This window comes from Empidonax traillii, unplaced genomic scaffold (assembly GCF_003031625.1).
Source record: "Empidonax traillii isolate 1590-97213 ecotype Southwest subspecies unplaced genomic scaffold, ASM303162v1 scaffold960:size377693, whole genome shotgun sequence".
Lineage (NCBI taxonomy): Eukaryota > Metazoa > Chordata > Aves > Passeriformes > Tyrannidae > Empidonax > Empidonax traillii.
The window spans coordinates 235,722-307,810 of NW_020956153.1; the positions used below are offsets into that span (position 1 = coordinate 235,722).

The following is a 72,089-nucleotide window of genomic DNA, read 5'->3' on the forward strand; positions in this document are numbered from 1 at the left end:
ATCTGCACTCACTTTGAAACTAAACTGTATGGTCAGTCCTGAAAGCAACTGGATTGAAGAGTTTGAGGTTAGTCCAGACAGTTTTAGATTTGATGGGCTTAGTAGCTGAGAGTCTTAGAATTTGTTTTTCCTAGAATCTCCAGGCTATGGCTCCTCACAACTGCTTAAGTAAAAGCTGTGGAATTCACTTTTTCCTCTCTTGTGCTTTGCCATGAGAAAAATGAAATCTGCAATGACATAGAATCTGGGGCTCCATCTAAAATCCAGGAAGAGAGTCAATGTAGGTCTTTACATTCATCTTTCCTCTCCAAAAAAGCTCTACTGTAAAACTAGTATTTAAAGCCCTTCTCAAAAATGGAGAAGTTCCTTATTCACTTTACTGCATTTGCTTGTGAAAATGTGTTACTTACTCAGTCCCAACACAGCCTGTCCAAGTGGCAGCCGCTTCTCATCCCTGGTACAGCAGTGGAGACAGGATGAGTCCAACTGAATACAACAGTAGCTTCTCTGGTCTTAAAACTTTAGCAATGCCTGTGAGGTATGAAATAAATCTGAAGCCATTTCAACAGACTGTGAACAGAATCAGAATTTCTAGGATTAACACAACATTGGGTTTTTCCCACAGAGCAAGCAAAAATGCTTATTAAAAAAAATTAAATGCTTTCTTACTCTTCAAATATTAATTAAAGAGTTCACAAATCACAAAACTTAATATTATAGTGAATGCACAATTCCCAGGGAACTGAAATTGGTCATAAAAGAGACTTAAACAGATGGCACAGTTTAAGGTGAATGCATCTATAACTATTACATGCTTGTGAAAAATAGCACAATGTTTTTTTTCACTTCAGGAAAACACTGGGGGAAAAAAATGAGGCTGTTAGAGCAAGATTTGCTCAGTTTCATCAGAATGTACAGTTCTACAGATTTAGGTGTTTAAATTTCTGTAGGAATGCTTATAAGTTTATTAATACTGAACTAAAAAGCAAGCAGGACACCATAAGCCATATACACCATAATACAGAAAAAAATCTTCCCCTAAATTCCTTTCCTTCTTATCTTTAATACCTCTCTAAGCTTCATTCATTTGAATAGGACACTTGCACATGAGCCAGTGGGGGATAATGACACAACCCAAGATCTGAGTGCAGTGTTGTTATCCAAATTCTGAGTTAAGAACATAAAAAGCATAGAAGATCAGGCCACAAGCAAGAGCCTTAATCAGGTTTTCCAGCTCCTCTCTGTAATATGCTTTTTTTATGCAGCATATGCTTGAGGTAACAGAGACAGCCCTGTTCTGATGGTTGTCTAATGATATGGGAGCACTTCCAAGAAGGTCAGATCTCTTCTTCTCTCTGTTCTGTGAAAGGTCAGCAGATTCTTTCAGCAACTTATCCTTTTGGATGCCTTATTTAGTTAAAAACGGACAGCATGAAAATGAAACATATTTGATTCACCAAATAAACTTGCTGTGAAGTTTGACCTAAATAATCTTTTAAGTTTGGCTCATCTGTCAAGGGATAAAAGCAATTATTCATACAGCTTTACTGAAGGCAACTCTGTTGTCACCCTAATGCATGATTAACTTTCCAAAAATAAAAAAAAAACAAGTACTTTTTCCCTCAGACCTGACATAACCTCCACATTTCATGAGAAACATGAGTGGTTTTGAATCCCGAATGGTTCCCAAGATAATAAGATACATCTGTTCTACACAATGACTAAGCACTATAAATAACATAGTTTCAGCCCAGTGAAGCAACCAAAGTAACAGTCAGTTACCAGCAGAACAATCTTCAGACAATAATCACCACTAAGGATGAAAGCTCTTGGGCTGAGAAAGACAAGTTGTAACACCACTGAGGAAGGAAGAGAGGCACTTACCAAGTGAAGCTCCTGCTTTACTTGTGCAGGCAGTGAGGAATGTTCCGCTTTGTAGGCATCCATACAGGGCAATTTAACACCATGAATAAGCACCCCAGTGCTAAATAAGCACAAAAACAAAGCAAAAAGAGCAAGAACTCTGTTGTATCAGGACTATTCTGAATCCAGGCTAATTAGCCTTGCTATTAGCAGAGCTAATTTGTTCTGAAAGAACATTAAATTGCTACTGGACCCAAGCGGAGCTTTTGCAGCATGCTGGGCAGCCCATGGCACTACCTGGATGTGCTGCACACACAGACCTGGCTCAGGGATCACTCACAGGAACACAGCTCAAAGCCCTCTTCTGTGATACAGCAGAGCTTTTACAAGTCATTCTGTTGACACCACTTTACACCCCTGAAGGTAGAATAGAGAAGATATAGGATGATATCTTCAGAGAGAAACTCTGGCCTTGCTAAAGGGAGAGGTTGAACTACTCTTCTACTTGAATAGGGCCATTATTTCCCTTTCCTTGAAGCGAGTCCCAAGCTGTTCAACTAGCATCAGCTACTTCTATAGTCACAATACTTTAACTCTGAGTTCACTCCAGTTGGAATTTTTTTGCTTAATGTATATGGATGGTCTCAGCCACATCTGAAGGGGCCTGACCCTCGAGGTCAAGAGTCCATGACATCCATTTCATTCTTGCAACATTGCAAGGCTGGTTTTCAGACAGGAAAGAAAAGGGTAATTCTTCAAAAGAAACTCAAGTAAAAGGTGGGTGAGGAGAATGTAAATGCTGCCCTGGCTGAAGTATAGCTGAGACAGTTCAAGTTAGCATCTGTATATTTCAAAAAAGTGCCAGAATAACCACAAACTGTGGTGATCCTTACTGTGCTTCCTTGGACTTCAAAAATCCATCAGTTAAGTAAAATTTGTAAAAGCTACTCTTTCATTTTCTTTCTGTACTATGTGTTTATATATATATTACCTTATAGTGCTGATGGGCAGAATGGCCCTTTGTGTTTCCTCTGGTTTTAAAGTATTGGGTTTTTCTTGTTTTTATGGAATAAGGTCCAAAAGCTAGGAATACATAACTTTCTCCTCTTGATTGCCTTATTATATATTTGCATGCTTCAACTGCCAAAGTATATTTAGCTGTCCCAGTCTATCCCTGTTCTTTTTTCTCATCAGTGATTTTTTTGCACAAGGTCTTCCATCAATCTCCCCAGGAGTCATAAATTTTAGTCTTTTTCTACAAGTTTAAAATTGCAGTGGAAAGGCCAGTCTTTGTACATGTACTGCTTAGCACCAGTGCACCCTCCAGTTTCTTTTAACTCCTTACCTGATGTCAAAAAAGCCTGCTGACCTCCTATTTTATCTTTAGCAAACAATTAAGACAGCAGATACTTATTTAATCATCGCATGCAAAGATTTTTGCTATGATATTTACTTTTGTTTTAAACTCATACAGTATAGGGAAAGCAACTTAGCCCTTCTGCTATAAGGAACATTTCTGAAATCACAGAAAAAGGGTCTTTGAGTTGACGGTGCTGGTGCCAGGACATGAAGCACTGATAAATAAATAACCTTTCAATATTGTATGCTTTTAATATTATTATTTAGGCTTATTTTCTTACAACTGCATGCAGCATATAGTGAAGAGAATCAATCGGAGACCACAATGGCTTAAGAATCCTATTTACCAAATAAAAAGTTGAGAGCTGATAGACACACTGAGAATCTGACTTTCCACATACATCTCCCAGGTGCAGTGTGAAGGTTTTTTCTTTCTTTACAAGTCAGCTGCCAAGAGCATCACCGTTTGCACCCTCCATGCCTTGGGTGAAAGCTGTTCTCAAGCAGGCTGTGAGATAACTAGCAGGTGAAAAGCCTAACCCCATGAATGGGTAGCTGCTCCAAGGTATGGCATTCAGAATTTTTTGGTATTTCTAACAAACATTTTGTGATTGAAAATTCAGAGTTAATTGTTACTCATTAGAAGACTCATGTGTGTGCCAGATGTGCTCACCTGAGTTTGCTGTGAGAGTGACTTTTGACATGGGCAGATAGCGATCAGAAAAGGAGAAACAGTTTTAACTTAAAATAGAAGAGATATTAGGAAGAAATGCTTTACTCAGAGGGCAGTGAAGCACTGAAACAGGTTTCCTAGAGAAGGTGTGGATGCTCCATCCCTGAAAGTGTTCGAGGCCAGGCTGGATGGGGCTTTGAGCAATGTGAGCTTGTGGAAGGTGCCCCTGCACATGGCAGGGGGACTGGACTAGGTGATCTTTAGGGTCTCTTCCAACTCAAATCTTTCTATGATTTTATGGTTACAGATGTAACCAGAAAAATAAACATTCAAGTGATCATGGAAAATTGCCAGTGTGGATTTGAAGCAAGATATGGATGGCATTTTCAAAATGTCAAGTATTTCCTGTGCTAGAAAATACATAATCAGGTGTACCAGAAAATAGTCAGATGCTCCTTTCTTTTTACTCGGAGTCTTTGTACATTTGCATCTAATTATGGCAAATGAATAAATGCCATCAAAATTTTCAAAAATATTTAATTTGTTAAAAAAAATATGATGTTTTTTCAGTTGTTTGGTTTGTCCAGTGACCTGCAAAAAATAAAACTGACCTCAAATGTTAGGAAAACCAACTTCATGACAAACTTAATGAAAATGTCACAGTCTTCATTAGAAATTTTTTCAGTCTAAAAATAAAGAACAACTGAAAATCCACTTTGCTTTATGCTTATTTACTTCCTGCCTTACCAGCCTAATTGCAGAACACAGAAGCCAAGGCTCTTCAATGCCACATCTGGAAGAGATACCAGGTACACCAATTTGACTAAAATCTCTCTGGGTACTTACAGATTTTTTTTCTTTGAACTCCTCGTGTGTTTATAAATTTAATAGGTACATTTCACAATGAAAAATTGGTCTGCAGCTATTATAAAGTTGTCTGATCTGAGTCCATTCTACAGATTGCCATAACCCCTTTTGCTGCCTCTACCACACTTAGAAAAGCCTTCATGGGAAATATTTCATGCACTGAGCATTAACAAAATGGAAAATGGAAATATTCTAAGCAGGTAAAAAGGTCTCTTGACAGTACATCACAAAGAAGATGCATAAGCAACACTAAACAAAACAGCAGATCTATTATTTACGAAACTGAGCATAGCATCTGAAACACAAGTCCATTATGCATTTCAACATTATATTTCAGTAAAGTGTCAGCTACTAGTTTTTATACTGATAGCTTATTGTACACTCTTACCCTCTTAAAAAAAAAAAAAAAAAAAAAAAAAAAAAAAAAAAAAAAAAAAAAAAAAAAAAAAAAAAAAAAAAAAAAAAAAAAAAGAAGAAAAAAAAAAAGACTAGCTATTTCATTTTATGGGAAAAAAAATCAACATGTGCACATTAAAAACTTGTTCATTTATCCTCTATTTCATCTGTCACTTCCCTCTCATCTACATAGCAATAATTCATTTTACTATAGAATTTCCTCTGTACCATGATCTAGAAAATGTACTTGCTTCATTTGCTCCTACAGTCTTCCTTAAGAAAATATGATTGCACCTCTATCTGAAACAAATAACACTTTTAACTAATCAAAAGCCCTTCAATGCCCACCAAGCTGGCCTTAATAAGTTTTGCTATGCTGTAACTAGAGATGAATAAAACAAGAATCAAAGTGATAAGAGTTAGTGAAGTGAAGTGAATTCAACTCATGGAGAACCCAAGCCAGACATAGATTCCTTCAGATATGGGGAAATGTCCCCAATATGAGGTCAAGTCCAACAGATAAGCTTAATCTATTTATAATGACTGGTTATCCTGTAAAAATTATTAGTACTAGAGACTTTTTTTACTAACAGCATACTAAATCCTTTCAATTAAGTTCATAGGATATAATCTAGACTTTTTCTTGAATAAATGAAACATCATGTGTTAGATGTTTTATAAAGTAACCTTTTGCACTGCATCAAAACATACACCCGAAAAGAGGCTGTTTGATGCCACATACAACTGCAAGTAATAAGGTTCTGAAAGCAATTCACTGAAAAGTGTCTTACCAGGCAGACATGAGTCATTTTGCCATGAATATTCGTTATGTTCAAACAATGCATTTAGGAAACATGAGTTATCTCTCTAGAACCTTGTCTGCCCTAAAGTACTGTAGATGGCCATCAGAGCATTGCAAATGCACCCATCAAACACTGTAATCGGGAGTCCCTCCATCAACCAAAGCACAGAAACAGCAGCTGACAATACTGTTATAATTTCTGTTTTGGTTTAAGACCAGCTGGAAATTAAGCCCCATGCAACCCCACGCAACAGGTTAACAATTTACTGGAAACAGGAATGAGATAAGAAAAAGAACATCAACAATACCAGTTACAAAAGTATATAAAAAGGGGTGGTCTACATGCAAAAAAATGTTCACCAAGTTCAACCCAACTCAACTATAGCTGGCACCTCCACATCGTTCCCTCCACCATGTTTTCTTTTCATTGCCAAAGACAATGAAAACAATGATGGACAAACCAACCATCTATGCCTACCTTTTTCCCCCAAGCCCAAGACAATGAAAAAAAAAATCCAGTGGGGGACAAACTGTCCACGTGGGACTAGCACCATCCCACCACTCAGCTCACCACCTACTTCCCAGAAAAAGGACAAAATGGCCATAGATTGTCTGCATGTTCCCTTTTTTTCTTGCTCCCTAAGCCACAGACCCTCCCTTCTTGGAAGTGAGAACCCCTACTTCCACTGCCTGGCAGTGATGTGGGTATTATAGAATAACAACCTAGACACACTCAGTGTGGCTCCAAGCTCCTCCCCCTCATGGCTACCATGAGAAAAGTAACTCTGTCCTGAGTTAACATAGGGCAATTTCCTATGATAAAATAGTAGTAGTAGTAGTAGTAGTAGAAGTAGTAGAACTAGTAGTGGAAGTAGTAGTAGTAGTTACTTCTGATACTTCCCCAATCATGACAGAGCACAGAAGTGCAGAGAGGATCATAAATGATAGTCTTGAAATGAAAAAAGAAATAGTCAGCTCTGTCAAATCCCAGTTTCGACTACAAGATTACCCTACCAATCTCTCTTCCAAGTGTGCTTCTCCCAGGGTAATTTTATCTATATCTGTAAGTCTGGATACTGTTGATACAGTGTTCACTTCTGGAATGGAAAAGCACTGCGACATGGTGTATCACCTCCTGGCCTGTCTCCCAAGGTTGCTCTCAAATTTGGAGTACTTCAGCAGTGTGCATTGACCTTTGAGAAACAATGACAGTGATCCAAATAATTTTTTTAAGTCTGTGCTATAGATAAAAGGGAACACAAGAAGTTCAGGTCAGATTTGCTGAATTTATGTTCGGGGGGAACATTTGGCCTACATTTTTGGTTCAGGAGATTTACCCTTCATCTTGTCTGGAGTGTTACAGTATTGTCAGAGCCACTCATGTGACAGCTGGGAGTGAGATCTTTGAAAATAATGAAAAAAGCTTTAATATCAGGAGGATTTTTGTTCAGAAAAACTTCTTACAAATACTAATGGGAGCTTTTAAGCCTCTTGGATGGCCATAGGTTATGTTTTTCAGCTTATTTCTGTGCTACCACAAGAGAGAGAGATGTGCTTTCTGTGTATAAATGTGACCTTCTTACGCAGTCCTATGAACTTAGCAGCTGCAGTTTAAAAAGGAATATCAAATACAGAACATTTTTTAGAAAATTAAAAAATAATGAATACTAGCTCAGTACAAAACTTTTATATGTTGGTATCAACTGCATTTAAAAGAGCACTGTAAGTTGTTTTTTCACCAATGCTTTCTTATTAGGTAGCCCCTGGAGGCTAAAACCAAGATGGGCTTCCATTGTATTTTACAGAGTAATATAAGAGTTCAGAAGCAACAGGAAGAATTGCAAAAGGAGTTGTTTTCTTGTTTTCCAGTCAACAGACAAAAATACTCCATACTGAAGTTCTGCTACTACCCTGAGATGATTTTCTCATCTTCCCTTGAATGTCTCCATAACACAAATCTCCATAACACAGATCTCCATTTAGTTTATGTCCCACTGAAAAAAATCTTCTTTTGGCCAAAGAGAATGCACCTCATATGCATGTTCAAAATGTCTTGCCAGTCCAGTTTGTATTTTAATAGTTTAATAATCTATATTGTCCAATTAACATAGAAATGTTTCATTAATAATACAGGGAAAAAAATGCTATAGAAAGAAAAAGGCCCCTTCTACTACATAACCTTTTTCTCTGGTATATGCTTCCCCTTCCCATATTCTCTTGTCTCACAGGTCAATGGTTTCAGGCTTCCTTGAGAGGCTTTTGGGTGATGGAGGGGTATTGCATGTACAGCAACCATCAACATCTTCAGTCCTTCACCAAGAGAAGTATGATGCTGATACTGGGCATCCCAAAGATCCACTTTTTTTCTTGGTGTGTTCCTCATTGCTTCCCAGTCGAGTTTGAACAATGTCCCCCACCCCCAGCTCTGATACTCCAGGGGACTGTTGTTCATTGGCCAGTGGTTCTCTTTGGCCCTTACCACACATAGTTCCCCATTACTCAAGCTAAAACCAGGTCATGCAGCAGTCACTGACCACTGTACAGCTGTTAAACAAAGCCCAACCACCTCAGGCTGAGTCACAGACAAGTGTGTGTCCCTGTACAGCCACGTTGGTGCAAAGCCTGGTGTTTTCTCTTGCTAATTGCAAAAATCACACTGAGCAGGCCAGCACAATTAACTTATGCCTGCCTTTATACTAGTCATGTTTAGGCCTATTTTATTTTCTCATTTGTCTTTATTCCTTTCACTTTATTATGATTTTAAATAAACCTGAACCTTATAAATAAAAATAACTTCTACTGAAGCAGGGAAAAAAAATAACTCTGTAATAAAAAATTCTGTTGTTTGCAGGAGACTGAAAGGAATGAACCAGCTAAAGAATGGGCAAGCAAAACAAACGAACAAACAAATATTCAAAAAGTCATATGTATTTAAAGAAAAAAACCTAAAGCTGTGATTTTGTACTGGTGTTGGTGATCATATGGCAGCAGATGGAAGGTCCACTGCAACCTGTGTAACACAGGAGCGGTTGCACTGCAGTGTTACAGCCCTAAATATTTCCAGTGATGGAAGTTCCAAGATATCACCAATTGCTCCCTACCTGCTGCTTCATTCTCTTTACCCCAAACAGTTTTCCTTAGCATTCTTCTCACTGCAACTTAAATTCATTAGCTCTTTAATCCACAAATATATCTAAATCTTTGGTTTGTTCACTGATGCACATAAAGAACATCTCTTTCCTCTTGTCTGACTGGTCCAAGTTTTACAAAGATCAACAGATGCTTTGAAATGATAGAGTTGTGGTAAAACATCAAGATATTGTTTACTCTTCTGCTTCTCAAGACCTTGTAGTACCTGTGACATCATTCTGCATGGTTCCATTTGGTTGTGTGCAGAGCTAATGCTGGAGACTAACAATTTAGACTATCACCACTTTCCAATCCTGAGCAATTTATCCATTTCAGACAATCTCACTACAGGTTTTTCCGGATACGAAAATCTGAAAACGGAATTTTTAAAACTGACAAAGGGTGGGTATGTTTTTGGTGGTGAGAACCAGTCATATAATATAAAAGTATAGCCTAAGCTGGGTTTAACCTTATAAAATGCAGTAGTGTGTGAGGGCTAGACTCGCAGACAACTCCCCAAACTGAGGTTTCACCCAACTTTATCTCCCCCAGCTCCCTAATTTAGGTCCAGACAACTGCACTGTTCCCAAGCTGGCCTCAAGCCAAGTCCTCCAGAGAGAGCAGACATGCTTAGAGCACTCAATGTGTCTTCCAATGGTTTGGAATACTTTGAGGTTCCACAGGCAGGGAGCTGTGGGCAAATGGCTTTTGCTTAGCTTGATTTTCTCAGCCTTTGTGTTCTGTTGTCTCTTAATATCCTTGTGCTGTGCAGAAATGTGGAGCTAAACACATCTGCTTTTTTGAATTCTCCAAGTTCTAAAAATGAAGATGTTAATTTAATTATTTACTATTACTGATGAGCTATAGGAATGAAAATATTCTTTTGGATGTTCATTTTCTCACCACAGCCATTAAGAACAAGACAAATTAGAGCTAAAGCGCCACCTACTGACAAGCTATGAAAGTTATTTTAGAATACACGAAAATGGTTCTCTTTTTCCCTGAAAATTTAGTGAATGTTAAAGAAATCAGAGGTTTACTGAGAGTCATACAAATCTTTCTGTTGATAAGCACAATACCTTTACTGGAAGGAAATATACAATCTCTTTATTCCATTTATTTTTCATGCTTATAGTAATTCCAGTGTTCCTACCAACCCATTCTGCCCATCTTAAGGTTTTGGACTCTTTGAAGTCCAAAGTTTTGGATTTTGTGGACTCATTCCACATTAATTGTGCGTTTTATTAACTGTTCACCCAAGTTCTTCCAACAATAGAGTTCAGAAAATTACTTGCATTCAGTGAGTTTTATTTCATCAATTCATCTGTCAAAACAGCCAAATCTGAGGAAGCCCAGAAGAGAGAAGGAGCTTTAAAGCTGTCATTCCTTTATCCTTCCCCTTCTACACTTTCACCCCGACCACCACGGGGTGTCATCACTCCTCCCTCTTTCACCAGTCACACTGGATGATACACTGAGTATGTTTTGTTTCCTCCTCAAATACGGGGCACAAGTTCAAAACAAAAACACTCATGCCTAAAGTTCTTACATGGTGAACCCTGCACAGGAAAGGGGAATCAGAGCACAGAAACACAGAAGCTTCAGGAATGTTCCGGATGGTGTTTCCTTAAGAAGCAGCTTTCCATAAGCAGCACTAAACCAACAGGAATCATTTAAAAAGTGATGCTGTACTAGGGATGTGCAATGCAGTAAATTTCAGAGAGGCTACATCACCCATTAATACCCCAGAACAGATATTTCTTCAGATCTCCTATGATAATTAAAATCATACATGACTTTTGAGTACAAAAGTGAGCAAAGAGGTTATTGGGAGACAAAATCTACCAGGCAGTACAGTCAGTGGAAATAAGAATGGAAGTATATGATATGAGATATAAGATATGAGGCTGAAAATTCAATCTGATACATCGACGCAGAGCAGCAAATCAGCAGAGTTGTGTGGCAATAAACTCAGGTCTGAACACAGGACAGTAATGTTAGGGCAGCCTGAATTTCAGACAACTCTACAACTTCCTAGCACAGAAAAACTTCCTGCACCATATCACATTAATTTTCAGGTCCTGGAGTATGGTTCCGTGGACCTAGAAAGGAGGTCTAGGTGCTCCATCATGTGTTCAGTCCCAGATGCCACGATAACTCTTTAGGCTGGTCTTTCTTCAACTTGCACTGATTCTTGTTTTATTTGTTTCAACTCTAACTTCATCTTAGTTCCTACCAGCTCCCTTTAATCCCTTCTTGCATGCTCTGTGCATATAGTCCTCTTCCTCTATCATTCTTACCCCCAACCCACACTTCTCTGACTTTTACAAATAAACCAGTCAACAAAATGTGGGAACTGACAACACTGGATAACTTCACATTGTGATGGGAAGAGTATCAAAAACATTAAGTGTAAAGTGGTAACTAAAAAATTGTAAAAAAAAAAAAAAAAAAGCAAACCACCAACCACCCAGCCAACAACAACAACAAAACAAAACAAAGCAAAACAAAAAAGAAAAACCTCCCCCCTCCTTTTTTTCCGTTTTCATGGTATGTAGTACAAGAAATACTAAAACTATACTGCAGGAAAGATTCTTTAAGCCAGTGATCAGGAAAAATTTTGTTGTGATACAGATCTTTGAGCACTAAAATAGCTTCTACACAGTGACTGTAGAACCTCTGTTCCCAGAGGCTAGAGAAACTCTCGTCAAGAATAGGCACTCTTGACTGTGCACAAGGGCAGGATGGTGCACTAGTTAATCTCTAATATCTTCTCAAAATGCTATGATCCTATGAAAATTAGGAAAGAGTAAAAATACGCAAAACAACTGTTTTACATCTCTGCTGCATAACTCATGAAAAATTTCTTGTAATATGCAACACTCCACAGTAGTTCTAATACATCTATACATATCTATAATGAGATTTACAACACAACGACCATGGGAAAAACAATCAATTTGCTACTTCAGGAAATGCTTCACTATAAATATGTAGTATTTCATATTTGCTATTATTGTTCAGAGGCAAAATAATGTTGCCTTCTATTTGAAGTGGAAATGCAGTTTTAATTAATTATAATGCAGATAGTTTTCCAAACCCAGCAAGAGTTTTCCAAAGAATCCTCTATATATAGTGGAAACTAGCCAGAGAACAAGAATTTATAGTTCTCCTACTATGAGGAATGCCACCATGAATTATTTTAATTCCATCCAGTTTCTTATTTTTCAGCAGCTGAGATGCATTTTTCATCCCAGGAGAATAATAATTTTTCACAGAGCAAATAAAACTTACACTGAAAGCTTATATCAAATTGTTCCCCTCCCCTCCAATTCCCAATGGATGTACTTGGAGATCTCTGTACATCTTCATGGTAAGAATTTTTAATTCTCCCAGCAAGAAGTAATGAGACACCTCATGTCTTCTCATTCACAGCTCAGGTCACTTTCAGAAAGACATACTTCAGCCTCAGATATTAGGCAGAGCACCAGCAGTGGTAGGAAACACTGCATTGCCAGTTTAACGGGCAATTGGTTTTGTTTGGTTTACAATTCTATTAAAAATTACTACAGAGAAGGTTATTATAAGTTAAAGAGTCCACTTGAGTTGCAACACAGTATGCCTTCCTTTATGATGAACTAAGTGCTCTCCATACTGTCACAACACATATGAGTGTTTCATTTGTGTCTGAAGGAGACTGTAAATTTCTGGGATCAGTATTTGCACAAAAAATCAGGACAGACTAATGCTGCCATTCACTACATCTATAGTGACGTTTGCTCCTTACAAGATTTCTGCCTATCAATTTTAAGTAAGACTATGAGCTTTATTGACTTTCAGCACCATCAGAAAATCAAAATAACTAAAGCACTGAAGTTTATGTTCTGTCCCAACACAAACGGAAGCAGGTGTAAAGTATAAGGCCAGGTATTTCTTTAATGAGATTTAGATAGGTTTTGTGGTTGTTGGCTTTTTAAAAATTATTTTTCCCCAGGGAGGTAGAGAAGAAGGAAGAATAAATAAAGGTCATAAACACCCTCTCATTTAGTGCAAGTTACCAGTTATGGCTACCAGAAAGCCTAAGCAACATAACACTTAATAATACTAATGCATTTCTATCTGTGAGTCTAAAGGTCTCAATGAATTACATATTATGCTGGTATATAAATCCACAGAAAGGTCAGACATTCTCTCATGTAGTTTATCTTCAGTAAAGTCAAAAGGACTTCATATAGCCACCAGGAACTCTTCCATTCTCTATGTCTCTATTCTGGTACTCACTTTTAGGTATCATGAATTTGTTACAGACGGACAGACAACTAATGCAAAAAGTCATTGAAGAATATCTACTCTCATTGAAAATATATTGCAATAAGATATTTTATCTGATCAACAGCTGCTCACGAAGGATGTATTCAGTTGTTGAGATCCCTTGTCTTTTCCACAGGAACATTTAAGTTTCCTTTGGCACGTGTCCATCACTTCGTATACGTCTGAGAAACAAAATATGGGGCTCTAGAGGTCTATAGAGCACTGCTGAGCTACCGTTCCTCTTTTTTTACTCCAATAGTTACAACCTGTAAAGGTGTTGCAGAAAAGAAACAAATAAACAAACAAACAAAAAGAAAAAAGAAAAGCACATGTGCATTTGAAAAAGAAGCTGGTGACAGCATTATTATGGGAAAGTATTAAGGTTTATCACATTGACATTGCATATGCTCTTTAGCAAATACACAGCTTGAGTATGGCAGAGAAGTATTTCAGACAGTCTCCTGATGACTCTTCTTTAGAGAGTTTCAGCCTCTGTTTTCCTACTGAAGCTATTCCTTTTTTCCTTCAGCAACTCTTTTCCAGCTGTCTTCACTCTTTTCCCCTGAGGACAGAACTATACTTCAATGCCAGGAATCTTTCTTTTTTTCCCCGTTTTCTGGTTTTTCCTACCCTTTCTCAGTCTCTAGGTTTTTGACAGTGTGCCTGAGGTTTGCTGATATTTTAAACCATCTGTGGAATAAACAGAGCACGAAAAGGACATCAGCCCCCACCTTTATCTCCTGTTCTGCTTCTGCAGTGTTGACAAAAACCCCAGCTCAGTGATATGCCTTCCCTCTCACCCTTGATCCAATTCCCTCAACACATACCAGACTTTGCCTGTTGGCACTCTGAACATCTACATCCTGCACAGGGACATCCAAAGCATGAGACCTTGAGAATTGTGCAACCCCAGCAATGCAAGCCTCTGTCAAAAGGAGCCCACTGTGGGTCAGAGGGAAGGCAGCACCTTTCCTTCCTCAGATGTGCCTGCAGCAGCATCATTCCCTCTCCCCTCCTCTTAAGTCTGGACTGTTTTCATCCCTTCTTTGAATTCGAATTCTTTAAAAATAAACAAACTAAATCAACTCCTCAGCCTCTGAGTACAGCTTTGGGATTTCAGGTTTGTTGACTGCAGTCAGCTTAGCACTGCACACACTGAGAAGCACTCTGACTTTAGGGCCTCTTTGGATGCTCAAGCACAGAGTGTAAGCTTGTAGTTGTGAAATTACATTTTTTTTTCTCAGTATTATTTACAAATAAAGTATAAAAAAGTTAAACATAAAAAATACTTTTCAGCAGCTTAATTGTTTTCCCCATAACTCTTATGTTTAATTTCTAATTTTCATTACCTCATTTACTTGCAAAGACACTCCTGCTGTTTACCTCCCAGTGTGGTGTCTGGAACATATTTTCAGCAGTTAAGGTAATGTCGATGATTAGGAAACAAGTTCATATAGTTTTGCAAATACAATGCTACGTTCCCTGCTCTCCTTTCTGATGCAGTGTGAAATGCTGCCTCCTACTATGATAAAGTAATAGATCTGACTGCTGTCTCTCACACTAGTGTTTATTTTAGCCATGAAACATGAGCTACCTGACATGGAGTAGCAAGAAATTATAAAAGGAATAGAAAGGAGATATGATAAAATTATAAAGTTGTTTCTTTAATCGAGGAGAGCTAGGGATTTGGAAAATAAAAATATATTGTGTTAATGATGTCTCTAAAGTAGAGGGATTCTTTTACTGATTTTCTGGATATTCTGCCTCAAAAGAAGGAGACCCACATTATCATTCTAATCACAAAACTTTCCACAGAAACTTGAATAATGTAAGTGAAAGCCAGAGTATTGAGAGGAATGGGTTAAAAGAAGACTGTTAAAGGAGGATTGTAAATATACCCAAGTGACCTTTCAGCTGGGAATGTAAAAATTCTGGAAAGTAGTAATGTAGAAAAACATATATATTATGCCTACTCCTGTTTGCCTTCTGAGGGCCTTGAGAACATCTGTGAACAGACAAAAGAGGTGTTTGGTAGACTTGGAGGGAACCTGAGGGACGTGCTTGAGTTCCTTGTCTTGGTCCAGAGCAGATCAAAGTACAGCGAAGATCACAGCGCAATGGCAAACCACTCGTGCAGGTACTCTTGGTAGACCACTGGGAACAGGATGGATCTTGTAGCATGAACCAGCTTGAATGGCATCTGCAGCCACCTGGGTACGTCTGCCCAGGTTCTGCTTTGGGGATCCTCTGGTTAGTGAGGGAATGGGAATAAGTTTACTCTCTGCATTTCAGCCATGGATCTGTGGTTGTTCCTTCTGCCGACTGTGCTGACTCACACACAGTATTATTACCATATTTACAAAACCACTACTGAAGTGCTTGCCAAGACCTCTGGATTTGTTTTCTTGGTTAGTGCTGCTACTTTTTTGGGTAATTCCCTAAGGAAACAAGGCTTACTCAAATGTATAGGCATCTCTCTGTCTCATATTCCCTTCCCTCAGCCCCTTAGTAAGTTTGTAAGTGGTTTGCCCATTTTAGCCACATTCAGACAAGAGAGGGAAATCTCCACTGCTATGTTCAAACCTCTTAAGTTAGTAGTTGCCAGCTCCCAGGTCCATATATGCCCTACAATCTCATCCGCTCCTCTTTTAAGCTAGCAAGGACAGAAGAAATCCATGGTTCAGCCATATTTTTTTTCTGCCAAATAAGTGACCACAGAGTTTATTTTTATTAGTGCTTTTTATTTAGTAATAGGAAAATTCATTCATTGGTGCTTTTCTGCTTTTCAAATCAAGACTTTTACACTCCAGGCTAACGAGAAACACCATTTAAAAAACACTAATATGCTTCATCACATTCCTCTTAGGATTGTTATTCTACAACATCACTTGGAGTGAGTCAGTAATGCTCATGCTATGAAGTTTTTTCTAGAATCCAGTCTGAATACTCAGCAACTTTGGTGTAGACTCCCGGCTGCCTGGGGCGAGCACACCCTTCGCCCCAGCTGGTGATGCCCACCAGATACCACACTTCCTCATGCCTGCATGCCAGTGGCCCTCCCGAATCTCCCTGTGTCACAGGAGAAAAAGAGAGAGCATGCAAGGAAGAGCCCTCATCAGTATTTCTATCTCAAAGAAAGCCTTGAATAAAATCAGCATCATTGAGTGTTAACACCAGCATAACTGCCTAGATTTCAATCACTTTCACTTAATGCATGTAGCAGGTTTTCTGACATTTTTGTAAATTGATTTCTAAATACTTTCTAGTCATTACAAATAATTTCTACTTACCGTGAAGTTTCAAAACTACTAGCTTTTTTTTTTCCTTACTTATCTGCATGCAGTGATTTAAAACCCAATGAAGACTATGTGTGCAAGTAAGAAAAACTGTAAATTCAGAAATGTTTTCTTTAATGGTTTTTTTTTTTTAGTATGCAAATCTCAGTTCTCTGCATGGTTTACCTTGTTTGAGTGACTTTCCCCATCAGGATAAAACACTTCTCTGTTTTCTTTTCCTATTCCTAACCCATCTTTCTGAACATAAGGTTCTTCAGTGTAGCCATTATAAGTTGTTAGCACAATAGCAAGTGTGTTATTTTTATAAAGCAGCATCTCCATCTTCTGGTACACTGTATCAGATAAAGAAAGCCTAATTGGCATAGAGGAAATTTTTATTCCTAATTACTCAATATCAATCATAGTAACATTTTAACATAAAAATATTAACTGTTAAATGTTTACAGTGAAAACTGTATTTGGTAGAGAATTTAATCTTAATAATCAGACTATTTTCTTCTTACATAAGCTAACTCAGAATATTTAACCTGATGGAAGGGCATGAGTTTACACTTGAGAAGAGAATTTGGCTCACTGAACTCACACTGGTGTGACATTTCCAGCTCCAAAACCAAACAGAGCAGTTTGCACAGGTTGTTTTTAGCCTTCTATTGGCCATGCATTTTAACAGCACTGCTAGTACCCTCCCTTCTGGTTTGTACATGGTGGATATTTTAAAATAAGCTTTCATATACTGTATTTCATGTCAAGAAATAAAACACTACATAGGAAATCCGCTTTTACTGGAGAAATGTTTTGAGATGCTATACTTGCTCTCTTTGGATTTCTGATAGTCTGAAGGAACACTGTTTTATTCTGTAAATGGTTGAGCTATCTATATATCCACACTCGGAATTTCCAATCCATGGAATCTATCCCTAAAGATTTCAATGTTGCATAAGAAATATTTTCCACATACTTTAATTTTCAGTGCATTTGACAAGGAAAAGTGACAAACTAATCAACAACTCTATTGATAACCATGCCTTTCAAATAGCAAATAAAAAAATTACAGTATTCAATTATATATTTGAAAAAATAGTTGGAATATATAGCTAAACACTACTCTTTTTCATTACCTTACAAGCATCCCTTCCACCTTCATCGTAGCCAGCACAGATGACTTTGTCACCTATTCTGCGCTTCCGGTACCTTGCCTGGCATTCCTCTGTTGACATGAGGGGAATGGGAGCCTTCTGGAGAATATCTTGTACTCGACCTATGTAAAAGGCAATATGAGCAGAGAAAAGTTAAAATTAAACTTCCCCATACACTGATATTACGAAGTGGGAGGTCACTGCTTCTAGAGTGTTGATAGATGACACCAATTGTTCTTTCTTTTTGTTACAAGAAATGTGAACTGTCTTCTAATTTGAATGTTTTTATAATGCCATTTTCTTTCTTATGACTGGACAAGCTTCAAAACTTCCTTATGATTTGCAATGAATTCTTCATATGTGTATGGCTCTCAGGACACTTGCCCTTGGAGCATTGCCATTAGTATTGCTTTTAGTAACTACTTTTTCCTAGTAAAGTGTTGCAATAACTTTGGAATCTCCCAGTTGCCAAATCTATGCTCCTCTATGCCCTAGCACTTTACAGGATGGAGAAACTTGCACATCGAATAAATAAGATTATTTGAGAGCCGCTTTTTCTTGGAAATTACCAGAAGAAATTTGTCTATAAAAAATCTGCCTAAATTTGTTAGATTTCATATTGAACTCTAACCTCCAAATATGCAGCTGTATAAAGGAAAAGAAACTCTTTAAATAGGTATACATCCATATAAACATGTGAAGATGATACATATAAAAATATAAATAAGTAGATAAATATAAAACCATACTTTGATAATTAGAAGGTTTTTTTGGCCTACCTTCACATAAAATCAGAGGAGTACAAGTCTCATTCACTATCAAAACACAAGTAATTGGCATTTTTTATAATTAATCTTGAGAATAATAAAAGCAACACACTTCAGTCTCTGATTTTTGAAGTCGTATGAATACAATCACATTTTAAAAAATCATGGGCTATGTGCAGACTGTGATTCAAAACAGTTCAATGATAAGTTTGCTGTCCTTTTTCAGCTAGGAAAAGGAGTGTGCATTCCAGACATATATTGGATTTTACTGAGAGATTGAGCTAGAATATAAGAAAAAGTATTTGAGAGCTGTACAGGATATATTCAACGTTGAATTCTCACATATTCCAAATTATTGAATCGAACAATTTATAAAATTAATTCTTGTGTCAGAGCGTGGACTTATTTAATGATAATTTCTTATGTCTCATTTATGTTTTGTGGTGTCTTAATAGAAATAGATTCTAATTAAGAATTATATTACAGTGCTGTTTTCTAATTAAGAGTTATATTACAATGTTGGCTAGAAGCAAGAATGGTACCTACAAACAGAGCAGAATTTTATTTTTTTATAAAAGGGGGGTTGGTGTTTTTTTAAACACATGAATTTCACAAATACAAGAACTTGCTGTTTAAAAATATTTTTCTGTACCTTTTTCTTTTCTGTAACCCCATCCAGTTACCCAACAGTCAGTATAAAATATGTTAGTGTCCTCTTTTGATGGCAGGCAAATAGGTAGTTGAAGATCTAAAATACAATTAAAAGTATTAGTTTGACCAGCAGAGACAACCACAACAAGGCAAATAATGACGCCTGATGACAGACTTCATGTTATGCTTTGTCCCTTACACTATATATCATTCCCAACACATAAAAATAAGCCACCCATTTTCTTTTCAAAGCCAACATAACGAGCCCCTCCTCAAACCCCTATAATTGCATATTGAAGGAAGTCAGCCCAGGTGTCATGCACTGCAATGCCAGCCCTGTGACATCCTGCACATTTTCAGAATTCCTCTGCAATACACTACATACCAGTAAAATTCATAGGCTTAGCAAGTTTCATTAAGGCAATGTCATATCCCGTCTGTGCATATTTATACTGAGGGTGAACAATAATCTCTTCCACTCTGAAGAAAGGTGTATCCTCATTTATTTCTGATTGTTTTAAAATACCAGCATAAACACGCCAAATGTTGGGATTCGCAAGACTGAGGGAAAAAGACAAACAGTCAGCCTGTGGCTAAAAACTGTAAAGCAAGCCCTGGAGTAGTTAATGTGATTCTTTCAATTCTTTCCAACACAATTTTTCTAGTAATGAAAATAGGGTTGGTAACAGAAATTCAAGTAGCCTACTCTGACACTTATTAGTTGAGAAAATGACACTAGCCATGTAAATATAGATTACAAAGTATAATACCACAGACATATATGAAAGGTTTCAGCTAATCTTTATTATTCTAACTTTATTTTGAGTAAGTGTAAGGGATATCTCATTGTGGCATTCTACCTACCATTAAGGCAATCTAGAAGTTTTGGTACACACAATGAAAAAGATTCAAAAAGTGTCTTAAATAAACTCCAACATTTTTGAAGATTTTATATATGAATTCAAAAATATTAATTGGGCTTTAAGAATTCCAATTGAAAAAGTATATTTTTATTGTTATTTTGCAAGTATATATTCTCCTTTTGCCTTTTATAATAATGGTAACTTGTACACTGGATAGTAGGTAAAGGATATTTTTATATAGGGTTCTTTAAAAGTTTAACCACTTTTTAAAATTTGCCATTGGAGGCAAAATAATGGTAGTACTATTCCATGAGAAAACAGTAATGGGAAACATACTACACTGGGTCAGTAAAAATGCCTTGATTTGGACCATGATGCTGGGTCAACATTCTCTTCTTTGAAGGCTTTTATCTGTTACCTGTTCTTCTTCTCCCATCAGACTGCATTGAAGACTTCCATTTCATTTTGTAAATGGCAGGATAACCTATTTTACAGGCACTGACAATCTAACATGGGAAATGGATCAACTACATGACAATTAAATCAGCCCTTTGCAATGTAAACAATTTCATGACCCAGATCTGATGGTAATTTGATTAACAATACAGACTATATGCATCAGTTTATGCAAATTATTGAAGTCTTAGGTACTGACTGCTTTAAATCTGAAAATCTCCATTGAAAATGGGGTATGAATTCACTGGTTTATAAAATTTGGGGGATTGAAAACTGTTGAAAGAAACTAAGACAATTGTGTTCTTGATGTTTCACGTAATGCTGAGGTGCCAGCGGCAGCCTAACTGGACTTAAAGATTTATGGTGTGTCCTGGTCAAGAAGGTTACATTGCTGAGAACCCTACTGCTAAAACTATCAGATTAGTGGTACAGAAAAATCTCTGAGATAACTTATTTGAAATTTATGAAATGCAATAACCCAGCTACAGACTTTTCTTGATAGCTTATATGTTATTACAGTAAGAAAAAGCTTGTATCTCATTAGAGTGTCTAAGGTTCTGTAAATAGCTGTTGTCTGCTTTATAATTTCATCTTCTAGATTCATTAAAATAATTTAGCATCAGCAGTACAATACTATGTTACAAAGGGACAAAGTATGAAGTTCCAGCTACTTTAAGAAGATGAATAGTCTACCTGAAAAGTTCACCTCTCGGTTACATTAAAACCATTTGTTTTACTCTAATTATCATTGTTATTATCCTGAAAGGTAGATCTCAATTTATCTCACATGCTAGGTTAAATCTTTGGGTTTATCTGTATGTTTACATTTAGGTCTCACCTCGTGACACAGTGAGCAGCTGTGAGAATCCACCGGTTGCTGATGATAGAGCCCCCGCACAGGTGTCTCTGACGAGACAACTTCACATGCAAGCTGACCTGCCATGGCCATTCCCCAGGGGAAGAGTCTGTTCCTCCAACGATCCGAATAGTTCTTGCAGAATGCTGCATACACACTACAGAAATAATTCCAAACTGATCTTGGAGATAACTTGCACTCACCAAAATAAAATGAAGATGAGACTACTGCTGATCACTGAAAAACGACCATCCATTGAGAAGAAGGTGATACATTCTAATTCCTTTATGATTTACAATCATGAAGACTATTTAAACCAAATTCACAGTGCTACTGCTGGTGTTCACAATGTACAGACCTGCCTGACTTCACTTTTTCAGAACACTTTAACTTCTCAAGGTGACCCACTGGGACAGTGCAACCAATTCAGTGAAACCACTTTAAAAAACAAAAATTGTTTGGCCCCCTATACTGAAATCAGTGAAGCACTGGCTTTCTTGCATGAAAGAAGCTTTACTTACCAGTACTGGCTTTTTTTTTACATAATCTCAGTGAGTATCCAGAGATCCTTCCTGGCCCATGCACTATTTTCACCGGAGATCCATTTGAGGACATTCTTAGGTGACACTCACACTTTCTGTCAATGAATTGATGCTAAGATTTAGTTTGTACTTTTTTAATGAAGAACTCTTCCATTACCCGCTCACCACATCTGCAGAATGACTATGTCAGCAATCTTTCAACATTTTAAAAATTTTATCTCACCTTTCCTCATTGCATGAATCTTGGAGGGGAAAGTACGTAAAAAATTGGCAGCGGATCACGTCTGTGCAAACTTGCTGACAGGCTCTGTGTCCTTTAGTATAAGTGACATTAAGTTCATCTCCCAAAAAATCCATATGCGTGTAAGTGCGAGAATTGCAGGCTGTAAGAATGAGTGCAGTCCAAGCATCAGAACATTAATAATTTAATTCAAAATTAGTATTTTTATTGTCATTTATAGTTTACCAGGAAAAGATCTTCTGCAGTTTAGGAGACCAAAGCCTGATACAGCATTTTCTCGTGATATAAGTGCCTCTGGTATCCCGCTTGTTGATGTCTTCAGAAGGCAAAGATTTCTAAAATGAAATATTTTTTACAATAACTAAATCTGTTATCACATCCTAAAAATAATTATTTAAATACTGGTAAGAGAAGTTTCTTTCTTAAACATGTCGTTTTCTCACAAGTCTCAATCTGTAAAAGTATTTCACACAAAAATGCATTCACTAAGTTCCCGAGTTCATACTTGATTGAGGTAGGTTTTGTAGTACTGCGAAATGGCAAATAACTGTGCTACTGAAGGTTGTACAGTATTTATACATTTGTAGAAAAGGTGAGTTTAGGTGATGCATTCCATCTCAGCTTTGCTTCTCACTGGAACTCCTTTGAAACTTTATTCGTCTGGTTTGTGTACAAAAGAAGGAAGACATATAGAAATATTTCTAAACTTCACTGGAAAATCTTTTCAGGTAAATAAGTTTATCCTGCTTGGAAACCATTATGGCTCTTTTGACAATGTCATAAAATTTGGCTTTAAGTCATTAAAGCAGTTGGGAGGTTCACTGTATTTTTGATGACCTTTTGAGATTAGGACCAGATATGCAACCGCAATTGTCTTGGAAAACCCTTACTGCATTGGAAAACTGATGATATGCCCTCAGGAAACTATAGATTTATGAAAAAAAAAAAAAAAAAAACAAAACAACCAAACCACCAAGCTTTACTGAAAACAGCCTTTTAACATAAAATTCCTCAATTTTCAGAAATCAGTGTTTTAAAAAAAACCTTTCTTTTTAAAAAATAACTTTTTAAAAATCTATATAGATAATTATATTTGATTGTCATATTCACCTTTGGGATTCTATTTCCCATTTCCTGGTAAAGAATGTAAAGAACAAGCACTTTGGAAAATACGTGCAAATAGTTTGGCAGACAGAAATATCAGGAGTGAAAAAACTTGTAATATTAGTTCCTGAAAACTCTTGATCATCAAAAATGTCCATTTGACAATCTGTATAAAACAAGAACAAAATATAAAAGATCCAAAGACTTTGTTATGTCATCAGAATATTGAGATTTACCAATTATTCATTTCTATCTTTATTCCCATTTTCCTTCCATGATTGATAAGCTGGAAAGACAACACAACATTCTAACCCAAAAGTGTTTCTCAAGAACATTTTTGAAAATGTAAACTCATGGAGAGCGCTACTGAGCAGGGATAAGGTTCATACAGAGGAAAAGAGAAATTATGTGTTACAATACAGATTTGCTAATCTAATAGGGAAAGCTTTAAATTAATTTTAAATAGCTATATCTAATGGGATCATGGGAAAACTAGAGGAAAAATAATAGGATAGTCTTCTTAATACTTTAGCTTTTTTAGTAGGCAGAATAAGTAGGACTTCTGTATATTCTGCTCTCTGACATGACCAAAATAGCACAACAGAAGCTTGGCAGGATAATTCACACAACCAGACTACGGATATAGAAGTTACAAGGAAGTACTAGCATGTTTAGAAAGTAATTGATGAGTTGCCTTCTCCAGAGATATACTTCCAGTCCTAGTTAGAATCCTAATGCAAGAACAAAAAGAGAAAAAAAGGAAGCAGCAGAACAGAGGATGCTTCTTGAACCTATTAAGTTGTAAAGATGGTAAAAATAGCAAAATTATCCAAAAGACAGGACTTGGTGGCAGCAGAGAACTTCAGCTGTTGAGAAAGTACAGCTTGAGAAAGTACTCTACTGGGTTTGTTATAGATATACATACTGGAACATCTTATCAGAAAATTTAAAAAAAGGGAGAGGTAGAGCTTAATGTGACTCCTGTTAACTTCATGAGGTCTTCAAAAACATAAGTATGAAGGGTCAACAATACTGGGCAGTAATTACAGAATAAGAACAGGAAGAAAATAAAATCAGCAGTCTAGAAAATAAGTCAAGAGAATTAATAGTTTCTAAAGAAAATTATATTTAAAGTTTTGGGAAGCTAACCCATGATCTAAAGGATCACGTTCAGTGATCATTTGTTCAATATGAAATGACCTCAAGGAAGGTACCTTGCAAAGGGCAGAAATACAGAAATATAATAGTATGTGTGCATAAGGACAAAGTCACAAAGGCAAAGGCACAAAATGAAAGGCCACACAGGAAGGAATAAACTAAATAAAGTCAGAAAAAAGCTAGAACAAATATTCAAATAAACCCATTTCAGATATTTACAAAACAATAAGGCAGAAGATGGTGCTGAGTTTTTACGACTACATTTGACAAATCTCTCTCTGGACAGGTATAACTGATCTGTCTTAGATTAGGACAGTTGACCTCCTTAGATGACCTCTTGATCCAATGGCACTGTCTAGGCTTCTATGACTACACAGTTTATTTCTTCTCTCTCTCTGCTCTTGCCTCACTCAAAAGACACAGAGAGTAAGGAAAGACATGCAGGAACAAGATTGAATTTCACATGCTGTCATAGTTTAACCCCAGAGAGCAATCAAGCCCCACACAGCTACTCACTCACTCCCACACCAGTAAGATGAGGAGGGGAGAACTGGAAGGATTAAAGCTAGAATAATAGAGAAAAGCCACACTGGGTGCCAAAAAGAACTGTGGTGGGTTGACCTGGGCTGGATGCCAGGTGCCCACCAACTTGCTCTATCACTCCCCCTTCCCAGCTGAACAGGGGAGAGAAAATAAGATGGAAAATGACTCCTAGGTTTAGACAAGGTGATTTACTAAAGCAGAAGGAAAAGTTTGAGTGTGCATAAGCAAAGAGAAAAAATCCCAGTAATTTTATTCTCTTCTTCCCACCAGTAAACGATGTTCAGCCACTTCCCAGGAAACAGGGCTTCAGCACATGTAGCAGTTGCTCAGAAAGGCAAACATTGTAAATAACAGATGTCCCTCCCTTCCTCCTCCTTTTCTTAGCTTTTGTATCTGAGCTCACATCATATGGTATGAAATATCTGTTTGGCTAATTTGGGTCAGCTGGCCTGGTTGTGTCCTCTCCCATGATCTCGTCTACCCCCAGCCCCTTGATAGGGGGGGAATGTTGCGAGACAGCGCTGATGCTGTGCCAGCCTTGCCCAGCAGTATCCAAAACACTGGTGTGTTATCAACACCTTTCTAGCTACCAGTGCAAAGTACAGCACCGTGAGGGTTGCTATGGGAAAACAAACTCCATCTCAGCCTGACACAATACACACTCTTTCAGAAATACAGATTATTTGCAATGGATCATTACAACCATGTAATCACTGTCATAAACCATAAATGTCTTTGATGAAATCTCAAATAGCTTTTGATTTATTTTTTTTTACTAAAATCCTATTGTTTGCATATATACTACAGTCCTCCGATTCTTCTCAAAGTTTGTGCGCAGGACCCTCCTGAGTACTGTGATTTTTCTTCTAATCAAGAATGCATGTTTTTCTACCACATCTTAAAGCAAGAGTTTGGCAAACATAAAAAATATTGCCTCTACTCTATACCATATACCTAGAGAGGGAATAGCTACCCTGTTTTCTTCTCTTCACAAAACTTTTTCTTCCTTCTTTTATTCTTTACAATTAATTTTTCATGAACTGCCTTAATTGTTAAGATCTGAACAAAAATGATTTTTTTCAATACTTCCAAAGATTATTCCTACAGTAGGATTAGCAGAGTCTGAAGAAAATGTATTGATATAGAACAAAAATATGTTGATACAGTCTCTACAAAATGTGATTTACATGGGAAAACTAGATTATCTGTAAGGTAAAGAAGGTATAATACACACTGTTTGATTTTAGACTTTTGCCTGAGTAATGATTGCAGGAACAAGCACAGACTTTGTGTTTTCATACAAATCACCCACAAAATGCAGAATATATCCCTTCATATTAACCAGCTGTATTAGAAAGCTGAAGGTCTTCATTAAAAATTTTCAAGTGCATACAGAGTATAGAAACAGAATTTAGAAAGCTTTACATTCCTTTCTGATTTTTGACTTTGATATCCATGATACAAAAATAACATAAAATTTCATCAAGCTAATCTTATGAAAGAATTCTTTGGATCTTTAAAGCACACAACTGTTTCTGTAAGAAGAATGACAGCATGGAAAAATTAAAGAGAGATGAACCTCCTTTGTGTCTTATAAACTACATTTGTAAGAATAAGATTATATCAGAATTATTCTATATAATGAAATGTTTATACATGTCAGTGATAGACTGCATTTCATCATCCATAACCCTTAAAACTAAACAGAATCAGAGATTTTAAATGGTTACCTAATTCAGAAAGCTGGCATGGCTTCAAAGAGAATCCAGACACAACCTCATCAAGCACCTTTATGTTGGTTGGAGTTCCTACACTGGTATGTTTCAAGAAGCATTTTTTACTGAATGACAAAGAATAAAGAAAGTGGTAAGAAAATAATTCCTATCATGGTGCACGGTCCAACTTCCAGAACAGGCTTCAAATGATGAACTGAGCTAGCTAAACAATGTTTAACTTGCAAATTTGAGAAGATTAAAAGCTCAAAAATAGGCTTGATAAAAGTTAAATAATTCCTGTGGCTGCTCTGATGATGCTGTTTTCAGAACAATAAGCACAGCAGGATTTAACAGAGCAATAATGTTGCACACATACCAATATAATTTGCATTTAAGTACCTCCAGAGGATTTTAATTTTTTTCAGTGCTATAATAATCAAGTTCGTCTTTCTCACCAATGAATAAATGAAAGCTAACTGACTACAGATATTTTCCTACCTGTAAGTGTGAATAAACATTGCAAGGAGTAATAAATTGAATATCCTCGAGTAATTCTTGCACCATAGACTGTTCTACTAAAGATTTACATAGATTTACTCTACTGAAGCACAGTGCTATCCAAGGAAATGGATCCAACCTGTATTTACCAAAACTTTGCATCGTGAAATGTTTCAGAGGCATATGTAAAAAAATGGCAATGCTTGTCATTGGTACATCTTTTTTGACACTCTTGATAGCTGTCAGCCGTAGCAATATCATAAATATTCCCTTCCATATCCAGTCCTACATGGACATCTGGGCTGCAAGCTGTGAAGAAAGAGAGACCAAGTTCTGAAAACGTACTTCTATTCTTTACCCCATCCCATACCCCAAATTGCCCAAAAGATAGTTTGTATGACAGCCCTCACAATCCACATCATACATCCCACACTCACTTCAGTTACATCACACTTCATACACACTTCTAGTACTAAATCAGAAACAGGTTTAGTGTAGTATCACATGGCAAACTGTCAGATTTTGACAGTGCCTCTGCCTACATGACAGAGAGGCTCTAACCACTGTGGCTGACTGAGAGCATAATGATATTCAGCAAAGCAAGAACTCAAGATTAATACTAAAACATACTTTCCCAGTTCCAAATTCACAGATCAGTCTAAATGGCAAATCCTGTCCTCATAAACAACAGACATCTTCCATTTGAGTCAGAATATTTAATTTACACTTCAAAGGGGGAGAAATGGGACTTTGGGGAGTTTGAAATGCAGGTCATTGAGTTCTCTTCAAAGAACATGAGTCAGCCAAAGATTGGAGCCATTTTTAAATATCTATGGAAAGATTTTCATTTTAATGACACTAGTCTGATTCTAGAGTAACTACAGTGATATTAATTAGTCTAAATAGCATAAAGAATAACATCCACTGAAATCTCTTCTTTTGCGTCAAAGCTACTCAGAAATGTAAACATGACAGGATATTGGCAGGAAAGGGCTTTTAAAAGACCTTACTGCTCTGAAAGGCAAGTGACAAGCTAAAGCAAGCACAACTTATTTTATAATAGCTGCAATGGAGAACTCTCATAAAAACCCATTTAGTAGGTTCATCTCACATGAGGAGGTTCATCTCACATAAAAACCCATGGTATAGCACTGAGGTTCTATACCAACAAAACTAAAGAACTAACCTGACATCCATAAGACACTATTTGTCCTCCAAGACAGGAAGTGAATATTCTTCCTTATTCTCTTTTTCTAAAGTACCATGCTATGCTTAAAGTTGATCTCCTTTTGATGACATCATTATTACAGTGCAAGTTTAAAGCATATCTAAAACAACACATTTAATAGGCTTTAAATAACTCACAAGTATGGCATGCTGAAATCAAGACTTCATGTAGAGCACACACACGCTAAAAGATGCAGCTGCTAATAATATATTACAGAGAATCACAAAGGTATTAATATGACATTGTGACAATGCACTTCTGCTTTGCTGGGCATCTGCAGCTCAGAGTTATAAAACACACATGCCATATGAGCAGCTTTCAGGAGTGGAACTGTAGTAGTAAAATAACCTTTAGAACTGGAGTCAGCAGCTAAAGCCTGCATTCCCCAGCAGCTAAAGCCTGCATTCCCATCTGTTTCTAGCAAATGAAACAGTGACAGCAGGAGCATGATTTCCCTGTCACCTCATCTGGGGAGCCTTAGTAGTGGATAATTGGGCCTGAAGGCTAAAACCAGGGGAGTTTTTGTCACTTGTGTTTGAAAGCAATCTGGTAAAGAACATACAAATCCCTGCTTGGTTACTTCCCTGATTCTACTACTCTTTACAAAATGGTAATTTTTTTAACAGCTGCCACCCAATACACAGCATAAAATACATGCATGTGAATTAACCACATCTTACCAGTAATTTGGATGTTACACTGTTTTAAGGAATGTCCAGAGATAGCTCCTTCCATTTCCACTTTTGGCAGCATTTCTGTATCACTGTCTTTTAAATAGCAGGAGAACCTGTGTTTTAAAATGCAGCAATTCATGGCTTTTGCAGTACAACACAGACTTGCATAATTGTTTCTCAGGTGAAATGCAGGCTCTTCAATATTCCTCAACATTTAAATGTTGACATGTATAATTAGAAGAAAAATAGGGTAGAGACACATGCTTTCTGGAGGACAGGAATGCACTAGGCATAGAGAGGAAGGACAACCTCATTCTCTCAGGTTAACGAAGTTCTTAATTGTGAGAAAAATATGCTAAATAGAGAGGGTGGGGAATGGTAGAGGGGACCACTGGAGATGTGAAATTACTCACATTGTCTCTGAACAATAAATACATGGCACAAAGGAAGGAGTGCAGAGTCACTTCTGTTTCTTTGAAAGGGCCGGTATGTGAGTGCAAAAAACTGGGCATTGTCAAATCCAACCTTCTGAATTCAAGCAATTAGCCTGAGTTTTAGAGATACATGACAGGGTGTTCCATGGCAACCCTGTACCTTTCCCTGCGTGCCTGTGTTCTGTCAAAATGTTACCAAGTTTCTAAATTATCACAGGAGGCCAGCAAAATAGACATGTACATGGACATCCTACCTTTTTTCGGGATCTTTAGTCCATGTTGCTGGCAAATAGGTGAAGAACAGACAGGTAGGATGGTAAGTACACACTACTTGGCAGTAATTGGCACTCGGTGTAAAAAACGTAGTGAGGTCTCCTCCTTGGAAGTATGTATTTTCATAGATCTGAATCACACATTCTGATGCAGAATAACAAAATGTGTCAGTTATTAAAGACGGGAGCACACAGTTCAGCAGGAGAGGGTGAAGCCACTGCTCCTCTTTGCCATGGACCTTCCTTTTAAGACAATCTTTTGGCAGTAAAAGTGGGTAAGGGGCATGATAGCACAGTTTCTCTGAGAGTCTCATCTTTTCTCTCCAGCAGAAATAAAACTATCTGGGGTGTCTCCCCCCATTCCCTGCCTCATACCCAATGTTGGAGCAGGGCAGCTTGAGCCAAGGCAGAAACCCAAGCAGCAGGATAGGCCACAAGGCATACCTGCATGGCAGATAGGGAAGGTACCATCTCATGGCAGATCTCAGGAGCAGCAGAAGCCTCTTCTGAGAGAGACCACCATTAGAAGGAAAACTACCAGGAGGAAGTGGAGAGACCAAAAAGATTTACGAATTTTTATGTAAAGACAGTCCTGTTTTGTCTAGGGATGCTCTGAGGGCCAAGTCCCAGGCAATGACACTGCACACAGCCTCAGTGACTCAGAGCATTTCTTAAACCTTCTGTTCCCTCACATTTCACCTTGAACCCCCCAACCTGCTTTACAGTGAAGAAAATACCGTTTCAGGAGTAGCATCTCAGAATGGTCCAGAATAAAAATGAGCTCAACTACGACCATGTATCTGCAGGAATACTGAACTCTGAATGACATACTGAACTCTCTGATGACAACCACTCACACTGCAGAGCCATGCAACAAAGGTGCCTACGCAGCAACCTGCTCCCATCTTTCCAAATGAAGGCACTTGTAAGATCTCCATTTTAAAACACACAAGAGAGCTGTCTTTGCACAGGAGACCACTCTCTTCTTGAATTTGCCCTTCAAAAGAAGTAGCAAACCAGCAAATACACCAATTTTTATTCCTGTATCTACAAAAGTGTTTTTTCTCGGCTGAAAGAGAAAATAATTTAATTTTACAGACTGGGAGGAAAACTCAACTGAAAACATTTTATCTACTGGATATCTACTGGATATCTACTAGACATATGTGCTAGATATGCTAATATTTTTCAAAGTTTAAATTCTTATTGATAAAAATTTGTACTTTATAAATATCCATATTTTTCTGGTATATATACTTCCAAGATATTTCTCTAAAAATTGGTAATTATTGTTCTCAGTAGAGTTTCTTTGCCCAACTTTGTCATTAACAGAAAAACATTTTCTACTCTTAGAATACTCTAAGTGAATTCTATTTGCTATATCAGATATTTTGGATCTTATTTATCTTCTTCAAGTATAATAAACAAAAATTTTATTTATGCTGTAAAACTATGCACCGTGCCAGTAAAGTACCACCTATGTAAAACTATGCCAGTTCTGAACACCTAATTTAATAAAATTGTTTTCTAGCTCTCAGGAATTTTCCAAGATTTTAGTTTTGCTGAGATTTAAAGTCAGGAAAAATATTTTCTTAAATAATACTACATTTATCAAACAGATATTGCTAAAAAGCTCTTATCTAATTGTTGTCTGAGAAATAAAGGGTAATACATTACTGAACTTAAACTTGTGTTAGCCCTCAGTTATAATTTATCAGAAAAAGGAATTTCAGAGAAATGCAACACAACTTTTGTAGTTTAACTTTTGCTAACTGATCAAAGTAAATCATTAACACAGACTGGAAAACATGTGCCATTATCAATTTTCCAGTGTGCTAAGAGAATTTTAAAAACCATTTACAATAACACAACTGGTTTTGGAGTTATTCACCTTTATTGCAGTAGTCTTTCAAGCACAATGGTACATAGGTGTTACACAGATACTTTTTACATGAGTAATTTCACACAAAGGCAATGTGTGAGTAAGACTGAAGGTTGGTGGGGTTTGCTTATTTAAAAAAATTAAAAAGGATATTAGTTCTGAAGCTCAGCTGGTGCCTCACAGTCAGGGTGCCCATCAGTCCTGCCTCCTACCTGAGGGCAGCATCTGGGGAAAGGTCTGAGGCTCCTCTGCAGGCAGGAAGAGGCAGATAGCAATAGCTCAGCCAGCACTGCCAGACTGAGCCTACAGCAGCCAGCACACGTTGCTGCAGCGGGGGTGGCAGGACAGTATCAGTAAAGCCCCATTAGAAAGTTCCACGTCAGATAACAGGGAGCAAGTTATCCAAACTTAACAAGGCACAACCCAGCAGAATCAAAACAGCTCTCTCAGGAGCAGACTGCAGTTACCATCTCTCCACCTACAAGAGTTGTGTTACTCCATGTGTCAGTCTCAGAAATTATATATTCACTTACCACTGTAAACAGAAGCAAGTAAGAAAATGAAATTAAAGGTCCAATAAATCCAAATCATCCTAAAAACCACAAAATTATTATTTAGGATGTGTTACATAAAGGGTGTACAACTAGTTTTATAAGGCACTGCAAAGCATAACACTGATGTACAATTGTACTGTTTCACCATTAATTCAATATTATCTTTGAAATTTACAAATTACAGCTGTGATCTACAGTTGGGGTATATCTAAAGTAGCATGGAAGAGTAACAAAAGTTATTCCTTCACTTATGCTTGTAAAAAGCAATAAAGCTTATAAGCACTTCAAGAATTTCTGCTTAACAGCAGAATATTTATTCTTGTTTAGACTGGGAGCAATATTATATTGAAATGATATTACTAACCCTGTCTCTCCTGATAGTTTAGTAGATACTGTTATCCCCATAGCACACAAATGACTCACACTCACTTCTTCTGGTATATGCTATATGAATTCTAAACCTTTTTTTTTTTCACATGCAGCAACTTAAGCTATGAAATAATCAAATAAATTAACCGCACAACACAAGCCATAAATATTTCAACATACACTGTCTTGTTGCTATGAAAACCTTTCACTGAATACCAGTTTCAATAACAACTACATACCTGAACATACAGTAGGTCTGGATGCATCAGTAAGGTTTATGCTCTACTAAAAAAAAAAAAAAAAAAAAAAAGTCCACACTTTGTGTTAAATATTACTGTGCCTGCAATGCTAACTTATCTCTAATATTTACTTTGAACGGGTACTCTTTCTGTTGATAGTTACTGACCTTAGGACCCATTTTCAGAACATCTGTCATCCACACTGCTCTGAAATAAATGTCCAGATTTTACACCAGCTGAGCATCTGCCTCTTTCATAGCATTTTAAATAAAAGGCAAATCCCTGGTTCAGAAGAGCCAGAGTGTCTGCTGCTAGCACAGGAACCTACATAAACAAGGAACCAGATCTGTCTCAAGAGCAAATATCAATATAGGATCATCACCTATATTTTCTTATTATTACATCATTTTCTTGAGGTATTCCCACGACAAACAGAAACAAATATATACTTCAACTCTGTATTCTGTGCTCTTAACATCATTTCAAGTTCTTATTTCTCCTTTTCAATACTCCACAGAAATTATCCTGTCTACATCTTCCAAGTAGTTTTACTGTGGGCCTTTCCAAACTACTGTTTTTGTTGCTAGATTCAACAAAGATGTCTTCAGAGTGTCAGAAAGCAGAAAAAACACAAACCTGTTTGCAGATATATGAAATGTAAATATAACAAGAAGTCAAACTTAATTTCTAGTTTATCTGAATCACTCTTTTTGATTCTACTATTCTTTTTAACACGTTAAAAGCCTAATAAATTTCAAAGGAAAAAAAGTCTTTCAAATCTAAAAAAAAAAAAAAAAAAGTTTTGTTTCACAGGGAAGCTGCCTAAGGAATGACTCTTCCTTTCTCCTCACTCTTTTTTGGCTTTTCTTTTAAACCGAATCTGCAAAAGACAGATATATATACTCAACTCGAAAAGTATCAAGATCAAAACATTCCACCCAACTATGACCCTTTTGAGCATCATGATGATTCAAATTAACTTCTCTGTGATTTAAGGGCCAGCAAGGTCTCCAACACCTCCTTACAGAGGAAGAACTGTCTCAAATAAAGTCTTCATACTCTCCCATGTATCAATTTGCTTTGCCCTGACAAGCTTGCAGGAGAGGACTCAAATGTTTTCAGTGCTTTCATTTTTATGTGCTCTATTCTAAGCGTGCAACAATGAGAGTGCTAGAAGTCTTTACTGAAAAATATATCGATAGTTCAGTCCTGTGACATGAAGTGTTTTGAGACTAAGATGTCTGTACAGCTCTGACCTTTAACTCAGAAAAGCAGATTTTTATATTGGTCACAGGTTGTATGGGTATCATGGGAACACAGCTCTGGAAAAGTACACCACATCATTGCCAGGTAACACCATTGAAGCCTTCCCGTATAAACACAAATATGCAACTTAGTCTCTCTTTTCTCATCCAAAAAAATAATGATAGTTTTTCACATCCCTGGAAAAATTTTCACCTTTACTTCCAAATTACAGGGTTTTCATTACCATGAAAGTAATCACAAAACCTACCACTTATTTGAATATTTATAAACAAAACAAGCTGAACTTACAACTTTCTGTGTTGCTCAACCTGTATTAAAGTTCAATTAATTGAACTAGTGCTCAATTAAAAGTAATTATTTTGTCTTTGTGTGTGTATGTGTGCATGCATTTCACTTGGTGACACAAAAGGATTAGAACTTTTCTCCAGGGACTTAATTTCTTGACTTTTTATTTCTCATCTGGGCTTTCCAGGTCAGATATTGGACAGTTATTCCAGTTCATTACTATCTTATTAAAACACAAGCAAACAAAGAAAAGCCCCCAAAAATTCCAACCCCACACTTTTGGAAAAACAAAGTATACAGTTCTAATAAATAGAAAAAACAGAGCAGATTGATGTAAATTTTACCATGATCATGTGTGTCATCTTGCAATATGTAGTAATACCCACATTCATCAGAAGCTTTTGAAATCTTTCATTTCTATAATCCATTATCTCTATTTTAGAAATTTGTCTCATGACAAGGAATCTTTTGGTAATGGCTGTTTGTTTCAGAAGCAAACTAATGGGGAAAAAAAATTAAAAAACACTTTCTTAAAGCAGTAGTTCTCAAATTTAGATATAATCCTCTTTCCAAAAGCATACCTCATTTCAAGTATATCTGTATGGGCATAAGTTGGATTCGATGGTGAAGCTCAGAAACAGGGCAGCAGTGAAATTCAAAGAGAATCATAATGAGCACACTCACTTTGGAAACTAAATTAATTTTCTTTCACTGGCCCTGCTATCCTACTGTCTGGGATGAGACAACACCTGCTGGTCGTGATGAGGAACAAGAGAAACATCTCAGATGAAAAGAGGGAAGGAAGGCTCTGGTATGGAGGAAACAACACAAGTTCTCATTTTGATGTGGCTTTGTGGACACCCTTCCACCTGAATGAGGATGCTATAGTAACTTTCTGAACCTGAATGCTCCAGTAGGAAAAAAAAAAAAAAAAACACAAAACCCAACAAATATTCTGAAAGTATTGCATGGCTATCATTACATATATGACAAAGGACAGAGTGAAATACCAAATGCTGCTAAAACAGCTCTAAAAATTAAATCCTGATATTTTTGTCTTACAATCAGCAATCTAGAGCCTTTTCATCTGAGTCAGGATGACATTAGCCTGGAGAAGAGCAGGCTCAGGGGAGACCTCATCATTCTCTACAATTACCTGAGAGGAGGTTGTAGCCAGGTGGGGGTTGGTCTCTTCTCCCAGGCAGCTCTCAGTAAGACAAGAGGGCATGGTCTCAAGCTCTTCCAGGGAAGGTTTAGGTTAGATGTTAGGAAGAAATTCTTTACAGAGAGGGTAATCAGGCATTGGAATGGGCTGCCCAGAGAGGTGGTAGATTCTCTGTCCCTGAAGGTATTTAAGAAGAGACTGGATGTGGCACTTAGTGCCATAGTCTTGTAACTGTGGTGGTAGTGGATCAAGGGTTGGACTTGATGATCTCAGAGGTCCTTTCCAACCCAGTTGATTCTATGATTCTATGATTATCTGAGGGAAGAATCCATTGTCCCACTAGGCCAGAATCTTGTTTGATTTGATACCACCTCAAATGCCTGAAAAAAGATTGATATAATAATTTACTGATTTGTGGAAAGTGCTGCATTGCATATCGTATTGAAATAAAAGCAGTTTAGTAGTTCTATATCCTGCAATTACATGTCAACAATAGTCTTCCTGGAAATACAGCCTAGAAACAACTGCACATCAGACATTAAATAAGAAATCAATGCAGACCAAATTCAGGATCATAGGAAAAACAGAAGACAATTGCAAAAATATTAAACAACAAAGAGCTACTGAGTTTGTTATTTCAGAGGCATTATTTGATTTTTTTTTCCTTATAATCAGCTTTACCTTTTTTTTTTTATACATGGAGAATCACACAACTGCCCAGGCCTTGCTTCTTGCAGCTAAAGCACCTGATGCTGGCTATTGTTAGAGAAGACAGAATGTTTTAATATACTGAAGGGTTCTAGTGCCTTGACCAGGCCCTGTAAATTGTCAGACAGTAACTCTTAAGCAAGTTATATGTGTCCCTGAACTACTAGCATGGAGTTAGATCATTTGGGCATACAGTCTTTTGCTAGCTGACTGCCTTCCTTTGCTCAAAATAATTTGCATTTTCAAGGAACACTTTACAACACTCCACAAGTTATACTCCAGGTACTGACTAGAAAAGTCCATTTGTTGAGCAAAAGATGGAGTTAGCAAAGTACTCTCAGTTTCAGAAGAATCTCAGGTGTATGTATTTTTTTGGTTTAGAAAGTGATTTAATTTAATTTTTAATCCATGCAAAGCATGAAGGTCGCCTTCTCAATATGACCTGACTATAAACTGAGGTAGTGCTATACTGGGAGATTTGTCAGGAAGTGGCACCATTACTGCTTTTAGGAAGAAAACTGGGGTATAATTCTCCAAAGGCTCTTTGAGTCTTTTAGCTGGTGGAAGAGGAGGAGATAACATATTAGATCACACATGGCAAAATGATATGTTTGCAGCAGTGTACTAAAATCTGCATATGAGGTTTTGGCTTTTACAGCATGAGGATTAAATTCAGGGAGGCAGGTGGATATCTTGCAAGTACCATTAGTCCACCTCTTGCATGAGTCCAAATATGCAGCCTTTGGATGCCAGAAAGCAGTTTGTGTCAAGGTAGCTGGAAACTTAGTGCCTCTGAGGTACCTGCAGGAGCTCTCAAGCAGAACCTCCCAAGATGTTACACGGGGTTTATTGTCAGTGCTCTTCATGACAGCTGTAAACCACTAATCAGAAACACTCACATGCTCCGTTTCTGCTATCCCAGTAGAAAGTTCAGTACCTTCAGTATTTTTTTCCTCAGTATTTATTTCCTTAGCAGCCTCAGACTGCTTTAAAACCAAATTTCACAACAGAAGATGAGAGGTCACTGCCATTTCAGAGCAGCTTAGAACACAAAGATTACAGGATTAAATCAGTGCTTATCTTGGCAAAGATACTATGTGCATCACTAAATAGGGATTTTCCACTTTGGCAACTCTGAGCCAGTATTTGAGCCCATGCACTTTTAATAATGAGTTTCTCATTATAGTTTATCTAGTTTTTGTCTCGATTATTTTCTTGTTCACATCAGAGATCATAAAGAAATTATAATTTCCTTGAGATTTCATTATATGAGAAGGGTATGGTACAAAAACAAGGTGCAAGAAAAATACTGGTCAGAATAGACAGAAGTAAAAAAAAATTATCTTATGGAAAGAATTGTTATAATTTGGTCTGTTTTACAAACTATTTCTACAAAATAGATCCCACAGGGCAAAAGGAAGTAATATTAGTTTTCACTTGTCTTGAAAGTCTTCAACTTAAGGACATAGTTTAGGAAAACATGAGGTACCTCTCTAGGTTTGTATACATATGTATATATATGTGAGATGTAAGCGTTATGTAAAAACAGTATGGAATAAGGGGTGGAGAGTGTGATGGTTTTAGTCTAGGCCTTCCTGGTAAACAGCTCATAACCAAGGAAGTGGCCATGTACCCAGCATTCCATACGATTTTTAAATAAACCAGGGTACGTACCCGAAAGCATGAAATAATTCCTTAACTTAGAGTCTCTCTGGAAAACACGTGTCATTTGCACTCTGTGTATTAACATATGAAGGTAGTCTCAAAACTTATCTCATTACAAAGAAAACAACATTTACACTCAGACCTGGAAATTTAAGTTCTTGTTATTATATAGAAATGAAACTTATTTGAAAAACAAGGCTGAAGAATGTAGTCATATTACCATTGCTACATGACTTTTTTTTCTTAAAGGCAAAATAAAGGTAACAATTACAACAAACTCTTTGTCAAGGTCTGTGATTTCATTTATGTAAACTCAGCAGTTAAATACTTTCTTTTTATAAGATCCCCAGAAAGTGGTAAAACCTAGGTTCATCAGAATATAAAGAATTTGGCAGGTTCAAGGAAACCTCTAATTTACTTGGAAAACAGAAAATATTTCCTCTTTATTATGATGTTCTACAAAGCACAGGAGTATCCCAGATGCTAAACCAAGAAATATTGTTAAAAGGGCACATGAAAACAGATGAAAGAATCTGTAAAGGTCAACAAAACCAGTCAGGACAGATTACTCCATTGTTACTTTGTAACACCTTAGTCATTAGACTGGACCGATCCATATTAGCTGTATCAGCTCTGACCTCCAGCTTCTCATCCAGGCTCCCCTCTGCAGGGTGTCCACAGCCCCAGAACAACCTAAAAGCAACAGCACAACAATAAGCCTCTCTGCCAGCCACAGGGAAAGAGCAACAGCTGCATCAGCAGCTAAAGACAGAAGTGTGGCTGTCGGCAGGCTCCCTTCTTTGTACAGCACCAGGCACCATGCTGGAGTAACACACACCAGCCAAAAGAAGTTCCAAGGCACAAGTAAAGGGCAGACCAGCTAGAGACCTGAGCTTGGCCTAGCACTAGCTTTTTCAGAGCTTGCAAAAATCATGGGGAGTGTCTTATCCAGCTGTGTGGCCTATAACAGATTTTGGCCTGTTCTGAAGGTACAAACTCAGAAACTTTTCACAGGCACTTCATTCCATTACCGTGATTCGTCTTTAACTTCAATTAGCAAAAAAACTCTGTGTGTTGCCTTCCGGAGCTGTGAGAGAGTGGAGAAAATTATTACTTCCTCAAAACAACTAAAAGGGGGTGTGGAAGGACTGCAAGGGGGAGCAGGGTAATTTCAGCCAAGAAGGGATGGTGTGCTGCTCCATACCCCTCACCCCCCCAGATCTAGTCCAGCCCAGAACGGCTATTAGCCATTGGCAAACTGAATGTCCCACCTAGGAGAAGAAAGACCAGAGCCAATAAAAGCAATTGCACAGGAATACATAGGGTTGTGTCCCGTTTCCATTTTATAGGAGCTGAGATGGCGCTGGAATTCAAGCAGTGATTATTAATCTTTCTCTCCTTTTCTTCTTCAAATTTCCTTGTCTCGAAATCTGGGTAACTTGGAATTTGGATGGGCTAGAGTTTGCTAAGTCAATGCTTTGTGAAATGCTTCACTTTGATTGAATGTTGCTTTAAGGAAATTTGCCAAGTACCCTTAGCCTCTAAAGTTTGCCAGTAAAAGTTTGTTGTTTAACCTCCTGAGAACACTATAGTGTTCTCCCTTGTGCCTGCCCCAGGGAATTGCAGTACCTAAGCCCCCTTTAAGAAACTTGCCAAGGAAGCTGAGGGTTTCACAGGACACTAAAAGGTAAGAGCACACTGGCTCATTGTTTGAGCTTGGAGCAACACAGTAAAATCTGGTTGACTGATCACTCCAGAAATAATTATGCATGACTTAATTACAGATGTAACTTCATTCCATATTGAGGCATAATAGAAGTTTATTTGCAAAGTTTGTAATAATACAGTGGTTCTGTCATTGTGACATCCAGCGTGTAATTTGTACACTATCTACATCCTGGTATGATTATACAGATTCATGTTTATGGTATACTTTGCTAGAAAATAATTCAGAGAAATCACTATGTAAGAACTACTGTAAATGTTTACAGAGGAGGAGTAAAATTATCAGAGAATTTTGTTTCATTTTCACAGATAGAGTCATTATCAAAAAAGGAAAAATACTGCCTGAGAGGAAGAATTATCACTTGTGCTTTTCCGAACCAAAGAAACCTGAAAACTATACAAATATTTGAGACTATCAGTTACCTGGTAAATTCTATGCCATGTAACAAGATCACTTCATCACAGGCATTGCTGTTGTTACTACCATAATTTAAGGTTTTGTGGCTCTGTTACAATAGAATAGTTTCATCTGAGCAGATAAGGCACTAAAAGTTAATACCATGAAGTTCACAAAAATTAGAAAAGTAGAGCAATTTAGGACTATTACAACACCTTTCATGAAATAGGAACAACTGGTTTTAACAAACTGCTGGACTGACATAAAAATATCTGATTTTAAAACATATTTCCGCCTAAATAGCTTGAAAATTTTTGGAAGTAAACCCTTGAGATGGTTTTCATTCTGATCCAGCATTTGGTCTCCTCTTCAGCTTAATCCAGATGCCATTATTTGGACGAAGAATCAATTCTCCAGATATATGAAGCTCTTCCAGTTTTTGACATGACTCCACCCAAAAGCGCCGCAGGATGAGGGCTAGAATAGTTTTCTCCTCCATTTGCGCAAAGCGCTGGCCTATGCGTTACAGGGCAGGAAGAAAAGGTATTGTCAGGTTGCATCAATGGCTGCTGCACTTGCACGTTCACAGGGCTACTCCCAAGAACAGGACAGAGCAAGGACTGTGCATCTACCTTGAGAACAGAACTAGCCTTAGGCCAAAATCAAGTTTATATGGATACTAATAAAACTAGCACTTTTCTCTGCATGAAAACTCTGGCCTTCCTGGGACAATCCACAGTGTGCCTTCCTTCCCATAGTACACGGAACCCAAACAACAAAGTGGAAACAGTCAACACTTTATACTGAACTAATACAAAACACAGCCTTGTCATATCTCTTGGATGGACTAGGTAGGGGGAACAAGTGGTACATCAGAGCAGAAGATGCAGTACAGGGACTGTAGAGAGAGAAAAATCTTATTGCTCCATATATGTGGAGAGGAGCAAAGGAGATATGACTGCAATGGAATGACACACAGACCTTCCTTCAATGATCATTAAACCTCACGCATGCTGATGATCTGGTAGCACAGGCGGCAAAGTTCAATTTACACTTCAGAGAAAGGTGACGGAGGAAAGGGGAGAAAAGAGAAACATGAGAGAAATCAAACCAAGTGCCACAATTCTGGCAGTTCACACAAACTAAACTGAAAAATGGGAACAGGACACAAAACCAGTGCTCAGAACTTTTTCTGTTCTCCCCTCTGTGTAATATGCTTAGACAGATGTCCATACACATGTACACAGTGATGCATTTCTGCAATGGTATTAATGAACCATCTCTCCTGCACACTTTCCTTCACACTCAGGAACTAGCCAGACATATTAGATTAGATCAGATTTCTCTATGAAATGTGGAAAGACCTAGTTTACTGTTCTTGTGAGACGGACACTTACTACCAATGAGACAAATCAAAACAAATCAAACCCATTCCCCCTCCCCCCCCAAAAAAAAGAAACCAAACCAACAATCCAAAAAAACCCAGAATAAGTTATATTTCCTATTCTTGTAAATGGTATGACATTTTCTGGATATTCCCCACCTGTAGTTAAAATCAGTGCAGAGAACAGTCTTGTCACGTGTTCTACAATATAAACAGCAATGCCTCTATTCTGAGCACAGATTAATGCCAAGTGTCTCAGTGGCATCAGGAGAACTAACAAATTCTGGGATGATAGTAAGAAGACCAAACTACCTACAGTGTCAGAAAAGAGGGAAAAAATACATCCATTGCAGACTGTATGTTTGGGACACCCAGCTCAGATCATGAAAGAGAGAGAGTAGATGTTTCCAGAGCAAAACAGGTGCAGGGCATTTGTCTTCTCTCATTCTGTCTTGCTAACACTGACAATCAAAAATCTGGAAGCAATCCTGTCCTAACACAGGAGCCAAATAATATGCTGACAGGGTGCACAGGCAGTGAGGAGGAAACGTCAGCATGATAGACACTGGTCTCTAGGAAGAAAGGAAACCCTTGGGAATAACAAATGTGACAGCTCAAGCAGGGCCCACAGTGCCAAGAATACAGGGGTGGGGCTGGGTGGAGGGGGAGCAGGAAGGACAGTACACAATTAGTAGGCACATCAAGACTTAAATTTCTGATACGCTTGTTGCTGTTTCGATTGTCACACCAAAAGCCAAGCTATTACATTACAAAAGGCTTCTTGAGATACCAACCAATGCAGTTCCTGGGACCAGCTGAGAAGGGCACGTAAGCATATGGATGCCTTCCCTTAGCATTTTCAGAGAAGAATCGTTCAGGCCTGAACTCCTCTGGGTCTGGGAAGATCTCTGGGTCTCTGTGCAGGGCATAAGTCAAAACAAGAACATTTGCGCCTTTTGGTATCTGATATCCACCTAAAGAGAAAAGGGAATGGAAGAAGAACGGTCAAAACAACAGCAAACAAGTGACTTTTTCTACACAAAAGCACAGTAAAAAATAAAACAATGCTGCCATTTACTTGGGAAACATCTCCAATGAGGACATGCTAACAGGATAGAAAGTGGCAAACACAGATTACTTACTAATACAGCAGTCCTCTCTCAAGGTACGGGCAAACATGGGAACTGATGGGAAGAGCCGAAGGGCTTCTTTCACAACACACTCAAGGTATCGAAGCTGTTTCAAATCGTCTGTTGTAACAGGACGGTCAGTGTTGTCTGTCCAAAAACAAACAGGGGGATGAGCAAGATCAAAACTCCCCATTTCTGGGTAAACAAACTCAGCCTAGATCCCTCCAGGAATTCTCATCACGCACCAAGACTACATAAAAGAAGGTGTTACACATATATTGAACATGCATATCTTGCTCCAAAGATGTAAGGTCGGTTGTAATAGGTAAAGGTAATGGCCAGTCTTCGTGAACGAAGAACCGGGGAAGGTCTTTCCACCTTCCAGCCTGCGCATTGGATTTTTTACGTGAGACACAGTGTGCGCGGAACTGAGCCCTCCCTTTAATCCTAAGGTTCATCTGCCGGGGCCAAGCGAGCTTAGATGGTGGCAGCGAGGTCCTCAGGACGTAGATGGATTGCCTTACAGGGCTAACGAGCTCCATCTGCCCGGGGGTTTCAAGGTTGGTTGTACTCCCCTACAGATCTCCCAGAAACATCCCAATCACTTCTACCTGCGGAAAGCTCCAAAAGGGGGGCCAGAAGGTATGCTCCTAACTCCTCTTCTACATCTAAGCTTCTAACATCTCCACTCACTAATACAGCAATTACCACCAAAGACCCAATGAAGGGGAGAATGGAAACTTACCAAACACCTCGTCCAATTCTTTGTGAACCTTCTTCTGAACTTCAGGATTATGCCCAAGCAAGTACAGGACCCAGTTCATAGCAGCTGCTGTTGTATCATGGCCCTAGAGGTCCAGATTTACCAAGACATTCACTTCAACTCTATTCCTGTGCACCAGTGGGCTTTGTAAATACTTAGGTGTGCAGGTAATATGGGAAGTGATACTTATTAGTCCCATGACCATGAGAAAAACATGAATCAAGAGCGAAGCACTCTATTCAACACACTAATTATCAAGGTATAAGATGACCCACAATTCTGTCAGGTGCTGAAAACGGACCAAAGGAGAAAAGTATTGAAATAACCCAAGCAAAATCTCTCTTGATTCTCATAAGCTGTGGGAAGTACCAGTCTCTACACAATGAAACAGACATATATTAATCTTTTTGGTTACTGTCCAGCCAACAACATAACATCTGGGGGGCCAATGACTACTGCAGGAGAGATAAAATGGACACAACCTGTAACCTTTACAAAACTATCTAAAAATGGTCTACTGAGACACATTACAGTAGTCAAAGGAGAAAATATTTCTTGGCTTCCTATGAAAAGGGGATCAATTACTATTTCTCAGCACTTAGGCGGGAAAGGAGAAGAAACAAAAGGGGAGAGGAAACGAGAACCAAAGAATTTTAAAAAAAAGAGAGGAGAAAGGGGAGAATAGAAAAGTTGACCAAAAAAAGGATTTTGGTACTAAAAAAGTGCACGTGCAGTGAAGTTCAGGATGCTGAAGTACTACAGAAATAGTAATAATGGGAAGAGAGTTTCCCTATGTTACAATAGCTGTAATATGATTCTATGACATAAGCTCTTCTGAGAGAGAATTCAGGTCCACTTAATAGAAGTGTGTGGGAAACTTGTGAAAATCTTGTTTAAAACCTTTCATTAGATAGAGAACCAGACATGAAGGAGGGCCATGAAAATGATCAGAGGGTTCAGAGGGAATGGTTTTAAACTAAAAGAGAAGATATTTAAATTAGATGTTAGGAAGAAATTCTTTACTCAGAGGTAGTGAGGAACACATTGTCCAGAAAAGTTGTGAATGTCCTGTCTCTCAAGATGTCCAAGGCCAGGTGGGATGGGGCTTTGGGCAACCTAATCTACTAGGTGACATCTTTGCCCATGGCAGGAGGGTTGGAACTAGATGACCTTTAAGGTCCCTTCCAATCCAAACCATTTTGTGTAAGATTCTATGAGAATACAATGCACTAATACACAGCTGACAACAGAACCAGGAGACTGCAGCCAACACGGCAAGGGACAAAATGTGAAGAGAGATGACAAAATGCAAGTCAAAACACTGAAACTATTCAGAGCTCTCCTCAGTGTTAATGAGGTTTGCAACATGAGCCAAGAGCCCACGGTCCAGGTCAGCCATTAAGCTTGTATTACTCACCTGCTTTCATGAGTAAAGCCTGCTCACATAGGCAGGGCCTACCACATATGTACTGCCCAACATTTTCCAGGACACATCAACGTTTCTATCCTACCTTTGTAGGATAGAAAGATTGATATTTCCTCTTAGGCTTCCAGGGCTAAAATAACTCCATACTAAAAGCAACCTCCTGAATTAAGAGAAGAGTCACTACCTTCAAATTCTGAATCTCAGGTTCTGGTAAAAAAAACATCCAAAAGAAACAAACAGAACCAACATCAACAACAAAACAAAACCAGAAAAATCAAACAAACAAACCAAACCAAACCAACAAACAAACAAATAAAAAAGGGTTCCTTGGTTACCTCAAACATGAAAGTATCCACTTCCTCACGAATGTCCCTGTAGCTCAATTTGTTCCCTTCATCATCTGTTGCACTCAGCAGCATGTCTAGGAATGCTTTTCTCTTTTTGGATACACTTTCTTCACTGTTGCCATCATTACCATGTTTCTTTTGCTTGGTGTTTTCAAGTTCTGCAGCTTTTTCTGCAATGACCTGAGATTAGAACCATTACATCAGATATGATGCATTCAGCACAAGCCCACAGTCTACATCATACAGTTTTGTCCAAACTTATCCAAACAACAACATCCATCTATAGCAGTCCACATGAGCTAGTTAGCATAGCTATAAGCATTAAGTCATGAACTCTGACTGACCTTTTGTGTTAGTAGCTGAAATATGACCAACACTTCTTGTCCCATGCAACAGAGTGAACCTTTGTGTGCTCAAGAAATAGACAGCCAAACCACATAAACAACTTGTTCATCATCAAGAAGCGAAAACATATCCAGAGTATCTGGAACCAGCCAATCATGAATGCCCAACAATGGCAACAGCAAATCAAAAAAATCATCACAATGTGAACAGACTAACCACTAATAAGATCTTCTCTATCCTACACCATAAACTAGGAAAATATCCAACCTGGAGGAACCCAGAAGACTGAAGAGAAGACAGGACCTTTCATCAACACTACACACAGCACTGCTGAACCACTAATTAAACTTCCCAAATTTTCTTCAGTATGAGAGCAATGGTTGAAATTCCCTTTTCTAGGCCAAAGTAAAGCCCCAATAACAGACAGATTTCTTGCTGTTACCACTGTTGTTGCAACAACAAAACAGAATCCTTCAATAAACTGTCAAGTCTGTTCAGAGGAATGGGAGAAAAAATACAGTTTTGTGCACACACGTTGCTTTCCTCACTGAACATGCCTGTATGTCACATATTGAACCATCTTTCACAGAATCACAGAATATGCTGAGTTGGAAAGGACCCACAAGGATCACTGAGTCCCACTCCTGGTTCTGCACAGGACCATCCCCAAGAGTCACACCATGTGCCTGAGAGTATTGCCGAAACACTCCTTGAACTCTGTCAGGCCTGGTGCTCTGACCATTTTCCTGGGGAGCCTGTTCCAGTGCCCAACCACACTCGGGGTGAAGCACCTTTTTCTAATATCCAACCTAAACCCTCCCTAGCATAACTTCAGACCATTCCCTTGACTCCTGTCACTGGTCACCACAGAGAAGAGAACAGTACTTGCCCCTCCTCTTCCCCCTGTGAGGAAGTTGTAGACTGAGATCTCCCCTCAGCCTCCTCTTCTCCAGGCTGAACAGACCAAGTGACCTCAGTCGCTCCTCCTACAGCTTCCCCTCAAGGCCCTTCACTATCTTCGTTGCCCTCCTTTGGATGCTCTCTAATAGCTTAATATCTTTCCTATATCGTGGTGCCCAAAACTGTACACAATATTCAAGGTGAGGCCTCACCAGTGCAGAGCAGAGTGGGACAATCCTCTCTCTCAACTGGCTGGTGATGCTTTGCCTGATGCCCCCCAGGACATGGTTGGCCCTCCTGGCTGCCAGGGCACTGCTGACTCATATTCAACTTGCTGTCAAACAGGACCCCCAGGTTCCTTTTCAAGCTCTCATTGCCCAGTCTGTACCAATATCCAGGGTTGCCCCACCCCAGGTGCAGAATCCATCACTGTCCCTTGTTGAACTTAATATGGTTGGTGACTGCCCAGTCCTCTAATTTGTCAAGGTGACAGGTCACTGGTCTGATGTTCATCCATTCACTATTACCCTCTGTGCTCGATCTGTGAGCCAACTGCTCACCCACCACAAGATGGACATTTTGTCCAAAAGGATCCTCTGAGAAATAGTATTGAAAACTTTACTGAAATCCATCAACTGGCCTTCCTTGATCAGCTAGGTGGTTTACCTTGTCATAAAAGGAAATCAAGTATGATAAGCAGGACTTTCCTCTCATGAAGCTGTGCTGGCTCAGTTCTTTCTGTTAGCACCTACACTAGGTGACATTATTATTTACCATTTCTTTGTCATCTTTTAAGATTTGGCTTCTTACATTCAGTGCACCACACCAGCACAGGAAGAGAGCAAGTGTTACGTTACGTCCTCTTAAGAGCCTCTTACGTCCTCTTAAGAGCCTCTCTCATGTCTCACTGCTGCAAATCCCAATAAAAGGAAGCAAATCATGAAGTACTTAAAAACGCAAAGTCAGTGTGGCTCATTATATGTAATCAAAGTTCAGAGATTATCTCCTTTGTCATAGATATTTATACAATCATACCATATATGCATAGGGAAAACAGCCTGAAAACATCCTCAAAGTAGATTTGGAGGGCAAACATTAGCAAGAGTAGCATGGGAATTATTTGGTGAGTGAAAGGGCTGTTATTTCCAGTCTAATGTGGTGAGAGAACCCTGCATTTTATGCCAAATCAGTGATGCATGCTTAATGGTTTCTGTGCCAAAGTGTCCTACTGCTTAGTGCTGATGTGGAGACCTGCATCTGTTTGCTCATCTGAGCAGATCTGCTCTGAATAGGGGAAAATTGATTTAGCCTTCAATGTCTTAGGGCTGGACCAAATGGCATCAGCATGCAGAGTCCTATGCTTACTGCTCCAAACTTGGCAGCGAGCTGGTGCAGGTGATTCAGATGCTTCTCCTTCTGGGGCAGAACAAGAGTTCAGTGAAGTCCTGCTGTAAGTCCTGACATTCCCTTGTATTTGTATACTTCCTATTGTTTAAATTTGACAGAGCTCCAGAAAGGGAAGTCAGTTGTTGTCTTTTTTTCAGGGAGTTCCTCAGCATCCCAATTGAGAAATAGCTCTTCTCTTAGTACACACATATCAAGGAGTATGAACCTCAATCCCATTTGGAAGCTCTCTACTGAGTGCAAGACTTAGCTCAAACAACTGAAATTATCATTATAAATAACAAACAAACAAAATAATTATACCTTATCTGTAAAATTGTGAAGGATGTTGAGGTTCTTCTTGTGCTCTCTTCCTTCCTTGAATAGCGTGTATAAAAAATCAGGCCAAAGCCAAGGGCTAATCTGTCTCTGTTGGATTAGATCGCTCATCCTAGGGGCAAAATATTTACATCATGTAACATTTACTGACAAAAAAATAAACACTTTCAAAAAAAAAAAAAAAGAGTTCTATGTACTCTAATGAAGTAGAATTAACAGAATGTGTGAGTTTAAACCCATTCATCTGAAAGGAAGGCTGTTCACATTTGTTTCCTGATCTTACACCATCTCAAAATTTCTGTTATCTGTCCCAGCATCACCATATTTTATATCTTTAAGCATTGATGTCTGAGGAGAGCATATTCTCATTTAGTTGGAATCCTCTTGAAACAGATCTATTAAGTCATCAGTCCAGGCCCACATGACTTCAGTAAGGCACTGGCTATGTTGAAAAGACTACTCACAGCAGGCTTCCAAAATATCTGCTCTGAGAACTCAAACAGTCATCTGACAGCATTACATTCTTACTTCATTGTCCAGATCCCATGTACACCAGACACCATATAAAAGAATTTAAAACAAACAATATGAGACTTCAAGTATGCTTATGCTCAAACACACCTGGAGTACAATTCCAGATACCATATATGCCAGACAACATGTAAAAGCATTGAAAACAAAGAATATGAGATTTCAAGTATGCTCAAACAAACTGGAGTATATTTGGAAGGGCCGATTGTCACTGCTATGCAACTCTCACACATGCTTTGGCTGCAGAGACTTCGAGAAGTAATTGCTAGATTTAGGCCAACTTCAAGCACACTTGTGGTACAATTTGAGAAAGGCCAAGGAATCGATGAGAATCGAAGTCTACAAGTTCGCCCTTTCTTTTGTAATGTACCTGTATCAACAAGCTCCAGAGAAAGCTAGGAGTGAGATCATAGAATCACAGAATTATTAAGGTTGGAAGAGACCTTTTAGATCATTGAGTCCAGCTGTTACCCTAGTGTTAACCAACTGCTGAATCATGACCCTAAGTGCTGTTATCTACACGTATTTCAAATACCTCCGGGGTATTTAATGACTCAGGGTTGGTCTGTTCCAGTGCTTTACATTCCTCCATCTCTGCCCCCCTGGCCTTCCCTCCTGACACCAGAAGCATCAAGTCCAGCTCAACTACACAGTAGCTAAGGAAAATGTCTGTTTACCTGTATATAGCAGAAACATAGTCAGAATTCTTATTCTTCTGCGCACCCACATTCTTGCCCATTGCTGTTTCTAGAAGGAGGAAAACATCAACATTTCGCATGTGCAAAGTGAAATGCAGAGTCTGTGTACACAGTAAGTTACTACTGCTCCCAGCTACTGGTTGTCACCACACCATCCCTTTGACAGGTGAATACACACACACCTTCCCGGGTGATGAGCTTGCTTTGCTCAGCAATCTTGCTCCTCAACATAACCTCACTTCAGACTGCTATCTCTGTCCTGCCAATCCCACAAACTCACCTGCTCAGATGCACATAATAAACCCTAGGAGAAAGGATGGCCTTGGGAGGATAGAAATGCATTCACACAATATGCAGGAAAATTACTCCTCAATCACCTCCTCACACAAACTGGCAGAGCTGTACTCATGAGCATCCACATCATTTACGGTCCCAGCACAATAACTGAAGAGGAGGACTTACCACAGATGATATCAAGGGCACACAGAGTGATGTCCAGAAAGACATCAAATGGTTCCTTGTCAACATGCTTTTCAAGTTTCTTAACCAAAATACTCCCTTGTTCATTCATAACCTCTAGAAAATCATTCAATATTGCAAAGTGGAAAGTAGGAGTTATCATCTTCCTCCGCGACCGCCACTTGTCTCCAGTGCTGCAAAATTAATGAGATGAAGGAAAGGTTAAAAACTCCAAGTCAAAAATAAAAATCTCACCATCACAGTACACAGTAAATACTACAGCCTGGAAGAGGTGGACTCTGTAGATGTCTCTTCAAGCTGTTCAGAGCACTTCCCAGAAGGAGCAAATGGCAATATTTCTTGCTCCAGATCTCTCAGAAGCAGAAGTCACCATTTCTTTAGCTGCTCTCCACAAACAGAGATGCCAACAAGCCTCCAGGCAATACAGCCTTGTTGGTCAGTGCAAAGGCTCAGAGGGACCAAGCAGAAGCCATCTACAGGACAAAATAGCTATTCAGCATCTAGGCCTCGACCCACCGCACTGTCTCTCTGAATCACTAGCCATGCTTGCCTTCATCTGCTGAGTGTGAAATGAGGACTGCAGAGAACTAGAGCCTAGGGACATTGCCAAAATGACTGCCTCAAGGCCTGGCTTCCAATTATTGCCTTGGAGATGGGCAACCAGTTCCCTCACATCAGTGAACAAGCAGAGAGCCACAGAGAATGGCAACAGCTTCCTGGGGGTTCTTATTTGCTTTTTCTGAATCACATGTGCCACAGGCACACAGCTGGCACTTGTGCTTACAAGGCAAAACCATCACACCACTACTCCTGTTAACTTGCTATTGGGGCACTCCTCAGGCCAGCTTATCTGTTTGCTGTCTACCAGTGCTGCCATTAATCAGTTAAGAATGGAACATTCTCCTCCATTAGGCTTTTGTAAGCACAAGGAAGTCAAAATACCTCTATAAGTCTATGGTACACAAAACAACCAGCAAGGAAGAAGACTAACAGTGAAAATGCCTGATGCCCATAGACTATCGCGTGTGGGTTTGGGGACCCCTGCGACGGACCCTGTGGCACATTTCGTATGGGAGAAAGGACACACACGAGATGTGACCTACAAAATGGCATTTATTGGAACAAGAAGTCAGCTTATATGCAGGGGGATACAGAAATTTCGGGAACAGAGGTGGGACCTCTGCTTGGAACATCAAATCCCAGGGTTTAGTGATAAGGGGGCTTGAAGGGATAGGCCAAGGGGATATATTTGGCCATATATGGAGAGGGGAGAACAAGGGAAGAAGTGGTGGGGGGCACAGACAGGGGGGTCTTCAGGGGTCTGTGAGACTGCTTCTTATCTCTGGACCCATGCACATCCTGGAGCTGCAGCTGTCAAGGCACTCCTAGATGGATCTCTTCTTCTGGGGCCTCTCTGCAGTCTTCCTGCATCCTTCTCCATTGTCTATAGGCTCTGCACTTTGTTACTGCTTCCTAACTGCCTTCTTTAGGGCCATGAACAAAATTCAAGATAGAAGGTATTCCTCATTCTCTGACATAAACTTGCACTTCCCACACCACATGATGGTAGCTGGCATTTACACTACCACGGTCCCATCATAAAGCACAAGGAGTTCACCTTTGAGGGCTCCAAACAAGCAGCAAAGCCAGCAGTATTGAAAGTAAGTAGTGAATACTAACAGGGGGACCTTGACCTCCTTGCAAAAACTCAAAAGAGGCTCAAAGGCTTCAAAGCTATTGCACCCTCGCCTTGTTCTCACTCTTGAATATCTGCATCATCCAGACTAAACTTTCCTTTACCCTCCCAAGACTGGAGGACACCAAACCCTTACATCATTGCTCTTTCCTCTCTCCACTCCTGACTTATGTTCTTACCTAAGATCACTTCTTATGATCCTCCACTTAATGAAGGAAAGGAAGGGCAGAGTGCAGATACTCTCCAATCATACCCCAGAGCATCACCAACCTCAGGCTGATCCTACTGGTTTACAGCATCTCCAGCTGAGATAAGCAATGCACACAATCTCTCGTTCAGAGATATACACTGCATTCCTGCCACCAAGACCTCTTTCCTATTATACACCCCGTGAATTTCAAAAAGACAGGAATGCACCTGCATTTCATTATACCTCGTCAGAAGTCCAGTGCCCAGCCATGGATGCAGGAACTTGTATAGGTATGATTTTTCTATGTGTTTTGAACTATTCAGAATAGCCTGTCAGAAAAATTAATGGAGAGGAAAAAAATATCATTTGTTAGACAGAGATTTCTTCATTCTTTCTTCAATAAACACTCCAACAGAGAGAAAACTCTTGTCTTCCCAGTCGTAAAGTAAATTATGCAGGTATCCCCAGAAATGCCAAGACAGTGAAAAGAATTCAAAGTTTATTTAGAAGGCCAAAGCACGAGAAACTGCACCTGACAATGCTATTTAAGCATCTGACAGTGCTATTTCAGCACCAGGCCCCAGGGAGAAAAAGGCAAGTTCCTTTTTATCCTCTCTCTGTCTTCCCTGCCTTCCCAAGACCTCTCTACATGACTGTTAGAGTTCTCTCTCTCCAGCATAGCAGAGAGAGAGAGAGAGAGAGAGAGAGAGAGAGAGAAAACACAGCTCTCTCTGTAACCCACTCTGGACTGCAGAAGGGAAGAAAAAATATCTAACCCTCTTCAGAAGGCACTCTGCAGGCTTCCTAAGTGAAAATGAGTTTCTAGCTTTCCCATTACAAATTCTTCTGAAAGCACAACTATTCCTACACCAGTTCAAGGATAATCACTGCCAGTACCAAAACTAACGATTACATTTCATGGCCCCATGACAGACCCAGCAAGTTCAAATGCAGAAGTCAGTCAGAGACAAGCACTGAAATCTGTATTTCATAATGTTCCATCCTTATTTCAGTGGTCCCACCTTCCCTGATGTCTGCTTATATGTTCTGATCTTGGGAGCAGAAGCTTTCACACATGTGGAAAAAAAAAAAAAAACTAAAGGAGATGCTTCTTTGATAAAACATATTATGTTGGTGCTTTCATTTGCTTGCCATCTTCAGCATCCCCCCGCAACTCTCCCCCCTCCCCACCCAGACTAGGCTTTTTTACATACTTTTGCTTTAAGCCTTTCTTTGGCACTGGGTCAGAGGACAATCCCAAGGAAAATCAGCCCAAGTCCTTTTTAACAAAAAGTACATTAATACAAACTAACAGGAGGGATACTGCTCTGCATGACAGTAGAATAGACAGAAGACCAGCACACTCACCTCCACACTGTCAGGATGATACAAAACCATGACAGGCACTGGTCCTATCCAAAGTTTGAACAACGGCAAATGCCTGAACTCTTCAGAATAAAATTTTAGTTGATTAAAAAAGCCTGGAATAAAAGAGTAGATTAGAACTTTTCAAAAAGGGCGTTCATTAAATGATACTTAAGAAAGACTTCTGTATTGAACTCTTTTACACCATATGTCCTGCAATTTTGGTTTTGCTGAAGCTTTATGACCAAGCAGTATATTTTGCACCTGTGGATTTTACAATTCAGATGTCCTAATCTCTAAGGGCATAGACTCATAGGATCATTTATGTCACAGAACACCTGAAAGATATTGCTACTGTCCAGCTGCCAGTTGGACTTCAAACTACTGAGGTCAGCAATTCAGCCAATCCTCCTCCCACATTATTATACACTCATCCAGTCCTTATATTGTCAGTTTAGTTATACGGAAAGCATGGGAGATAAGCTGGATCTGTGAGCAAGGGAGAAGCAGTAGATGGTGTTTAATTTGATCCAAAGAGGTCTCTGATGCTATCTCATCACAGACCACATTCGGGTTCATGCTGCAATACTAGATGTGGTGGCCACTATCAGGATATTCAAAGACTACCCTTCAGAAACCAGCTTAAACAATAAAAGATACCCTATCAAGTCTCTGCAGAGTTGAAAATTCAAAGGTCCCCAATCAGAGGAAAAAAAAAAGAAAAAAAACCAGTTTCCTAATCAAAGCCCAAATACAGCTTTCCCCAGTCTGAGTTCTAATGGTACCTCATCCAACAGGCTTAAGAATGTCAGATTATTTTGCTATTTTTTAAAATATTTTTCCTAGCATTGTCATGATTAAAATATCATGTTTTTCCAGTATTTTTCTACCAATACCAATAAACCAAATCACCATCATATGAAAAGCCCTTCTTTCTTCTGCTATAAAACCTTACCATTTTTTATAAAAGCTATCATTTTTCATTGTCACATTTTAAATGAAAAGTATCATAAAGCACAAACTTCACTCATTTTTACATAAATAAACAAGAACAAAGACACTAACTTAACAAAAGCATGGAAGCTATGTGACTCCTGCTAACAAATGAGATTAAAGACTCCACAGAACATCAGAGTCTCCATCAAACTGCTTTCTAGAGATAGAAACAATGCTCTGTTTTGTTCTGGTTTTTAAAGAAAATTTAAAAAGAAGAAGGAGGAAAAAAAAAAAAAAAAGAAAAGAAGATTCATCTCTCAGTCAGGGTTATATAAACATCCTAACTATGATCCTCCTACTGCTTCTCCAAAGCCAGCTTCCTGGAAAGCTGCTTGGCCTCACATCCACCAAAGACATCTCATACCTGTATTTAGGTATGAGGTTGAATGCAGAGGAAATATATGACAGTATACCCTTGTGAACAGAGGCACCATGTCTCAGCATGGGTCAGCACTGAGCAATTTGTGTTCCAATGCTGTAATCGTCCTTGACTTCACCATAGTCTCTCTTCTGGCAGCATACCAGGCAGCACAGCCAGAAACACATGTGCATAGAGCAGAACCAGCACAAAGAGGCATCACAAAGACACACAGAAGCATCTGGACCACTGACAGCACAGCCAGCAATGCCTTCACACCACAGACTCCTTAAGAAATATGCTCCTGTTAAAAAACAAGTACCAAATGGAAAGGGAACATCTAGCACATTAGTGCTCTCCCATGTACCTGGCAAAAAAGAAGGCCCCATTAATGAGTGCAAGAACAGAAAAGTTTGCTTTTGAGGGATGTACTGTGAATACTCATCAAGTTCTTTTGCATCTAACACATGTAAGTCACAGCTCATTCTGAAAGTGACCCAGCAACTCAACATGGTAAAGTCCCTTGCACATGCTCACTTCTGGAAAGAGAATTGTTTAAGCTTGTTTGGATCACAGCTAACAGTCATGAGAACACAGTGTTCCGCTTTGGGAAATAGCACTTCCTGCAAGAGCCCTCAGCATGCCTCTCTGTTGGAAAAACACATTCCACAGCACTCATCCTCCACCCTACCAACAACTGCAACCATCTCAGTCCAGCATCAGCATCTGGAAGCTGCTGTCAGATTGAATTTTCAGTTAATCTCTGGCTGATAATAATGCTACATTTATGCAGTTTGTCTGCTTTCCCCTTCACTGCCTACTCCTCACACAGTTCCCCTCTGCAGATTGCCCATAGCCCCAAAGAGAGCTAAAGGCATCAGCACACCTTTGATCTCCCATTCCCCTTCCCCAGCCAGCCACAGCTCAAACACACAAGCACCTCACCAGCACTGGCTTCTCCAGCAAACCTCACACAGTGCAGGGACCTCATAGCTGGGCTACAGCATGAGTTGGCCTTACCTTCTCCATCCTGCTCGAAGAGCAGAGCATTTCCCACGACAGGATAGCAGGGGCTGACACCTGGGACTGACTTCATCATCCACCATTGCCTCAAGTAAGTCATCAGGGCGGGCAGGGAGCATAAAACCACAACTGTCAACAACAGAGTGATGACCCCAGCCCCCAAGGGCAGCAGCTGGAGTCTCTCCATGGATCCTTGCACGATCTCCATCATCGCCTCTCAGCCTCCTGCTGCGAGCCTTGATCCCTGCTGCGGAACTGGCTACCCGGCAGTGCCTCTGCACCAAGCTGAATGTGCGGGGAATTTGGCCAGGAGAACAGGAGGTGGAGCCTGTGGTCATAAAGGCCACAGGCGCAGCTGCTTGCCAGGAAAATAAACAGATTTAAAAAAACATGCACACAGAGAGGCTGCCTGCAAGCATTTCTTAATGGCAGAGAAGCTAGAGGGAACAGTGCTCCTTCCCTGCCCTCACTTCACTCCTCTGACTCAAGTGAAGAGTGAGAAAGTTCTTTGCAATACCTCAGTAGGAAAAGACATAACGCACTGTCAAGAGAAAAAACACATTTTTGCTGATTTGGGAAGGATGAGTTTTCTCAGGATCATCTTTCTCCATGTGTTTCCAGGTGCTCAGAAAACACTATTTTGCCATGCAGAACTGAGCTGGTCCACTGCTGTCCAACACAATGACTGAAGAGTGAGATGGAAAGTACCTTTAAGCTTCGGTTGGGTTGATGGTTTCAGGGAGTTACCCAAACCAGAGCCCATACACACCCATGATCAAGAGCAGCACTGCAAAGCACACTGATGCCTCTCAGCTCAAATGGCCTTTACTGATCTCACTGTTCAATGCTCAGGCACAGGCTAAAGGGTGCCAGTAACACAACTGACAGCACCAGCATCTGTGCCACAACTTGCAAAGTGCTTGTGTAGATGCAGTACCGCATCCACCATATACACTGCTGCCCTTCCTGCCTCAGGAGGACCCAGAGTCTCTTCTCACTGCTGCAAGGCTATTGAGCATCTGTTCATCAAAGTAAGTGCTCAGAAACTTTGTGGTCAAACTGAAGTTTGGTAAAGAGACAGCATAGCTCACAGGCAATTCACAAAACTTCACCCTCTGAATACAGCACAGAAGCTACCTATAGCCACAGTCACACTCAGCCTGTTTGCTTCATGTCAAAAATGATTGCACTGACTACATCAGCATTTTTACTAAATAAACAAACAGCATAAACATAACAACTAAGACAAAAAACACAAACAGAAGGCTTAGAATATCAAAAGTTAAGTAAGATTTTCATGACCCTTGGCAGCAGAGAGGATTAAATTTTGGTACTTTGTTCCTGTAATCTCCCAGAAAAACTTTATCTTAAATGCTGACTGTTGTATCTTTATGCACAGTAAACAGCTGGAAACGAACTTTGCTACTCTTGCTGTTGTATGTAATGGTTTGTGACAGAAAGCAGCAGATACATACCCTGTCTTGCCAACACACAAGCCAAGCTACATAGCCATCAGTTCTCCCTTTTGTCCAGGTGACATCCTAGGAAGTGAGTCAGCATGCAGGATGAAGAGGTTCACTTTTTGTCTTTTTATTATGGAGATCAGCTGAGTAATTATGCTCTCATCTTTAGAAAAAACCTTGCAGTTTGTTGCCTTCATGGGGCTGATAATTAGATGAAGTGGCTAATTGTGATTCTGAGACAAAGATCCGTGTTTCTAACTCTTGATAACTACTTCTGCAGAAAAAAAAAAAAAAAAAAAAAAAAAAAAAAAAAAAAAAAAAAAAAAAAAAAAAAAAAAAAAAAAAAAAAAAAAAAAAAAAAAAAAAAAAAAAAAAAAAAAAAAAAAAAAAAAAAAAAAAAAAAAACAGCAGGGAGAAGGTGAAAAGCCACAGGGAAAGCAGTAGGGAACAGAGCAGAACAAACATTACAAAATCGTGCCAGCAGTTGGCAACGGTTATGCTGCTAACAAAAGGCAACAGCAACACTGGAATGAGATGTAAAAGAAAAAAGAAATGAGAGTTTTGGCATCTTTGAGGCCTAATTATGTCACTGAGACTTGCAAACCTTGGAGGAAATTCCATAGGAGAGGAGTTTCAGAGAGCTATTTGCTCAGTGTTGGATTTCTGTGAGCATTCCACTGGTTAGTGAATCTTTGCTTTCATAGATGCACACAAAAGTGCAAACCTGCTTTTATTCAGCCTCTTACTTAAGTGGAAGCCTATCTGCCCATGCTGACAAAAGGCATGCTTCCTGTTAGGCAGCTGTGTAAGCCCAGAGGCACCAATGACAACACAGGCCTCTGCTGGTGCCCAGAACGCAGCCTGGATTCTTCAATAAAGACAGCAATAAAATCATCATTAACAACAAGTAAAACATAAACCCAAGAAAAGCAAAGCTAAAATGAATCTGATACAACAGAAGGAAAAAAGTACACAACTCATTCTGAAAAGCTGTGGTTTTTTCTTAAGGAAAGTTTTTCTTAGTAAGAGCTTCTCTCTTCCTCAACATACACCATCACAACATGCATGATTAATTATCATGTAGAAAGTCACTCTAAAAAATCCAGGCTATTTGTAGTCCCCAACAGTCATCACCTACACAAAAAAAAAAAAAAAAAAAAAAAAAAAAAAAAAAAAAAAAGCACAGCATGTCTCCACTTCAAAGCATATCATCAGTGCTGGACAACTCAGAGATCTCCCCTAGTCCTCAGAGAAGCATTTTAGGGCCTGATGCTACATTTCATGTCACTGTAGCCCAAAAATCTACAGCTTCAAATCCTTCTGAGGATGCTTTCTCACAGAAGTAGAGGAGATGAACAGCATTTGAGAGACAGACACCACAGCTATGTTTTCCAAAGACAGATTGATTGTAGTGACGCCCACCTCCATCAGGCATAGCCTGCTTGGTTTCTGCAACCTGGCGTTCACTGTACTGCAACAACTGCTCTTTTCTGTAGCCATCATTTTGGGATCCTTAGCTTGAGACATTTTGCATGAATGAATAATCCCCAACAGAATACAGAAGTCTGACTCCTCTCTAAGAAACCAAAATCTTCCCTATCAGGATAATGACATGTGTTACAACAAAGCAAACCACGACTTGTCCCCCCAGAACACAGCCTACTGCTGTAAAGCAATTCTGAAAGGTATTAATTATGTTGTCATAAATAATAGACAATAATGCTAAGTAGCTACCAAAGCACCACACCTATATTTACGCATCAACGTGTCAAGGAAAATGCACACTGCCAAGTTGGATGATCACAACTCCTGCATGGTCACAATTTGAGATTCCGCCCACTGTTCTGTTGTTTGTCTAGATCCTACAGGGCCTCCTCCTTGCTAAACTCCAGCAAGTTTAAATAAAGCATTCAGCAGTATGCTACACATTACATGAATAAAGCTAGAGGTCATGGAGAATTAATAAATGGGACAGCTTAAGATTGCGAAAAACTTGTGATGTGGGTCACAGAAACACACAGCACTAAAAATCTGCTACCTGCATTCCTGCAATATGGAAGATTTGGTGTCAACATTTGCTCTAGGAAATTCCTTGCCCACATTTGATGTGCCTGCCTGTAACACAGTCATACCTGTACAGCCTGTTAGAAGCTAAGGTAAGTTAGCCTTGTCCAGCAGTCAGACACCCACCCATTCACTCTGCACCCTCAACAGGATGCAAATGCTTATGGGTGAAGATAAAGACTGGAAGATTGCTTATTAGTTACCATCATGAGCAAAACAGAGTCAACTCGGTAAATTTTATTTAATATATAGACAATTAAAAAAAATACAGACTTAGGAAGTTAGAAACAAAGACAAAAATTCCCCTCTGCTGCTCCCTCCTCACCCTTTTCTCCTGCTCCAGCATAGGTGCCCTCCATGGCTGCAGCTCTTGTGGATAAACCTGCTCCAGTATGCTCCACAGGCTGCTAGGGAATCATTGCTCTAGTGTCTAGAGTAATTCCTCCTCCACCTTCACTGACCTTGGTGTTTGCACTGCTGTTTTACTCTTTTTCCCCTCCCCATCCTCCTCTGCCTGTTCAGCATTTTTTTGCACACTTTTATAAATACATTTTCAAGAGATGCCACTGGTTTGGCCGCTGGGCTCAGCTGTGTCCTGCAGCAGGTCCATCACAGAGCCAGCAGGAACTGTGTGTTCTCTTCTCAGTTTTTTTCTCACAGAGGTCATATGAACAGCAGCCCCACTACTAACACCTTGACATGTACACTCAGCTGAAAAGCCTACCATAAAACCATTGCAAGGAGAAAATGGGTGTGAAAATTCCTCCACATCACCCCTAGTGAGACCAGAAATGTCAGTACAAAGCGATGGATGCATGCAAACTATCAACATTAAATATTTGGAAAGCATACAGGTGTTTATGTTTACCATTAAAATTTTCAGGGAAGAATTGCTCAGGCCTGAACTCCTCCAGGTCAGGGAAGATCTTGGGGTTTCTGTGTACGGCATAAGTTATGATCTGAATATTTGTGCCATTCAGTACTTGATATCTTCCTAAGGAAAAAAAGTAAAACGGAGAAGGTTCAAAATGATAGCAAATTAGTGACTATCTATAACTGCTTCACTGTAAAAAAAGAGAAAACCCCTACCCTCTACTTGGCAAACTTTCTCAGTACTCTCTCCTGTACCTTCTAGCACCCATCCCAACCACTTCTATCTACTTAAAGCATCTTGAATGGCCACATGTCACATTCCTGCTTCCATTTATTCAATCTTGATAAAAGAGGAATGGAAAACTTACCAAACATCTCATCCAGTTCTCTTTGAACCTTCTTTTGGGCTTCAGGATTACATCCAAGTAAGTGCAAGGGCATTGCAAGGGTGTGCAGAGATGCAGTTAGAAAAGCAAAAGCTCAGCTCAAGTTGAAACTAGTCAGAGATGTTGAAAACTAGAAGAACGGAATCTTCAGATACTATCATGGCTTAACCCCAGCACAGTTAAGTCCCATGCAGACACCCCACTCCAATGGGATGGAGAGGAGTATCAGAACAAAGATAAAACCCACTGGTTAAGAACAGTTTAATGATTGAAGTACAGTAAAGTAAAACAAAAATAGGAAACAGAGAGGAATAAAACCCAAGAAACACAACTGATGCATAATACAGTCACTCACCACCTGCTGATCAATCCCCAATCCACCCCCAAGCAGCGATGGGCCTCTCCCAGCCAACTCCCACCAGTTCATATACTGTGCAGGACATTCTGTGGTATGCAATATCCCTCTGGGCAGTCAGGGTTCGCTGTTCTGGCCGTGCTCCCTCACAGCTTCTTGTGGATCTCCTCACTGGCAGAGTATGGGACGCTGAAAAGTCCTTGATGTGGGGCAAACACAACTTAGCAACAAACAGAACATCAGGGCGTTATCAACATTATTCTCATACCAAATTCAAAATAGAGCACTCTGCCAGCTACTAGGAAGAAAATAAACTCTGTGCCAGCTGAAACCAGGACAGGTACTTAAACAACAAGCAGAGACAGATGGAAAATATTTGTCTGCTGTTAAACAGGAGAGATGAATTAGTCACCATCAAGTCTGAAAAGGCAGAGGTACTTTCTTCACCTATATCCTTTCCAGCACCAGGCCTTAGGAACAAAAATCCTGGCTGATGCAAACACAGACCCACCACAGGTAAAGGAAGGGTTGGTACGTGAACTATTACAGGAGCTTGACCCCTACAGATTAATGGGCTCTGACAATACCCAACAAGGGTGTTAAGAGAGCTGGCTGACATGGCACAAGGCCACTCTTCATAATCTTTGAGAAGTTGTGGGTGTTCAGGAGACATCCCAGAAGACTAAAAGAAGGTTAATGTCAATCCCATCTACAAGAAGGACTTAAAGGAGGATGCAGGAAATGGCAGGTCCATTGGTCTTAGTCTGGTCCCTGGCAAACTTATGGAACAAATTCTCCTAGGAGCTGTCACAAGTCTAATGAAGCATGTGATTAAGAAAAGCCAGCATGGATTTATGAAGAGCAAATTGTGCTTGACAAAGTCGATTGCCTTTTACAACAAAGTAACCTGCTCAGTTGATACAGAACAAGCAGGGGACACTGCCTACCTGAGTATCTCCCAGGCTCTGATATGATTTCCTACAGCTTCTTCCCACAGAATCTGATGTGTGATGATCTGGACAAGTGCTCCACATGGCGGGTGAGGAATTGGCTGACCAGCCACACCCATAGGGTGGTGTAAATAGCTCCTTTTCAAACAGGCAATTGTCACAAGTGGAGTCCCCCAGGGATTGATACTAGTACAAAACTGTTTAATATTTTCATCAGTGATTTGGATGATGGGATCAAGTGTACCCTAATGAAGTTCACCAACAATACCAACCTAAGTGGGGAAGTGGACACTTTGGAAGGGAGAGGCATCCTGCAGGAAGACCTGGATAGGTTGGAAGAGTAGGTTAGCAACCTGATGAAGTTCAACAAAGACATGCTAAGATCATGCATTTGGGAAAATATAGTCTAGGAAGAGCAGCATTGGCTGTGACCTACCTGGCTGGAGAGCAGCTCTATGGAAAGTGACCTGATGGTACCAGTGGACAAACAGCTCAGTATAAGGGAAGAGTTTGCTGCTGCAGTAAAGAAAGCCAACACAGTGCTGGGTTGCATCAACAAGGACATCACCAGCAGAAATAAAGAAATCACTTTATCATCAGCACTTTACACAGTGCTGGTCAGGCCACACCTAGAACATTGTGTTCAGTTTTGGTCCCTGCTACACAAGAAAGATTTGGACAGACTGCATAAGGTGAAGAGCCACAAAGATGACTAAAGGACTAAGAAGTCTGCTGTGGAAGGAAAGTCTGAAAGAAGTTGGTTTGTCCAGCCTGGAGAAAAGAAGCTTAGAGGACACCTTATCACCATGCCCTTGTATTTCAAGGGTACATACAAAGAAGATGGAGATTCCCTTTTTGTAAGGGATTATATGGAAAAAGCAAGGGGTGATGGGTGCAAGTCATACCTGGGAAGATTCTGATTGGATACAAAAAGAAAATTTTTCATTATGAGAACAATCAGCCAGTGGAATGATCCCACTATATGGGAAATTGTGGATTCCCCAACAGTGGACACTTCAGATTCTGCTGGACAGGGTGCTGGGCCATCTTGTCTAGACTGTTAAAGCCACAGCCATTAAAGATTGGACTAAATGATCCTTGAGGTCCCTTCCAACATGGAATGAGTCAATGATATGATGATGATGATCAGGATGTAAGATGACAGTGATTCTGTCAGGTGCCCAATGCTGACCAAAAGGCAAAAGTGTTAAAATACTTCTGGTAGACAGCAAACATTCCTCTTCCTTCTCTCCTGCCAGCTGAGAGCATTCTGTTGCGGTTCTAGTAATTAGTGGACTGCTGTTCTGCTCTTCTCTCCATATAGAAAATGATATAGAAGTCCACTGACTGAGCTCCATTGCTTCACAGATGTCAGTAATCTTCTCTCTTTCGCAAAGGGCCAGATGATGAACCACTCCTCAGTGGTTCAGTGGTTCTCACTTCTGTTGTTACAGAATCAAACAGTGCATGTTCATCTTTTCATTTAGTCCACAACATAAGATTTGCATTGCTATGAAATGCAAAGTACAAGATGGAAAGGGACACATTTTGCCATCGCTTCTCTGCATTCTTGTTAAGGTCTGTACAATACAGGAGGGAGCACTCACAAGAGCAAAAGTATAGTTTGGACATGCTGCTGAAGACATTAATTTTGGAATTTTGGAAATCCTCATTGATGTGAGATTTCTGAAGCAACTCCATCAGATTGATCTGCAACTGTATGAAATTGCTCTGCAACTGCAAAGTTTAAGCATTCTGCTTTTTCAAATACTATACCATACCATCACCACTGAGTGAACTTAATGTAAGTCAAAGACAAATACTAAGCCAGTATTCAAAAGAATACAGTGCTTATAAAAAGTGCATTTACAAAAATCAGAAATCTGATTAACAGTATAGACATAAAATATACATTACAAATGCTTTGTGCCTTGGATTATCAATCCTTGAACATTCACAAAAACTGAGGATAACTGGTATTAGTTCCCAAGGAGAAGAAAAAACTGTTACTATCTTAACTGCAAAATTTGGGCAAGTAACTTTTTCTCATCCTTCCTTTTCATTTCGACAGCACTTCAAATGCATCTGCTTCAACTACTGGCTCTCTGATGGAAGGAGGAATCCCTGACTGTGAATGCTCACAGTACTAATAGCCAGGGATCTGAGCAGTGCTTTGTTTCCTAGACAGAACACAATTCCAGTCTCCTTTTAGATCTTCCCATTTGGGTCTACACAAAGAGGTACGAAATAATGCTTTCATCAGTTAAGTAAATATTTTCTTCCTTAAGGCTCACATATTTCAAAGATGATTAATTTGTACAATAACATATTTTATAAGAAATCTCAAGAAGTGGGAACAGTCTTACAGACTTGTCAGGATGCTGGTTCAATTGCTCGGCATCTATAAACATGTTCAGACTGGCAGGGAAAAAATCATTTCCTGTAAAAAAAGTTTATCCCAGCAGTTCCCATAGTAATTGATGACTAGAACAGTGTAAACAAAAGCAATGAATGAATTCCATTACAAAAGAATTAAAGGATAAAGAAAAACTAGGGACAGGCAGTATTTGTAAGAAACCAACTGCAGTAAGCAGAAAAATAGAGAAATGTTGAAACAGTGATTAAGGAGGAAGTACTGCAAACTCTTGTTTAAAAGTATAAATTTTATATATGACTGATGTTTACATAGACTAGAACATCTTTAACACTGAGCAAAACAAAAATCTGGGAGCAGGACTTTATGGCCTCAAGGTAACTTACTCACTTCTATACATAGAATAACAATTTCCTATGAAAGACAGAAAAAGGAGGAATGCCTGAGAAGAAAGTGCAACAGCAGCATCTTGACGCTGCAAACAGAGAAGACTCCTCAACCATTTATTTCATTTTGCTCTATTTTTTAATCTAACCTCTGGTCAGACAATTTTAAAAGAAGGCAATGCAGGCATCCTGAAGATAGCAAGGCTCAGTAAACACCAGCATACTGCACACCTTCTTTATTACACAAAGATACTAGGAGGCAAATTTAGTGCTTCGCTCAGTCATTCAGCGCAGAGGGCTTCTGTTTCTTCCTAGAATGGGTTAAGAAGCAATCTGAAATCTCTTTTTTGAGGTTGAAGGATTTCTCTGAACAGATCTGTAGTGATGCTGTGAGCCTGGAAAATATAAAACACTGTTAATTGTCATAGTTTCTGAAAGACACTCCAAGTTTATGTGTGAGTTACCACTAGTCTGCTCAGATCAATGTTTGCTAACCTACCCTTATTTTTACATCACCTTTTATATAATTATGTCAATTATATAAATGTTTAAACTCTAGAAACTTCCAAACAAGTAAGGGTTATATAAAAGGACTCAAAATAAGCCAGGAATTAGCTAGTCAGCTTTATTGTAAAAATGAAATAAAATGAGCCACACAGGGTTGCTTTCTTTTTGGTATTATAATTGAAAGATACAGTTGCAAGTCAATATTGATTTTTTTTTTTAATTTAAGAGAGCTTTATACTTCTATTAAAAATGCATATTTTAAATTTTTTGTCACATAAAAAGTTTACAAACTTGGGGGCTGAAGTAAAATTTCTCATGAACAGCTCACAAGCATGAATGTGTGTTACTACTGTAGCAGCTGCAAAAATATCTAGCATATACATGTGTATACCCCATACTCTTGCCATAATTGTAAAAAAGAGAGACAAGATGAGGAAGCTTTACAGGATTCCTACCCATCAGTTAGGACTACCTCAGACCAAGTAAGAAGAAACTTCAAAACCAAACTCAAAAGATCCTGTCAAGCACACTTGTTCTTTCATGCCAAGATGGCTCCTCCTGAGCACTTCACTTTTTAACTGTATGATGGCTTCATAGACTTTTCTGGCCTTTTGCCTTCCAAGAGATTCTTACTTTGCCTACCTGTTATCAAAAATCCTTGATCCATCCCTCTGTGGTTAGCAATATCCATGGGAGTCAGTGATCTCTTCTGAGATGTGTCTCTCTGTAAAGAGGGCAGATACACTATTAACTACTGTGATACACTTATCTACTGAAATGGTTTGATAATGGTTTTTATGACCTAATCCAGCAGACTGAATCCTACCAAAGTGCAAAGCTCCAAGCAGCACTAAAACTGCACACCTCTAGCACACAGACTCCCTCAAAGGAAGACTGAACACCTCTAACATACACACAACCCTCAAAGGAACAGTTTGATGCATTAGGCTTGAAAAAAAATTCTTCCTCATACAATAGTCCCACACCCTCTCCAAGACTTTTAACATTCTCCTCTCTCCAGGCAGCAAGAACCCCTGTACATCAGAAGTCAGGAGAGATCCAGAAATGAGACCTTCTGTAGATCAACAGTGGGCATGAATGAAAGAATCTTCCTTTTGACATCTCTACTTATATTGCAACATACCCTGAATGTATGAGTTGTGTTGGGCCTTGAAAATTGATTAACAGTAACAGTTCTTTCTCTGAGTGGCGGTTGCTCTGTCCTGCCAGGCACTGCACTTGACACTCTGCTAAGAGCATATCGTCCTTGATGCTGAGAGAATAAAAAAAAAAAAAAAAAATTAAGAGAATGCAGCAACTGAATCAGTTAAAATTTTTTTTTGCTGTTGCCACACAAAAGAACACAAGGAGAAAATAAAAATATGTTTTCACTAACCAAAAGCACCAATTTAAGGGTTCTCATGTTCTTCAAGCAGATGTGAGACTGTTCGTAATATTAATAAATTCCCAAAGGCTTATATTAATTAAAATAATAAAGGATTATTGAGACAGTTACATTTGTCTCAATTCAAAATATTATTCAGAAGAATGGTAATATCAACATGCCAATCTACTTTCATTCTGGTAATTTACGACTTCCCTAACCTTCAAAAATAGGCCAGTACAGTAAGATATGTTTTGTTCAATTGGTATCCTTTTCTACTTCAGTCAGCATAATCTTCCACTTCTTATAACCTAACATTAATGAATAAAACATCGAAAGGAGCCTTCTAAATCCGGATGCATAACTGTGCAAGGTTACCACCTTGTTGATTTGTCATTTTTCTATTTTTTAACCAGATTTTCCTGTTGTCAGAGAAGTCTTTCCACCATGATCTCTTTGTGACCTGAGGTTTTAAACTGGTTTCTCTTGCATTGTAATGATACCCCAATGTAATTCACATTAGCATGTTAAAACCATCCATGAAATACGAACCAAAACAAACTGTAAAACTGCTCCTTTCAACCAGTGACGCAGAGCAATTTATTTCTAAATAGCTTGAAGTTCTTCACCAGAACAAAAATTAACACAACTTACAGAGTTCTGTTGCAGTCGAGGTACTGAAAGATATTGTTCAACAGCCTCAGAATTTATAGGTGGTAACTTGTTCCGGGTTGCAGGTGCTCGAGCAGAAGACAAACGATCTGAGCTGGCAACCCTACAGAATTTTAGGTGTTCTTGCTTTAGGAAAATTCATATTATGGACTTCTTCACTGAAGCAATATGAAATTATAAAGTAGTATATTTCTTTATAGAGCTTGGCTACAAAACATAACAGCACCTAATACAGCAATTACAAAACAAAACAAATCCCTTTCCTCAAAAAAGCATGGTTTGGCTTACTTTCTTTTTCTCTCTAAATTCCACAATTAATAACAAATCATGGCTCAGTTTTCAATTATTTTGCAAAATCCTGCATTGGTGAAATTTCAGTAAAGTTCTCAGAAAACCAGAGAATAAAATTAAAAACTCACAATTTCGTCCCTCTTAGAATTTCCTCACTGTATGTATTAGGAACTTTTGAGCAGAGTTGGTCAGATGTGAGAGAAGGTAACCTCCGATGGTTTGGTTGTTTCCTAGAAGATGCCAGCAGTGCCCGAGATGACGACAGAACACTATTATCAGAAATTCTCCCCAACCTAGTATGTGCTGAATTTGGAGCACTAGAGGCAGCGCTTTGCTGTTTGTCTTCTTGCTCATTCCTAGGGAAAGAGAAAGAAATAATGAATGAGGGTCAATAGATAAAAGGATTTAACAGCATATCCTTGCAACCTCTGCAAATCACTATCACATCAGTGATATATACAAACAAAATCACTGCCTTTTTATTGCCTTTTTCCAATTGCAAAACATTTTTTTTGCAGTGTGAATTATGTCACATTTTGAAAATGTCAATATCAAAACCTACTGTATTTTTTCTACTCTGGCAACATGTCTCTGTTGGAGAGGTTTTGCTTGAATTGTCATCACACCATTCAAATCGCTACAGAAGTTACTGGAGAAACGTTGAACCTATTAAAAGCAATAATTATGCGTTAACCTTTATATTTTTTGAAGGAAGACCTCCAAAAGCACATAGTTAAGAGATATTTTACTTGCATTTTAGAAAAGTTTCTACTAAGATGGTTTAATAGAATTCTCAGCAGTAGACGGTGCAACTATGTAATTTTCAAAGGAAACGTACATGCAAAACAGGTGACAGAGGGAAGAGGCAGCAAGCAGGACAAAACAGCACATTTTATCAGTATAAACATGAGCTTCCACAGATGGTTAAGGCTAGTGCCAACGTGCTGGTGGATGTACTGCAGAGAAAAAGAAGTTGCAACTTCACATCCCTGCAGTCCAGGGAAAAGCCCAGTTTGAGTTCTTAATTCTACCAAGAAGAAATGACTAGACCACAATAAAGCAAACTTAAGGACAGAATACAGTCTAGGACAAAATACAGTCTAACAAGACTAAGTTGCTAAAGCAACTGGAGCAATATCGTAGTGGTAAATGGCACTGTTAAGAACCACCAAAGAAAAACAAGTGACAACAAACACAAAATGCTCATTTAATTACCCCTCATTTTAAATCATATAACTTTAAGCACACCTAATTGGTATAAGAAAAACAAAATGGGGGAAAAAAAGAGCCTTTTCAAGTTTCAATCAAGACTGTCCATGGTTTGCAAAAAAAAAAAAACACCATTTGACAGAAAGTTATGTTTTATTTTTACCTGTGATGAAACAGAATGAGGCCCAAAAGATACACTTCGTGCTTCAGAGCCTCTGGAAAGAGGAATGCTCCCAGTATCTGTTATAATATGAATGGCTGGCAAATGTGGTAATTTTACTGTAACAGTTTTCAGTTTTTCCAATTTTTTGTCACACTCTGCACAACAGCAAAAAAAGTAGATGTGGTAAGAGGAGTTTTCTATTTACTAGTCATCCTTTGTTGGGGTTCAAAAAATATTACACTTCACAGTAAATAAAGACTTTCATATCTTTTTAAGTTTCCATGTTATTTAAAAATCTACCATAAATGATGTTTTCTAAAAGCATTCCCATTTGTTTATGCTTTCTCTGACACTGACATACACATTTCTCTATACAGTTAGAGCTGGAGACTTTTGAAATGTTATTTAAAAATCCCCAAAGATTTTTCTTTTTAAGCAGCAAAAAAAAAATTAAAAATATATATTAAACAAAAAGTCTATTGATAGTATCCTTGTCTGACAGCAGCTACACGGTGTTTCATTTTGGGTATAAATTATCATCTTATTTCACTTATAAATACAAACTCTTTTCCTTCCTAGTTGAGATACTTTGGTAACTAGCTTTGTCATAAGTTTATAACCTTCAAAAAGACAAAAGAGCAAACCTATCATAATACTGCTAAGCTATCCCCCCTAAACTAAAATATTGAGAGCTAAACAATACATTTGTGGTTTGAAAGGAACTTTTATACTTCAGTAACAGCTGAAATGTTAAATTCCAATGCTGCAAGCATTCTGAGAAATTTTGCCATTTCTTACTTTGTTATACTCTTATATTTGAGGTTGAGTGTACTTTATACCTGAGGTAACTTCCAAAACCTCCTCAGGTATTCTTCTATTACTGTCCTTTCAAAATACATTGAAAGAACAGAAATTTCCCTCAGTCTCCAAAGACAATATATGCACAATAAATAGATTTTCACATCCAGTTAATTTTCCTTGCTACAGTCTGATAGAATATGAAAACATAAAATAAAATTACATCCATTTCTTTATCTCATAGTAAACTCAGGAACTCCTAACATCAGCAAGACTGTCTATCTCCTACCTAAGGATTCCTTTTATTAACAAAGTTCAAATAATGAGGACTAGGAGACTTTGATTCCTAGGTTCCAGATTCACATCACATCGTCACTGACCCCCTGCTAACAGCATTAATTTGCATCTCAAGCCAGTGATTTTTATTTTTTTAAACATGCTCTCATGAAACGAAGCTATTTCAGTCAGTATTTTTCCTTTTTTTTTTCACCTCTCATAAAAAACTCCCTGAAAATTAGTAAAGAAGTTTTTATTTTATTTATTTTAGACACATACCTAAATATGTGTGTGTCTCTGTGTGTGTGTGTGTGTGTGTGTGTGTGTGTGTGTGTGTGTGTGTGTGTGTGTGTGTGTGCATTCTCCTGGCAAGGCATTACATATCTTACAGTGGTCCAGCACTGGTTATCTTTAATAAAGCTTGGAAAACTTGGTTATTTTAAGGGGTAAGGGAGAATCACTTTTCTGAGTTAGATTCAATAAATACCATATTTGAAAATATCAGATACCTGGGATACTAATTTCCCAATTTTTTTTAATCAGTTCCTCCAATATTCCAATGACACTGTTCCAGACATGATCAAATACTTCACAAGCCACAGCATCTTTGATACAGGCATTGGGAGAAACAGGGGGAATGCCACGCTTACTCCTCTTCTCAGAGAGACATATCTTCTTTTGTTCCCAACTCTCATCATCACTAATAAAGAAAACAAATTCAAAAGAACTCATGGGTTTTGCCTTTTTTTCCCTTCCTTCCAATACAGAAACTTAAATACAGAAGAAAAGGCGGTCAGCTGTAGATCACCAAAAAATTCATATGCACCCATAGGAACTGAACCTATCTTACACATACAATGATTTCTCTTTTTTTTTGCTTGCAGTTGAAAAATTAAAAAAATCCCATCAGGGCATTACAACAGAAAGACCTGCAGCTCTAGGAAACAGCTTTATACATGGCACATAGTAATTTGAGACTAAATCCTATACTTTTTACAGTAACATAAATGAACTATTATCTGTTGCATTTGTCAGGAGGACTAAAACATAGAATATTTCTTTTTTTACCATGCCCTATGTACCTGCACACATATGCAGTACTCCACCACTGATCAGACAAAACAACTTTAAAGGATTTCTGCAGTCTGACGAGAATAGCAGAGCACATAGCCTTACACATACCTTCTTCCTTTCCACTACTGTGAGGATGATTATGTTTTTTTTGGTTTGGTTTTTTTTTCCTCTTTCCTCCCTACTTTGGACAGCACACTGCAGCAACATTTCTTAACTTGGCCTTCTAATACACCTCTCAAGAAGGAAGTTTTAACCTTTTTCTTTTTCTAATGCCATCATATTTCTTTCTAAGGAATGTATTTTTTTTGAAATCATAAAGATGAGTCCAACATACTATCTCTCTTCTCAGTCACTTCTTCCTCAAACTTAACTGCATAATTCTTAACTATAACTGAAACGTGGCTGAGTGGTCCAAATCACAATATGACCAAGCTATTTCCATATCAAGTTTTTTAATGCCTAATGTTTTAGTTATGGAGAACAAGGTATTTCAGGGTTGAAGGAAACAAGAGGCATATGAAGAAGGCACAGAGAGAAACACACCCTCAGACAAGTCTCCCTCCCAAATTAAATTTGCTTACTTAGCAAAATGGGGAGAGAAGAATACTAAGAGTATATTAGAAGATACTGAGAGTATCAAAGGCTTGTAACCTCGGCCCTCTCTTCAAAAACAGGACTGAAAGGGTGTCAGTTTGGTTCCTCGGGTTTTCAGAACAACCATGTCTTTGTCCTGAATGTGTATAAGGCCTTAGCACAAAAAGCTATGCTTCGTGCCCAACTAGTCTTACCAAAGTTTTCCCCTCATAGAGGCCTTTTAGGAAACAGTACATAATGATCTTTCATCCACCCAGTAGCCTAGCTGCTGGAACATTCAACCGGCTCACAGGAAACCTAGGCTGACTGTCAAGAAAATAACTGACTCCTGTCCCTCACAAAGCTCTGAATGCAGGCTGCAACCAGCAGGTCTCCTCACAAAGCTGTGATACTGCACTGAAAGAATTTAAGATTCTTTTATCAGGGCAGACAATAAGAGAATGTACAATATAATGACCCTAAAAAAGCTGCTGCTCAAGGCACTCACTTGGGGAGAAGGATGCCTTAATTCTACCCCATCTCAAAATTAAATATTCTTTTTACTGAATCCATGCACCAAACACCTCAAAACAACTAGTGGTTAAGACACATTCCTCTGACATGGAAGATGTGAGTTTTGAACCACTAGAAAGACAACATACCTAATCTTCCACATGCTCAGTGAGTGCTCTGACCACTGTGCTACCAAACACAGGGACAGAAGGAACTGTATCTTACAGAAGAGAAACACAATTTATGAACCCTGACTGGGTTCAATGGTATTTTTTCATTATATTCTTCAAAAATACATATATCTGTTATTTACAGTTCCTTGCTGTCAAAGGCAA

General features: G+C 38.8%; 3 protein-coding genes across 20 annotated transcripts in view; all 3 read right to left on the reverse strand.

Moving 5' to 3' along the window:
• Positions 1-16,124: 16,124 nt before the first annotated feature.
• On the reverse strand, positions 16,125-33,182 carry LOC114067778 (coagulation factor XI-like). 13 transcript variants are annotated; one of them, XM_027903438.1, is made up of 15 exons: positions 32,879-33,131; positions 32,250-32,308; positions 29,817-29,844; positions 29,135-29,241; positions 27,376-27,535; positions 26,744-26,853; positions 23,319-23,478; positions 22,434-22,543; positions 22,191-22,350; positions 21,947-22,062; positions 21,408-21,582; positions 19,636-19,811; positions 19,252-19,347; positions 17,815-17,954; positions 16,125-16,469 (listed from the first exon to the last, which is right to left on the reverse strand). In XM_027903438.1, exons 1-15 carry the CDS (start codon positions 32,884-32,886, stop codon positions 16,314-16,316), a joined length of 1,761 nt encoding a protein of 586 aa, XP_027759239.1. In that variant the 5' UTR covers positions 32,887-33,131; the 3' UTR covers positions 16,125-16,313. The 13 variants fall into 13 exon arrangements, 9 of the variants coding, with proteins under 9 accessions (XP_027759239.1, XP_027759238.1, XP_027759240.1 ...); XM_027903437.1 differs by having other exon boundaries at positions 29,817-29,979; positions 32,879-33,128; XR_003573466.1 differs by lacking the exon at positions 16,125-16,469 and adding an exon at positions 18,612-18,779 and having other exon boundaries at positions 17,858-17,954; positions 29,817-29,979; positions 32,879-33,153.
• Positions 33,183-39,769: 6,587 nt separating this feature from the next.
• On the reverse strand, positions 39,770-55,770 carry LOC114067779 (cytochrome P450 4V2). Its single transcript, XM_027903447.1, has 11 exons — positions 55,441-55,770; positions 53,070-53,182; positions 51,945-52,030; positions 49,798-49,988; positions 49,315-49,384; positions 48,092-48,218; positions 45,128-45,319; positions 43,349-43,451; positions 42,616-42,750; positions 42,268-42,447; positions 39,770-40,605 (listed from the first exon to the last, which is right to left on the reverse strand). The coding sequence occupies exons 1-11, from the start codon at positions 55,652-55,654 to the stop codon at positions 40,430-40,432; spliced, it is 1,587 nt and encodes a 528-aa protein (XP_027759248.1). The 5' UTR covers positions 55,655-55,770; the 3' UTR covers positions 39,770-40,429.
• Positions 55,771-64,419: 8,649 nt separating this feature from the next.
• The window catches only part of FAM149A (family with sequence similarity 149 member A), a 26,962-nt gene continuing 19,292 nt past the window's right edge, over positions 64,420-72,089 (reverse strand). For 5 of the 6 annotated variants that reach the window (XM_027903454.1, XM_027903452.1, XM_027903450.1 and 2 more), the window contains 9 exons: positions 72,068-72,089; positions 70,104-70,294; positions 68,521-68,675; positions 67,711-67,814; positions 67,277-67,504; positions 66,840-66,960; positions 65,946-66,074; positions 65,444-65,525; positions 64,420-64,706 (listed from right to left, as the gene is read on the reverse strand). The exon at positions 72,068-72,089 is cut by the window's right edge and continues 149 nt beyond it. In XM_027903454.1, the coding sequence (XP_027759255.1) occupies positions 64,606-64,706; positions 65,444-65,525; positions 65,946-66,074; positions 66,840-66,960; positions 67,277-67,504; positions 67,711-67,814; positions 68,521-68,675; positions 70,104-70,294; positions 72,068-72,089 (1,133 nt within the window). In that variant the 3' untranslated portion in view covers positions 64,420-64,605. The remainder of the gene's footprint in view (positions 64,707-65,443; positions 65,526-65,945; positions 66,075-66,839; positions 66,961-67,276; positions 67,505-67,710; positions 67,815-68,520; positions 68,676-70,103; positions 70,295-72,067) is intronic. The other variant, XM_027903453.1, reaches the window with a different exon arrangement.

Coding starts and splice junctions, on each gene's coding strand:
- LOC114067779 (XM_027903447.1), bottom strand. CDS start 55,654: ATGATGGAGATCGTGCAAGGATCCATGGAGAGACTCCAGCTGCTGCCC. Junction 45,320..48,091: donor TTCACAATTTTACAGATAAG/GTATAATTATTT, acceptor TTCTAATCTCAG/GTCATTGCAGAAAAAGCTGC. Junction 40,606..42,267: donor TGGTCCCAGGAACTGCATTG/GTTGGTATCTCA, acceptor TGTAACGCATAG/GCCAGCGCTTTGCGCAAATG.
- LOC114067778 (XM_027903437.1), bottom strand. Junction 19,812..21,407: donor GCTGCTCACTGTGTCACGAG/GTGAGACCTAAA, acceptor TTTTTCCCTCAG/TCTTGCGAATCCCAACATTT. Junction 16,470..17,814: donor GTGGAAGGGATGCTTGTAAG/GTAATGAAAAAG, acceptor CCTGTGACACAG/GGAGATTCGGGAGGGCCACT.